Consider the following 72089-nt stretch of genomic DNA (forward strand, 5'->3'; position numbering starts at 1 on the left):
GCTAGTATTTGGGTTCTACAACAGACTACAGCAGGCTAGTATTTGGGTTCTACAGACTACAGTAGGCCAGTATTTGGGTTCTACAACAGACTACAGCAGGCCAGTATTTGGGCTGAGTGAGTCAGTGAGTGGTGTAATATCACTAACAGTCCTGTGTTGTGCTTGGTGTAATGAAACACACTGGTGTGTTGAGTGGAGGTCCTGTTACTGTAAGAGATTACGCCTTTGTCTGTCTGTCTGTTTGCCCCCCGAGTGGCACTACAGAGGACAAAGGGCAGTCTGTGTGTGTGTGTGTGTGTGTGTGTGTGTGTGTGTGTGTGTGTGTGTGTGTGTGTGTGTGTGTGTGTGTGTGTGTGTAATGGCTCCTACAAGAAGACAGGGACAAGTAACAAGGCGCAACATAATGATTGTTTAATGAGAGTAATGATCACATAAGTCAATGGCTGCACTTCAATAATCTATATTTAGTTAATAGATGGATCAAGTCATAAATCAATGGCAGCACTTCAATAATCTTTATTTAGTTGACAGATGGATTTATTCCATTTGAAGTTTGGAAGAGGGGTATAGGGGATAAGCATTAGATTAGTGCTATTTACAATCATTTAGAAAATGCTTTTCAATATTATCACTGTACAGCCTGAAACCCTGATCACTGAGCAATATAAACTATAATATTTGGCTACATCCCAAATAGCCTCCTATTTCCTTTCGTAGTGAACTACCTCTTGGCCCAGAGCCTTATGGGCCCTGGTCAAAAGAAGTACAACATATAGGGAATAAGGTGCCATTTGGGACAGAACCTTTAAGACCTAGTGCTGTTACAAAGCAAAATAAAACACACAGAGAGAGAAAGAAAAAAAGGATTATATTAAACTATGAACAGTTGAAAAAAAATTACAGAAAATAAAATACATTTAAAAAAAAAAAAAGTCAAATAGTTCTGTATGTCAAAATGATTAGGAGGATGGTTCTGTTTTGCTGCTTAAAGGACAACAAGTTGACTATGCCCTAAATGGCACACTATATAGTGCACTACTTTGGACCAGGGCCCTATTCCCTATATAGTGCACTACTTTGGACCAGGGCCCTATTCCCTATATAGTGCACTACTTTGGACCAGGACCCTATTCCCTATATAGTGCACTACTTTGGACCAGGGCCCTATTCCCTATATAGTGCACTACTTTGGACCAGGACCCTATTCCCTATATAGTGCACTACTTTGGACCAGGACCCTATTCCCTATATAGTGCACTACTTTGGACCAGGGCCCTATTCCCTATATAGTGCACTACTTTGGACCAGGGCCCTATTCCCTATATAGTGCACTACTTTGGACCAGGGCCCTATTCCCTATATAGTGCACTACTTTGGACCAGGGCCCTATTCCCTATATAGTGCACTACTTTGGACCAGGGCCCTATTCCCTATATAGTGCACTACTTTGGACCAGGGCCCTATTCCCTATATAGTGCACTACTTTGGACCAGGGCCCTATTCCCTATATAGTGCACTACTTTGGACCAGGACCCTATTCCCTATATAGTGCACTACTTTGGACCAGGGCCCTATTCCCTATATAGTGCACTACTTTGGACCAGGACCCTATTCCCTATATAGAGCACTACTTTGGCCCAGGGCCCTATTCCCTATATAGTGCACTACTTTGGACCAGGACCCTATTCCCTATATAGTGCACTACTTTGGACCAGGACCCTATTCCCTATATAGTGCACTACTTTGGCCCAGGGCCCTATTCCCTATATAGTGCACTACTTTGGCCCAGGGCCCTATTCCCTATATAGTGCACTACTTTGGACCAGGGCCCTATTCCCTATATAGTGCACTACTTTGGACCAGGGCCCTTTCCCTATATAGTGCACTACTTTGGACCAGGACCCTTTCCCTATATAGTGCACTACTTTGGACCAGGGCCCTTTCCCTATATAGTGCACTACTTTGGACCAGGACCCTTTCCTATATAGTGCACTACTTTGGACCAGGGCCCTTTCCCACTACACTACTTTGGACCAGGACCCTTTCCCTATATAGTGCACTACTTTGGACCAGGGCCCTTTCCCTATATAGTGCAACACTTTGGACCAGGACCCTACATAAGTAAGTAGCCTTGTCTGAGCCAGAAAAGCCCATAAGGCAGGAGCCCATCTCCTGTTTCTTTAGCTTAAGGCAGCTTGATGTACAAGTACACCTCCCGCACTAGTCTTCCGCAGGTCCTATAGGCCTTGGTCAAAAGTATCACACTAGATCTGAAATAGGGTGTCCTTTGGGACGTACTGTAGCGTCATCAGCAAGGTGACAGTTTGAACTTCTGTCTAGGAAGCTAGCTAGTTAATGATGGTGCACACAGAGACACTAAACACATCAATATACTGGCATCAACAGGATCTAGAGGCATCATCATGTTCTAGAGAATATTTATATTCAATATATTCTACACATATGTTACCTTAGTTTATTTTTTTTAAAATATTATTCCCATTGGAAAAATACTAAGTAAAATAAGAAACTCTTTTTACAGGTCGTTCGGTGGTGGTGGGGGCTGGGGGGGCTGGGAGGGGCACATGCGTTCATTGTTGTGCAAAAGATCCAAACCTTTATCTTTCTTTAAGTGAAGAAGAAAGAGATTTGAAAGAAAATAACACTTAATTCCAGATTGGTTCTTTCCCTTGGCTTGGATTGGCAAGCAGACCCGACCCATCACAACACTAGAGGTATTCAACAGATCTGTCTGTCTTTCTTCCCCTTGGCTTGGATTGGCAAGTAGACCCGACCCATCACAACACTAGAGGTATTCAACAGATCTGTCTGTCTTTCTTCCCCTTGGCTTGGATTGGCAAGTAGACCCGACCCATCACAACACTAGAGGTATTCAACAGATCTGTCTGTCTTTCTTCCCCTTGGCTTGGATTGGAGGGATAGAGGTATTCAACAGATCTGTCTGGGAGCAGACCCGACCCATCACAACACTAGAGGTATTCAACAGATCTGTCTGTCTTTCTTCCCCTTGGCTTGGATTGGCAAGTAGACCCGACCCATCACAACACTAGAGGTATTCAACAGATCTGTCTTTCTGGTGAGGAGGGATGGGAAATAAGGGAGATCTGTCTGTCTTTATGGTGGGGAAGGGAGTTCTGTCTGTCTTTCTGGTGAGGAGGGATGGGAAATAAGGGAAATTTGTCTGTCTTTCTGGTGAGGAGGAACGGGGAAGAAGGGAGATCTGTCTGTCTTTATGGTGAGGAGGAACGGGGAAGAAGGGAGTTCTGTCTGTCTTTCTGGTGAGGAGGAACGGGGAAGAAGGGAGTTCTGTCTGTCTTTCTGCTGAGGAGGAACGGGAAGAAGGGAGATCTGTCTGTCTTTCTGCTGAGGAGGAACGGGGAAGAAGGGAGATCTGTCTGTCTTTATGGTGAGGAGGAACGGGGAAGAAGGGAGATCTGTCTGTCTTTCTGCTGAGGAGGAACGGGGAAGAAGGGAGATCTGTCTGTCTTTCTGGTGAGGAGGAACGGGGAAGAAGGGAGATCTGTCTGTCTTTATGGTGAGGAGGAACGGGGAAGAAGGGAGATCTGTCTGTCTTTCTGGTGAGGAGGAACGGGGAAGAAGGGAGATCTGTCTGTCTTTCTTCCCCTTGTTCAGTTTCTTTCTCCTCGTTCAGGGGAAAAGGGGGGGATGAGGGTTCTGACAGAGGAATGATCTAAAACACTGACTGGTCAGAAAGGAGGAGAGGACCGACTGTCAAAACACAGTCAACAACATGATATTACGGTCAAATAACACAGTTTGTTTGTGTGTTTGTTAGTAATTGGCTAGAACCATCATGAGTGAATAAAAGACTATCGGTCTGTCAATGCACTAGTGTAAGATTTAAGGGCATATACACAAGTGATAGAGGGGGAGGTAAAAAGGACACAGGCGTGTGTGTGTGTGTTCTGATCAGGCACGTCAATGCTTTGCTGCACTATGGGAGACAGACAGCACATCTAGATAAGTGGGTGGTCAACGGGGGGTGTGTGTGTTGGGGGGGGCAGATGGGGGCGTGGGTTTATTTAGTGGTTAAGTCTGAGTGAGAGAGACCGGCCCACAAACACAGTTTATGAGCAAGTGCACTGTATTGCTATGAGGAACACAATGTTTTGTGTGTGTGTGTGTGTGCAGCAGCAGAATTCTAGAGAGACTGCAGGACAGGACAGCGTGTTGGTTGGATCCAAGATAGGGGCGATGGAGGGAGGGATGGAGGTGGGTGGGTGAGGGAGGGAGGGAGGGATGGAGGTGGGTGGGTGATGGAGGGGGGGTGGGAGGGAGGGATGGAGGTGGGTGGGTGAGGGATGGAGGTGGGTGTGGGAGGGATGGAGGTGGGTGATGGATGGAGGTGGGTGGGTGGGTGGGGAGGGAGGGATGGAGGTGGGTGAGAGAGGGATGGAGGTGGGTGTGGGAGGGATGGAGGGGGTGTGGGAGGGAGGGATGGAGGTGGGTGGTGTGGGAGGGATGGAGGTGGGTGAGAGAGGGAGGGATGGAGGGGGTGTGGGAGGGAGGGATGGAGGTGGATGGGTGTGGGAGGGAGGGATGGAGGTGGGTGGGTGGGGGAGGGAGGGATGGAGGTGGGTGGGTGGGTGGGTGGGTGGGTGGGTGGGGGGGAGGGAGGGATGGAGGTGGGTGGGTGGGTGGGTGGGTGGGTGAGGGAGGGATGGAGGTGGGTGTGGGAGGGATGGAGGTGGGTGTGGGAGGGAGGGATGGAGGTGGGTGTGGGAGGGAGGGTGAGGGAGGGAGGGATGGAGGTGGGTGTGGGAGGGAGGGATGGAGGTGGGTGGGTGGGTGAGGGAGGGAGAGATGGGTATTTACAGGATGACACAGCAGTTACTCTCTCCAGTTTTCTCTCTGTTCCTCTGACCTGAGAAGGAACACAACACACAGTCAAACACAGTAGGAATGTGGTCAGCACCCTGTCAAACACAGTCAGGATGCGGTCAGAAAACGGTCAGAAAGTCACATGGTCACGATGCGGTCAGGAGGCGGTCAGGACACTATCAGGACACGGTCAGGAGGCGGTAAGGACACTGTCAGGACACTGTCAGGAAGCTGTCAGGAGGCGGTCAGGACGAGGTCAGGACGCGGTTAGGAGGCGGTCAGGAGGCGGTCAGGACACTGTCAGGACGAGGTCAGGACGCGGTCAGGACGCAGTCAGGACACTGTCAGGACACTGTCAGGACACTGTCAGGACACTGTTTAGTAGCAAAGTTGTTGAGAAATCTACCTTTTTTCAAAAAAAGAGTATCATTGAAACAAAAACAACCATCTGTCATTATTTAAATAGTGTTGCATACGCTTACTGAAACACACGTCTTATTATACTGTATAGGACTGGGATAAGGTTAGAAATATTCATCATGGATCATTAGCTGTTCCTAAACAAACAGAAATAACTACTACCATCATCTACAGTAAAGGCATCATCTATTACTGTGTTTTAGTGTGAGGGGGAGGAACAAGGGATAAGCGGGTTACCTTGGGAGTTTGGCTCAGGCAACGTCTCTCTGGCAACTAAATGCATCACTGTGGTTTTCCCCAGAGGCAGTTTGAGAGCTGAGAGAAGGGGAGGAGGAGGGGAGGGAGGAGGGGAGGAGGAGGAGGAGGGTGCGAGTGAAAGAGTAGAACAGTGTTAACAGACAAAGACTTGTTACAAAGACAATATATCATCATAACTATCATCATTTAACTGATCTAACATAGAATACACAACCAAGAGAGAGGAGAGACAGGAGCCAGACAGAGAAACAGAGACGGAGCTGTACTGAACAAAAAATATAAAGTGTAAAGTGTTGGTCCCATTTTTTATGAGCTGAAATAAAAGATCCCAGAAATGTTCCATAAGCACAAAAAGATTCTCGCTCTCAAATTCTGTGCACAAATTTGTTAACATCCCAGTTAGTGAGCATTTCTCCTTTGCCAAAATAATCCATCCACCTGACAGGTGTAGCATATCAAGAAGCTGATTAAAACAGAGTGATCATTACATAGGTGCACCTTGTGCTGTGGACAATAAAAGGCCACTCTAAAAATGTGCAATTTTGTCACACAATACTACAGATGTCTCAAGTTTTGAGGGAGCGTGCAATTGGCATGCTGACTCTGCAGGAATGTCCACCAGAGCTGTTGCCAGAGAATTTAATGTTAATAGCTCTAACATAAGCTGCCTCCAATGTCGTTTAGAGAATTTGACAGTACGTCCAACCGGCCTCACAACCGCAGACCACGTGTAAGGACCTCCACATCTGGCTTCTTCCCCGTTCAGCTGATGAAACCTGTGGGTGTCATGCTACTCATCTGGCTTCTTCACCGAGCAGCTGATGAAACCTGTGGGTGTCATGCTACTCATCTGGCTTCTTCACCGAGCAGCTGATGAAACCTGTGGGTGTCATGCTACTCATCTGGCTTCTTCACCGAGCAGCTGATGAAACCTGTGGGTGTCATGCTACTCATCTGGCTTCTTCACCGAGCAGCTGATGAAACCTGTGGGTGTCATGCTACTCATCTGCCACCATCACCTCATGTTTCAGCATGATAATGCATGGATCTATGTCACAAGGATCTGTACGCCAATATCCAGCAACTTCTCACAGCCATTGAAGAGGAGTGGAACAACATTCCACAGGCCACAATCAACAGCCTGTGTCGTGAGCCAAATGGTGGTCACACCAGATATGGGACTGGTTTCTGATCCAGAAAAGGTCTCTGTGACCAACATATACAAATCTGTATTCCCAGTCATGTGAAATCCATTGATTAGGGCCCAATGAATTGTTTTCAATTGACTGATTTTGACTGTGTGTGTGTGTGTGTTTCCGGTGTGTGTGTGTGTGTGTGTGTGTGTGTGTGTGTGTGTGTGTTTCCGGTGTGTGTGTGTGTGTGTTTCCGGTGTGTGTGTTTTTCCGGTGTGTGTGTGTGTGTGTGTGCGTGTGTGTGTGTGTTTCCGGTATGTGTGTGTGTGTGTTTCCGTGTGTGTGTGTGTGTGTGTGTGTGTGTGTGTGTGTGTGTGTGTGTGTGTGTGTGTGTTTTCGGTGTGTGTGTGTTTCCGGTGTGTGTGTGTGTTTCCGTTGTGTGTGTGTGTGTGTGTTTCCGGAATGTGTGTGTGTTTCCGGTATGTGTGTGTGTTTCCGTGTGTGTGTGTGTGTGTGTGTGTTTCCGGTGTGTGTGTGTTTCCGGTGTGTGTGTGTGTGTGTTTCCGTGTGTGTGTTTCCGTGTGTGTGTGTGTGTGTGTATGTATTTCCGGTGTGTGTGTGTGTGTGTGTTTCCGGTGTGTGTGTGTGTGTGTGTTTCCGGTGTGTGTGTGTGTGTTTCCGGTGTGTGTGTGTGTGTTTCCGGTGTGTGTGTGTGTGTTTCCGGTGTGTGTGTGTGTGTGTGTGTTTCTGGCGTGTGTGTGTGTGTTTCCGGTGTGTGTGTGTGTGTGTGTGTGTGTGTGTGTGTGTGTCCAGTGTCCAGTGTGTGTGTGTGTTTCTTTCCGGTGTGTGTGCGTTTCCGGTGTGTTCTCACCTCCTAGCGTGACATTTCCATGTAGAAAGCGACCCTGGTAGATGAGCCTCAGGATGTTAGGACTGCTGACCTGTTCCTCCTCCCAGTCTGAAGAGAGATGAAGATCACCATCACCACCATCATCAACAACATTATCATCGCCATCAACAGAAGGAGAGACAGATAGAAAGAAGGAAGACAGAGAAAGGACACTTCTCATACTGCATGAAGTATCATACAGTATCATACAGTGCATTCAGACCCTTGGAGTTTTTCAATATTTTGTCACGTTACAACCTTATTCAAATCAAATCAAATTGTATTTGTCACATACACATGGTTAGCAGATGTTAATGCGAGTGTAGCGAAATGCTTGTGCTTCTAGTTCCGACAATGCAGTAATAACCAACGAGTAATCTAGCAATTTCACAACAACTACCTTATACACACACACAAGTGTAAAGGGATAAAGAATATGTACATAAAGATATGAATGAGTGATGGTACAGAACGGCATAGGCAAGATGCAGTAGGATGATATAGAGTACAGTATATACATATGAGATGAGTAACGTAGGGTATGTCAACATTATATTAAGTGGCATTGTTTAAAGTGGCTAGTGATAAATTTTTTACATCAATTTTTCATTATTAAAGTGGCTAGAGATTTGAGTCAGCATGTTGGCAGCAGCCACTCAATGTTAGTGGTGGCTGTTTAAAAGTCTGATGGCCTCGAGATAGAAGCTGTTTTTCAGTCTCTCGGTCCCAGCTTTGATGCACCTGTACTGACCTCGCCTTCTGGATGATAGCGGGGTGAACAGGCAGTGGCTCAGGTGGATGTTGTCCTTGATGATCTTTATGGCCTTCCTGTGACATCAGGTGGTGTAGGTGTCCTGGAGGGCAGGTAGTTTGCCCCCGGTGACGCGTTGTGCAGACCTCACAACCCTCTGGAGAGCCTTACGGTTGTGGGCGGAGCAGTTGCTGTACCAGGCGGTGACACAGCCCGACAGGATGCTCTCGATTGTGCATCTGTAAAAGTTTGTGAGTGCTTTTGGTGAGAAGCCAAATTTCTTCAGCCTCCCGAGGTTGAAGAGGCGCTGCTGCGCCTTCTTTACCACGCTGTCTGTGTGGGTGGACCATTTCAGTTTGTCCGTGATGTGTACGCAGAGGAACTTAAAACTTACTACCCTCTCCACTACTGTCCTGTTGATGTGGTTAGGGGGGTGCTCCCTCTGCTGTTTCCTGAAGTCCACGATCATCTCCTTTGTTTTGTTGACGTTGAGTGTGAGGTTGTTTTACTGACACCACACTCCGAGGGCCCTCACCTCCTCCCTGTAGGCCGTCTCGTCGTTGTTGATAATCAAGCATACCACTGTAGTGTCGTCTGCAAACTTGAGGATTGAGTTGGAGGCGTGCATGGCCACGCAGTCATGGGTGAACAGGGAGTACAGGAGAGGGCTGAGAACGCACCTTTGTGTGGCCCCAGTGTTGAGGATCAGCGGGGTGGTTGTTTCCTACCCTCACCACCTGGGGGCAGCCCGTCAGAAAGTCCAGGACCCAGTTGCACAGGGTGGGGTCGAGACCCAGGATCTCAAGCTTAATGACGAGTTTGGAGGGTACTATGGTGTTAAATGCTGAGCTGTAGTCAATGAACAGCATTCTTACATAGGTATTCCTCTTGTCCAGATGGGTTAGGGCAGTGTGATTGCGATTGCGTCGTCTGTGGACCTATTGGGGCGGTCAGCAAATTGCAGTGGGTCTAGGGTGTCAGGTAGGGTGGAGGTGATATGGTCGTTGACTAGTCTCTCAAAGCACTTCATGATGACGGAAGTGAGTGCTACGGGGCGATAGTCGTTTAGCTCAGTTACCTTAGCTTTCTTGGGACAGGAACAATGGTGGTCCTCTTGAAGCATGTGGGAACAGCAGACTGGGATAAGGATTGATTGAATATGTCCGTAAACACACCAGCCAGCTGGTCTGCGTATGCTCTGAGGACGCGGCTAGGGATGCCGTCTGGGCCGGCAGCCTTTCGAGGGTTAACACTTTAAATGTTTTACTCACGTTGGCTGCGGTGAAGGAGAGTTCGCAGGTTTTGGTAGCGGGCCGTGTCCGTGGCACTGTATTGTCCTCAAAGCGAGCAAAGAAGCTGTTTAGTTTGTCTGGGAGCAAGACATCAGGGTCCGCGACGGGGCTGGTTTTCTTTTTGTAATCCGTGATTGACTGTAGACCCTGCCACATACCTCTCATGTCTGAGCTATTGAATTGCGACTCTACTTTGTCTCTATACTGACGCTTAGCTTGTTTGATTGCCTTGCGGGGGGAATAGCTACACTGTTTATATTCGGTCATGTTTCCGGTCAACTTGCCCTGGTTAAAAGCAGAGGTTCGTGCTTTCAGTTTTGCGCAAATGCTGCCATCAATCCACAGTTTCTGTTTTGGGAATGTTTTAATAGTTGCTGTGGGTACGACATTGCCGATGCACTTGCTAATAAACTCGCTCACCGAATCAGCGTATTCGTCAATGTTGTTGTTTGACGCAATGCGGAACGTATCCCAGTCCACGTGATCGTAGCAATCTTGAAGCGTGGAATCAGATTGGTCGGAACAGCGTTGAACAGACCTGAGTGCGGGAGCTTCCTGTTTTAGTGTCTGTCTATAGGCTGGAAGCAACAAAATGGAGTCGTGGTCAGTTTTTCCAAAAGGAGGGCGGGGGAGGGCCTTATATGCGTCGCGGAAATTAGAATAACAATGATCCAGGGTTTTACCAGCCCTGGTAGCACAATCGATATGCTGATAGAATTTAGGGAGCCTTGTTTTCAGATTAGCCTTGTTAAAATCCCCAGCTACAATGAATGCAGCCTCAGGATATGTGGTTTCCAGTTTACATAGAGTCAAATAAAAAGTTAGTTCAGGGCCATCGATGTGTCTGCTTGGGGGGAATATATACGGCTGTGATTATAATCTAAGAGAATTCTCTTGGTAGATAATGCGGCCGACATTTGATTGTGAGGAATTCTAAGTCAGGTGAACAGAAGGACTTGAGTTCCTGTATGTTGTTATGATCACACCACGTCTCGTTAATCATAAGGCATACCTCCCCGCCCCTCTTCTTACCAGAAAGATGTTTGCTTCTGTCGGCACGATGTGTGAAGAAACCAGCTGGCTGTAACGACTCCGATAGCATGTCTCGAGTGAGCCATGTTTCCGTGAAGCAAAGAACGTTACAGTCTCTTATGTCTCTCTGGAAGGCTACCCTTACTCGGATTTCATCAACCTTGTTATCAAGAGACTGGACATTGGCGAGTAGTATGCTCGGGAGCGGTGCGCGATTTGCCCGTCTCCGGAACCTGACCAGAAGCCTGACCAGATTCTAAAGTGGATTCAATTGTTTTTTTCCCACGCAACAATTTACACACAATAACCAATAATGACAAAGCAACAACAGGTTTTTAGAAAGTTTATTATTAAAAATAAAAATGTCACATTTACATAAGTATTCAGACCCTTTACTCAGTACTTTGTTGAAGCATCTTTGGCAGCAATTACAGCCTCAAGACTTCTTTGGTATGACGCTACAAGCTTGGCACACGTGCCTTTGGGGAGTTGCTCCCATTCTTCTATGCAGATCCTCTCAGGCTCTGTCAGGTTGGATGGGGAGCATCGCTGCATAGCTATTTTAAGGTCTCTCCAGAGATTTGTGATTGGGTTCAAGTCCGGGCTCTGGCTGGGCCACCCATAGACATTCAGAGACTTGTCCCGAAGCCACTCCTGCTTTGTCTTGGCTGTGTGCTTAGGGTCGTTGTCCTGTTTGAAGGTGAACCTTCACCTCAGTCTGAGGTCCTGAGCAGATTTCATCAAGGATCTCTCTGTACTTTGCATTGTTCATATTTTGTTCGATTCTGACTAGTCTCCCAGTCCCTGCCGCTGAAAAACAACCACAGCATGATGCTGCCACCACCATGCTTAACCGTAGGGATGGTTTCCTCCAGATGTGACGCTTGGCATTCAGGTAAAAGAGTTCAATCTTGGTTTCAGCGGACTAGAGAATCTTGTTTCTCACGGTCTTAGAGTCTTTAGGTGCCTTTTGGCAAAATCCAAGCGGGCTGTCATGTGCCTTTTACTGAAGACTGGCTTCCGTCTGGCCACTCTACCATAAAGGCCGGATTGGTGAAGTGCTGCAGAGATGGGAGAACCTTCCAGAAGGACAACTATCTCCACAGATAAATTCTGGAGCTCTGTCAGAGTGACCATCAGGTTCTTGGTCACCTTCCTGACCAAGGCCCTTTTCCCCCCGATTGCTCAGTTTGGCTGGGCAGCCAGATCTTGGAAGAGTCTTGGTGGTTCCAAACTTCATCCATTTAAGAATGATGGAGGCTACTGTGTCCTTGGGGACTTTCAATGCTGAGCTCTACGGACAATTCCTTCAACCTCATGGCTTGGTTTTTGCTCTGACATGCACTGCCAACTGTGGGACCTTATATAGACAAGCATGTACCTTTCCAAATCATATCCAATCAATTGAATTTACCACAAGTGGACTCCAATAAAGTTCTAGAAACATCTCAAGGATGATTAATGGGAACAGGATGCACCTGAGCTCAATTTCAAGTATCATAGCAAAGGGTCTGAATACTTATCTAGATAAGGTTTTTTAATATATTTTTTTTTAAATAAATTTGCTAAACTTTCTTCAAACCTGTTTTCATTTTGTCATTATGGGGTATTGTGCGTAGATTGATAAGGATTTTTTAAATTGAATACATTTGATAATAATGATGTAAAGTAACAAAATGTGGAAAAAGTCAAGGGGTCTGAATACTTTCCAAATGCACCAGTAGTGGCAGTAAATCGCATGACAGGCTCATTGTAATGGCTGGAATTGAATAATATCATCCTCCCTCCACCAGCCTCCACTGATATTTATGCATTTGGTGTCACTCACCCATTGGCCAGTTGTAATGTGTGTCTGTGAGGTGTCACTCACCCATTGGCCAGTTATCGTAGACGTGTTTGGCAATGTCTGCGGCCGAGTCATTGGGAGAAAACAGGAACTCTTTCGTCTTCCCACTGACCAGGATGAGACGCAGGTTAATCTGAAACACACAAAGGGAGAGGAGGAGATTAGAAGCTGATAGACACATAAAAAACAAGACAGTGTCAGAAGTGGGATGGCGCCCGTGAGACCATCAGAGAGGCTGTGGGGGAAAGCTCTCCCAAAGGAAGGGGATAGTGTAGCGACCTTAACCCAACACCTAGCAACCGCGTCAAAAGGTTTGCATAAAGTTAGGGAAAAACAGAAGAGGGGTAAAGGACGATCGATGGGAAGAAATTCTTAGAGCATATTTTGGTCAAAGCCTTCCATTTAATGTGTGTATGAACACATCACACACTAGTGACGCACGGGCGGTTATATCCGTGGGGCAGGCGGGTTCAGGGTCATGAAATATTGTGTGGGTGAATGGCAGGAGGCAGGTTGGTTGAATAAAGAGAAAACAACGCATAAGAAAATCCATACATGTATAATTCTCGTGCAATTCAGTCAAACTGGTGGTAGTTTTTCCCAGCCACCGTGCTTCTACATCTGCATTACTTGCTCTTTGGACTTTTAGGCCGGGTTTCTGTATAGCACTTTGTGACATCTGCAGATGTAAAAAGAGCTTTATAAATACATTTGATTGATTGAGTTATGAAAAAAAGGCTATTTTCTATCTCCCTAAAAACTCATGGACAATATGGACAGAGATTTAAAACAATTTCCATTGAACATTTTCCAAAAACATTTTTTACTTGAAGAACAGTGCAAATGCAAAGTTTGGTAAGAGAATGACGGAGCCAACAGCATTAACACAAGTAAATGTGTTATTGTAAAGAAATGTCACTCTTTCACTTTCTTTTCTGTCTTAAGTGCACCTTCAATTACAGTGATGTTCCTACACCCCAAATTATATTGGCGAGCAGTAGGAGTGGTTGGTGCCTTAATGGTGCAGATGATGCTTGGTTTTAGTACATAACATGTGTCCTCTCTGTTTGGCCAAAAATATGACCTTGCTGGATAACTTGGATGCACGAATATCCCCTTTTATGTCCATGTTTTCTTCATCCACAGCATCCGCAATTGTAATCCAGTACTCATCATCATAGCAGCAAAGTAGAAAAATCAAAGGCTCGCACAATCACCATTGTATGCTCATCCATAGGTTTCCCCAGGACCAAGTCAAACTTAATGGCATAATGTGGGTAGTACCGAACTTCAACTGTGGCCAATTGACATGTTGATTGGTACATTCTGAATCTAAACCATATTGGTGAATTTGTATTGGATATGCAACAGGCAACCTCTAACTGGATGATAGAGTGAGCCAGTATAGCAGAAACAGCACCATCAAGTGGTCATAACGTGGTAACATCAAGCGTATGCCCCATGGCATTACCGAACAACTTCAATGACTATTTCTCTGAACAGGGGGTGAAAAACACATCACCATATTCACAGAGAATACAAAACATAGGTTGAATAAACAATTATCTAAGGCGCAGCTGTATACTACTTGTCAAACATATAGAACTGATACTATATACTGGACATGGGGGAGCTTGATGTGAGGTTTGGGGGGTCCGTAGATTCCTTTTGATCATTTATTTGGATTTCTACCATCTAAATCAAATCGACATTGGAGAAATTAACATCAAATGCTATGGCAACAGCTCTGGTGGACATTCCTGCAGTCAGGATGCCAATCTCACACTCCCTCAAAACTTGAGACATCTGTGGCATTGTGTTGTGTGATAAAACTGCACATGTAAGAGTGGCAATTTATTGTCCCCCGCACAAGGTGCACCTGTGTAATGATCGTGCTGTTTAATCAGCTTCTTGGTATGTCACACCTGTCAGGTGGATGGATTATCTTGGCAAAGGAGAAATGCTCACTAGCAGTGATGTAAACACGTTTGAGAGAAATAAGCCTTTTGTCCATATGGAACATTTCTAGGATATTTTATTTCAGTTCGTGAAACATGGGACCAACACTTTACATGTTGCATTATATTTTTGCACAGTATAGGTAAATGGATATCAGGTAGTAGTTAATAGTTAAATGGGTTTAAGGTAGGAGTTAATAGTTAAATGGATATCAGGTAGGAGTTAATAGTTAAATGGGTTTAAGGTAGGAGTTAATAGTTACATGTGTTTAAGGTAGGAGTTAATGGTTAATTGGATATCAGGTAGTAGTTAATAGTTAAATGGGTTTAAGGTAGGAGTTAATAGATACATGAAGACAGATGTTGGCCTACCTTATCACTAACTTAGTATCTTAATATGGTACAGCTAGGTTGTTTTACTTTGGTGTTGTTGTGACCCAGCTAGAGGTAGTGCGGAACATCATACCTACTCTTAAAAACAACACTGAAACCGACAGAAGGAAAAGAGGGCAGGCTGGCAGACATGATTTAGCCGTCATAATAATAATCTCTGTGTGTCGGTAGGGTTGCAATAAATCCCAGTTGAAGAATTCGCTGGCGGTTTATTCCCTTTTCCCTCTAGATATTCACCAACCAGGGTTTCTGAAAAGTTTCTGGGATTTTCCAACCCTGTGATTCATTCACACCATTAAGTCAGAAATACAGAGAGACCGGACACCAACCAAAGGGGAAAGGGAAATTAGGGAACTTCTTCTCATCTTTCATCTTCCATTCTTTAATCCACGCATCCATCCATCTGTCCATTCTCTATCACCTCACACAGGAAAGTCATCCCTCATCATCATGCTCTCTCATCTCTGACAGAAAGCAGTAATTCCTTCTTCATCCTCATCCTCTGATAGCCCTCTCTCAGACACAGGCTAGTTGAGGTTAACCCTGACGGACTGGGACACAAACAGGAATATCATACATCCTTTCGGGAGGGCAGGGTAGCCTAGTGGTTAGAGTGTTGGACTAGTTGGACTAGTAACCGAAAGGTTGCAAGTTCAAATCCCCCAGCTGACAAGGTACAAATCTGTCGTTCTGCCCCTGAACAAGGCAGTTAACCCACTGTTCCTAGGCTGTCATTGAAAATAAGAATTTGTTCTTAACTGACTTGCCTAGTTAAATACAGGTAAAAATAAACATCCTACTGCACTGGGACACAAAAAGCTCTACAGCAAGCAGTCAAGTGTCAAACACACTTGTGGATTGCACTGAACACACACACACACACCCTGACACACCCACCCTCGGGCCTGTATTGATTGTGTAGCATTAGGGCTAAAACCCATAAGGAAATGTTGTGGTTACTAGCCTGATGACTTACACTAAACAATTTTGCACGCCCAATTTTTCAGTTTTTGATTTGTTAAAAAAGTTTGAAATATCCAATAAATGTCGTTCCACTTCATGATTGTGTCCCACTTGTTGTTGATTCTTCACAAAAAAATACAGTTTTATATCTTTATGTTTGAAGCCTGAAATGTGGCAAAAGGTCGCAAAGTTCAAGGGGGCCGAATACTTTCGCAAGGCACTGTATACATTACACTAAACACTACACTACACTATAAACACTATACACTACACTATGCATACTATACACTACACTGTACACTACACTATACAGTCGTGGCCAAAAGTTTTGAGAATGACACAAATATTAAATTCCACCAAGTTTGCTGCTTCATTGTCATTAGATATTTTTGTCAGATGTTACGATGGAATACTGAAGTATAATTACAAGCATTTCATAAGTGTCAAAGGCTTTTTTTGACAACTACACGAAGTTGATGCAAAGAGTCAATATTTGCAGTGTTGACTCTTCTTTTTCAAGACCTCTGCAATCCGCCCTGGCATGCTGTCTGTCAATTATCTTCTGGGCCACATCCTGACTGATGGCAGCCCATTCTTGCATAATCAATGCTTGGAGTTTGTCAGAATTTGTGGGTTTTTGTTTGTCCACCCGCCTCTTGAGGATTGACCACAAGTTCTCAATGGGATTAAGGTCTGGGGAGTTTCCTGGCCATGGACCCAAAATATCTATGTTTTGTTCCCCGAGCCACTTAGTTATCACTTTTGCCTTATGGCAAGGTGCTCCATCATGCTGGAAAAGGCATTGTTAGTCACCAAACTGTTCCTGGATGGTTGGGAGAAGTTGCTCTCGGAGGATGTGTTGTTACCATTCTTTATTCATGGTTGTGTTCTTAGGCTAAATTGTGATTGAGCCCACTCCCTTGGCTGAGAAGCAACCCCACACATGAATGGTCTCAGGATGCTTTACTGCTGGCATGACACAGGACTGATGGTAGCGCTCACCTTGTCTTCTCCGGACAAGCTTTTTTCCGGATGCCCCAAACAATTGGAAAGGGGATTCATCAGAGAAAATGACTTTACCCCAGTCCTCAGCAGTCCAATCCCTGTACCTTTTTGCAGAATATCAGTCTGTCCCTGATGTTTTTCCTGGAGCGAAGTGGCTTCTTTTCTGCCCTTCTTGACACCAGGCCATCCTCCAAAAGTCTCAAAAGTCAAGCTCTGTACTCTGTACTGCACACTGCCCTAACCCATCTGGACAAGAGGAATACCTATGTGAGAATGCTGTTCATCGACTACAGCTCGGCATTCAACACCATAGTACCCTCCAAGCTCGTCATCAAGCTCGAGACCCTGGGTCTCGACCCCGCCCTGTGCAACTGGGTACTGGACTTCCTGACGGGCCGCCCCCAGGTGGTGAGGGTAGGCAACAACATCTCCTCCCCGCTGATCCTCAACACTGGGGCCCCACAAGGGTGCGTTCTGAGCCCTCTCCTGTACTCCCTGTTCACCCACGACTGCGTGGCCATGCACGCTCCAACTCAATCATCAAGTTTGCGGACGACACAACAGTGGTAGGCTTGATTACCAACAACGACGAGACGGCCTACAGGGAGGAGGTGAGGGCCCTCGGAGTGTGGTGTCAGGAAAATAACCTCACACTCAACGTCAACAAAACTAAGGAGATGATTGTGGACTTCAGGAAACAGCAGAGGGAACACCCCCCATCCACATCGATGGAACAGTAGTGGAGAGGGTAGCAAGTTTTAAGTTCCTCGGCATACACATCACAGACAAACTGAATTGGTCCACTCACACAGACAGCATCGTGAGGAAGGCGCAGCAGCGCCTCTTCAACCTCAGGAGGCTGAAGAAATTCGGCTTGTCACCAAAAGCACTCACAAACTTCTACAGATGCACAATCGAGAGCATCCTGGCGGGCTGTATCACCGCCTGGTATGGCAACTGCACCGCCCTCAACCGTAAGGCTCTCCAGAGGGTAGTGAGGTCTGCACAACGCATCACTGGGGACAAACTACCTGCCCTCCAGGACACCTACACCACCCGATGCTACAGGAAGGCCATAAAGATCATCAAGGACATCAACCACCCGAGCCACTGCCTGTTCACCCCGCTGTCATCCAGAAGGCGAGGTCAGTACAGGTGCATCAAAGCTGGGACCGAGAGACTGAAAAACAGCTTCTATCTCAAGGCCATCAGACTGTTAAACAGCCACCACTAACATTGAGTGGCTACTGCCAACACACTGTCAATGACACTGACTCTACTCCAGCCACTTTAATCATGGGAATTGATGGGAAATGATGTAAATATATCACTAGCCACTTTAAACAATGCTACCTTACATAATGTTACTTACCCTACATTGTTCATCTCATATGCATACGTTGATACTGTACTCTATATCATCGACTGCATCCTTATGTAATACATGTATCACTAGCCACTTTAACTACGCCACTTGGTTTACATACTCATCTCATATGTATATACTGTACTCGATATCATCTACTGTATCTTGCCTATGCTGCTCTGTACCATCACTCATTCATATATCCTTATGTACATATTCTTTATCCCCTTACACTGTGTATAAGACAGTAGTTTTTTTGGAATTGTTAGTTAGATTACTTGCTCGTTATTACTGCATTGTCGGAACTAGAAGCACAAGCATTTCGCTACACTCGCATTAACATCTGCTAACCATGTGTATGTGACAAATAAAATTTGATTTGATTTGGTGGTGCTCCAATCCCGCAGCTGAATCATCTTTAGGAGACGGTCCTGGAGCTTGCTGGACTTTCTTGGGCGCCCTGAAGCCTTCTTCACTACAATTGAACTGAAATGCAGCGGAATTCTTTTGCGGGGGATTCAGTTCATTTGCATGGCAAAGAGGGACTTTGCAATTAATTGCAATTCATCTGATAACTCTTCATAACACTCTGGAGTATTTGCAAATTGCCATCATACAAACCGAGGCAGCAGACTTTAAGATTTGTGTCATTCTCAAAACTTTTGGCCACGACTATACACTATACTAAACACTATACACTACACTATACATACTATACACTACACTATACATAGTATACACTACACTATACATACTATACACTACTCTATACATACTGTACTAAACACCATACTATACACTATTCACACTACACTATACGCTACACTATACTATATATTACACTACACTATACATACTATACTAAACACTACACTATACATACTATACACCATACTATACACCATAGATATGGACTCCCAAGTGGTACAGCGGTCTAAGGCACTGCATCTCAGTGCAAGAGGTGTCACTGCCGTCCCTGGTTCAAATCCTGTCTGCATCACATCCGGCTGTGATTGGGAGTTCCATAGGGCGGTGCACAAGTGGCCCGGCGTTGTCCGAGTTTGGCCGGGGTAGGCCGTCATTGTAAATAAGAATTTGTTCTTAACTGACTTGCCTAGTTAAACTAAGGTTACATAAAAAAAATATAAAAAATAATGTACATTATACATACCATACACTATACACTGCACATACAGTGCTCTTCACATATTATGCATTAAAATGTACATACAGCATACATATATTAATTACACTACACAATGGTCTGATTTCAGACCCCCCTCCCACCTTATACGATATCCACCCAAAGCATATCGGACTGCTTTTTCTCTACCACATCTCCGGATTCCTACTGCAAGCTCTGAAGCTTTACACCGGAACATCGCAGCTAGCTAGCTGCTATCCGGGTCGCTACTCCTGCTTGCTTCTGTCTCGAAGCAAGCACCAGTTAGCCTGGAGCTAACCTCGAGCTAGGCCCCCTCCCGGCTAGCCGAAGAGGTCCTTCAGTCAATTCCTGGGCTACAAGACCTATTTTGCCAATTGGCCTGGACCCTTTTACTGCCCACACGGAGCCCTGCTGATCCATCATGGCTGGTCTTCCAACGTAACCATCCGAGGGGGTTTCAACAGGCTCTTCCGTTGCGACGTCCCCTGGAGGCCTATCTGCTAGCCCCGCCCGCTAGCTGTCTGAATCGTCGTGTCTCCAGCTCGCCTAGCTACTCACTGGACCCTATGATCACTCGGCTACACATGCCTCTCCCTAACATCAATATGCCTTGTCCATTGCTGTTTTGGTTAGTGATTATTGTCTTATTTCACTGTAGAGCCTCCAGCCCTGCTCAATATGCCTTAGCTAACCCTTTAGTTCCAACTCCCACACATGCAGTGACCTCACCTGGCTTAAATTGTGCCTCTCGAGACAAAACCTCTCTCATCGTCACTCAATGCCTAGGTTTACCTCCACTGTACTCACATCCTACCATACCCTTGTCTCTACATTATGCCTTGAATCTATTTTTCTGTGCCCAGAAATCTGCTCCTTTTACTCTCTGTTCCGAATGCACTAGACAACTAGTTCTTATAGACTTTAGCCGTACCCTTATGCTACTCCTCATCTGTTCCTCTGGTGATGTAGCGGTTAACCTCGACCCTGCAGCCCCCAACCTTGGCCCTGCAGCCCCCATCACCACTCCCATTCCCCAGGAGCTCTCATTTGTTGACTTCTGTAACCGTAAAAGGCTTGGTTTCATGCATGCTAACATTAGAAGCCTCCTCCCTAAGTTTGTTTTATTCACTGCTTTAGCACACTCTACCAACCCTGATGTCCTAGCCGTGTCTGAATCCTGGCTTAGGGAGGCCACCAAAAATCCTGAAATTTCCATCCCTAACTATAACATTTTCCGACAAGATAGAACTGCCAAAGGGGGCAGAGTTGCAATCTACTGCAGAGTGAGCGTGCAGAGTTCTGTCGTACTATCCAGGTCTGAGCCCAAACAATTCGAGCTTCTACTTTTAAAAATCCACCTTTCCAGAAACAAGTCTCTCACCGTTACCGTTGTTATAGAATCTTCAGCCCCCAGCTGTGCCCTGGACACCATATGTGAATTGATTGCCCCCCATCTATCTTCACAGTTTGTACTGTTAGGTGACCTAAATTGGGACATGCTTAACACCCTGGCCGTCCTACAATCTAAGCTAGATGCCCTCAATCTCACACAAATTGTCAACGAATCTACCAGGTACAACCCTAAATCCGTAACCATGGGCACCCTATCATCCTTACCAACTTGCCCTCGAAATACATCTCTGCTGTCTTCAACCAGGATCTGAAACCAGGATCTTTTTGCACCCCAGTATCTCTACTTGCACATCATCATCTGCACATACAGTGCCTTGCGAAAGTATTCGGCCCCCTTGAACTTTGCGACCATTTGCCACATTTCAGGCTTCAAACATAAAGATATACAACTGTATTTTTTTGTGAAGAATCAACAACAAGTGGGACACAATCATGAAATGGAACGACATTTATTGGATATTTCAAACTTTTTTAACAAATCAAAAACTGAAAAATTGGGCGTGCAAAATTATTCAGCCCCTTTACTTTCAGTGCAGCAAACTCTCTCCAGAAGTTCAGTGAGGATCTCTGAATGATCCAATGTTGACCTAAATGACTAATGATGATAAATACAATCCACCTGTGTGTAATCAAGTCTCTGTATAAATGCACCTGCACTGTGATAGTCTCAGAGGTCCGTTAAAAGCGCAGAGAGCATCATGAAGAACAAGGAACACACCAGGCAGGTCCGAGATACTGTTGTGAAGAGGTTTAAAGCCGGATTTGGATACAAAAAGATTTCCCAAGCTTTAAACATCCCAAGGAGCACTGTGCAAGCGATAATATTGAAATGGAAGGAGTATCAGACCACTGCAAATCTACCAAGACCTGGCCGTCCCTCTAAACTTTCAGCTCATACAAGGAGAAGACTGATCAGAGATGCAGCCAAGAGGCCCATGATCACTCTGGATGAACTGCAGAGATCTACAGCTGAGGTGGGAGACTCTGTCCATAGGACAACAATCAGTCGTATATTGCACAAATCTGGCCTTTATGGAAGAGTGGCAAGAAGAAAGCCATTTCTTAAAGATATCCATAAAAAGTGTTGTTTAAAGTTTGCCACAAGCCACCTGGGAGACACACCAAACATGTGGAAGAAGGTGCTCTGGTCAGATGAAACCAAAATTGAACTTTTTGGCAACAATGCAAAACGTTATGTTTGGCGTAAAAGCAACACAGCTCATCACCCTGAACACACCATCCCCACTGTCAAACATGGTGGTGGCAGCAACATTGTTTGGGCCTGCTTTTCTTCAGCAGGGACAGGGAAGATGGTTAAAATTGATGGGAAGATGGATGGAGCCAAATACAGGACCATTCTGGAAGAAAACCTGATGGAGTCTGCAAAAGACCTGAGACTGGGACGGAGATTTGTCTTCCAACAAGACAATGATCCAAAACATAAAGCAAAATCTACAATGGAATGGTTCAAAAATAAACATATCCAGGTGTTAGAATGGCGAAGTCAAAGTCCAGACCTGAATCCAATCGAGAATCTGTGGAAAGAACTGAAAACTGCTGTTCACAAATGCTCTCCATCCAACCTCACTGAGCTCGAGCTGTTTTGCAAGGAGGAATGGGAAAAAATTCTGGCCTGGAAAAAAGTCTCTCGATGTGCAAAACTGATAGAGACATACCCCAAGCGACTTACAGCTGTAAATCGCAGCAAAAGGTGGCGCTACAAAGTATTAACTTAAGGGGGCTGAATAATTTTGCACGCCCAATTTTTCAGTTTTTGATTTGTTAAAAAAGTTTGAAATATCCAATAAATGCCGTTCCACTTCATGATTGTGTCCCACTTGTTGTTGATTCTTCACAAAAAAATACAGTTTTATATCTTTATGTTTGAAGCCTGAAATGTGGCAAAAGGTCGCAAAGTTCAAGGGGGCCGAATACTTTCGCAAGGCACTGTAGTATAGTTTTGAGCTTCTAGTCATGAAATCTATGCAGCCTACTCAATCACTTTTTATAGCTACTGTTTACAGGCCTCCTGGGCCATATACAGCATTCCTCACTGAGTTCCCTGAATACCTATCGGACTTTGTAGTCATAGCAGATAACATTCAAATTTTTGGTGACTAATATTCACATGGAAAAGTCCACAGACCCACTCCAAAAGGCTTTCGGAGCCATCATCGACTCAGTGGGTTTTGTCCAACATGTCTCCGGACCTACTCACTGCCACAGTCATACTCTGGACGTAGTTTTGTCCCATGAAATAAATGTTGTGGATCTTAATATTTTTCCTCATAATCCTGGACTATTGGACCACCATTTTATTACGTTTGCAACCGCAACAAATAATCTGCTCAGACCCCAACCAAGGAGCATCAAAAGTTGTGCTATAAATTCTCAGACAATTCTCAGACAACTCAGATTCCTAGATGCCCTTCCAGACTCCCTCTGCCTACCCAAGGACGTAAGAGGACAAAAATCAGTTAACCACCTGACTGAGGAACTCAATTTAACCTTGCGCAATACCCTAGATGCAGTTGCACCCCTAAAAACATTTGTCATAAGAAACTAGCTCCCTGGTAGACAAAAAATACCCGAGCTCTGAAGCAAGCTTCCAGAAAATTGTAACAGAAATGGCGCCACACCAAATTGGAAGTCTTCTGACTAGCTTGGAAAGACAGTACCGTACAGTACCGAAGAGCCCTCACTGCTGCTCCACCAAACTGGAAGTCTTCCGACTAGCTTGGAAAGACAGTACCGTACAGTACCGAAGAGCCCTCACTGCTGCTTGATCATCCTATTTTTCCAAACTAATTAAGGAAAATAAGAACAATCCGAAATGTCTTTTTGATACTGTCGCAAAGCTAACTAAAAAGCAGCATTCCCCAAGAGAGGATGGCTTTCACTTCAGCAGTAATACATTCACGAACTTCTTTGAGGAAAATATTATGATCATTAGAAAGCAAATTACAGACTCTTTAAATCTGTGTATTCCTCCAAAGCTCAGTTATGCTGAGTCTGCACAACTCTGCCAGGACCTAGGATTAAGAGAGACGCTCAAGTGTTTTAGTACTATATCTCTTGACACAATGATGAAAATAATCATGGCCTCTAAACCTTCAAGCTGCATACTGGACCCTATTCCAACTAAACTACTGAAAGAGCCTCTTCCTGTGCTTGGCCCTCCTATGTTGAACATAATAAACGGCTCTCTATCCACCGGATGTGTACCAAACTCACTAAAAGTGGCAGTAATAAAGCCTCTCTTGAAAAAGCCAAACCTTGACCCAGAAAATATAAAAAACTATCACCTATATCGAATCTCCCACTCTTCTCAAAAAAAATTGAAAAAGCTGTTGCACAGCAACTCACTGCCTCCTAAAGACAAACAATGTATACGAAATGCTTCAGTCTGGTTTTAGACCCCATCATAGCAATGAGACTGCACTTGTGAAGGTGGTAAATTACCTTTTAATGGCGTCTGTTAAGAACACATTCTTATTTTCAATGATGGCCTAGGAACGGTGAGTTAACTGCCTTGTTCATTGGCAGAATGACAGATTTTCACCTTGTCAGCTCGGGGGATCCAATCTTGTAACCTTACAGTTAACTAGTCCAACGCAATAACGACCTGCCTCTCTCTCGTTGCACTCCAAAAGGAGACTGTTATGCGAATGCAGTAGGCCAAGGTAAGTTGCTAGCTAGCATTAAACTTATCTTATAAAAAACAAATCAATCATAATCACTAGTTAACTACACGTGGTTGATGATATTACTAGATATTATCTAGCGTGTCCTGCGTTGCATATAATCTGACTGAGCATACAAGTATCTGACTGAGCGGTGGTAGGCAGAAGCAGGTGCGTAAACATTCATTCAAACAGCACTTTTGTGCATTTTGCCAGCAGCTCTTCGTTGTGCGTCAAGCATTGCGCTATTTATGACTTCAAGCCTATCAACTCCCGAGATGAGGCTGGTGTAACCGAAGTGAAATGGCTGGCTAGTTAGCGCGGCTAACTAGAGGGACGGAAGCTATACTGTTACACTGGCAATACTAAAGTGCCTATAAGAACATCCAATAGTTAAAGGTATATGAATTACAAATGGTAGAGAGAGAAATAGTCCTATAAATACTATATTAACTACAACCTAAAACCTCTTATCTTGGAATATTGAAGTCTCATGTTAAAAGGAACCACCAACTTTCATATGTTCTCATGTTCTGAGCAAGGAACTGAAACGTTAGCTTTCTTACATGGCACATATTGCACTTTTACTTCTCCAACACTTTGTTTTTGCATTATTTAAACCAAATTGAACATGTTTCGTTATTTATTTGAGGCTAAATGGATTTTTATTGATGAATTATATTAAGTTAAAATAAGTGTTCATTCAGTTTTGTTGTAATTGTCATTATTATAAATACGTGTTTTTGAATATTTTTTGTATTTTTTATTTTTAAAATCGTCCGATTATTCGGTATTGGTGTTGAAAAGTCAATCGTTCGACCTCTAGTGTATAGTATACAGTATATAGTGTATAGTATATAGTGTATAGTATATAGAGTATAGTATATAGTATATAGCGTATAGTGTATAGTACATAGCGTATAGTACATAGTGTAGTGTATAGTACATAGCGTATAGTGTATAGTATATAGTATATAGTGTATAGTGTATAGTATATAGTGTATAGTATATAGTATATAGTGTATAGTATATAGTATATAGTGTATAGTATAGAGTGTATTAGTGTATAGTGTATAGTGTATAGTGTATAGTATATAGTGTATAGTATATAGTATATAGTATATAGTGTATAGTGTATAGTATATAGTGTATAGTATATAGTATATAGTGTATAGTGTATAGTGTATAGTGTATAGTGTATAGTGTATAGTATATAGTGTATAGTATATAGTATATAGTATATAGTATATAGTATATAGTGTACTGTGTGAGTCAGAGGTATGTTTCTGACACAGGAAGGAGCTTTAAATGTCATTACGAGACATGAGAGCTGCCTCATAGATGACACTTTACTAATGATCTGGGGAAATTAGATTAGAGTGTGAGTGTGTGTGTGTGTGCATGAGCGAAAGAGAGAAGAGGTTGACAGGAAGAAGAGAAGATAAAAAGCAATGTGGAAGAGACGAAGAGTGAGACGCTGATATTTCCGGAGTGTGTCGCCTCACAGGCCTGTAACAGAATCGTCTGTAAGAGGTTATCTACTCAGGACCATCTGTAAGAGGTTATCTACTCAGGACATCTGGGCGGTTCAGACCAGCCAGCACAACAGAGAAAGGATGAATTCAATCCACATCACATAAAACAGACGGGTGGAGTAGAAAAGAGAGAGGAGGGTGATGGGAGGGAGAAGAGCCACTGGAAACCATTTGCACCAGTTCTTTTCAATCTGATGTGGCGCTGGAAAAGAAAGCAGACATTTCTTATTGGACAAGTTGACATCGTACCGCCCCCAATTTCAGCCTATTTGCCTCCGTTTTGTCTAGTGAATACAACCCTGTCCATGGGATCTTGCGCAGTAACCCCCAAGCTCAATTGCGACATTTAAATTCACTTGTCAGTCACAGTGCTCTCCTAGCTACATCCCACAGAGCCTTATCAACCACACCTCTCACAAACTACAGTACCAGTCAAAAGTTTGGACAAACCTACTCATTCAAGGGTTTTTCTTTATTTTTTACTATTTTCTACATTGTAGAATAGTGAAGACATCACAACTATGAAATAACACACATGGAATCATGTACTAACCAAAAGAAAGTGCTAAATCCAAATATATTTTATATTTGAGATTCTTCATAGCCACCCTTTGACTTGATGACAGCTTTACAGATCAGTCCGTTATATCTGGACAACTTGTCCTGTCTTATACAGTGTCCTGCGTGAATTTAAGTGTGCTCTCTCTCTCTCTTTCTCTCTCTCTCTTTCTCTCTCTCAGAGGACCTGAGCCCTAGGACCATGCATCAGGAGTACCTGGCATGGTGACTCCTTGCTGTCCCCAGTCCACCTGGCCGTGCTGCTGCTCCAGTTTCAACTGTTCTTCCTGCGGCTATGGAACCAGAACCTGTCCACCGGACGTGCTACCTGTCCCAGACCTGCTGTTTTCAACTCTCTAGAGACAGCAGGAGTGGTAGAGATACTCTCAATGATTGGCTATGAAAAGCCAACTGACATTTATTCCTGAGGTGCTGATCTGTTGCACCCTCAATAACCCCTGTGATTATTATTATTTGAACCTGCTGGTCATTTATGAACATTTAAACATCTTGGCCATGTTCTGTTATAATCTCCACCCGGCACAGCCAGAAGAGGTGGCCAACACTCATAGCCTGGTTCCTGTCTAGGTTTCTTCCTAGGTTTTGGCATTTCCGGGAGTTTTTCCTAACCACAGTGCTTCTACACCTGCATTGCTTGCTGTTTGGGGTTTTAGGCTGGGTTTCTGTACAGCACTTTGATATATCAGCTGATGTAAGAAGGGCTTAAAAAATACATTTGATTGATTGAATTTGATTGTATCTGTAATACTCCTAGAGTCATTAATACAACAGTGTATCTGTAATATTGCTAACAATAATGCTACTGCCACAGATTTTCCACATATGGAAAATCTCCTCTACAAGAATCAAGTCACTGACACAAACTCAACCTCTAAATACCTGTAAGATCATACAGACAGACACAGACAGACACGTTGTAAGCGTGGGGTATGTAAGAAGATCACACAGCGAGTTGATAAAAGGGCTTAACCTTGCCCCCGACCGCCTCATCCCCCCGTCCCCTCCTCCCTAACCCCCGACCACCTCATTCCCCGTCCCCCCTCCTCCCTAACCCCCGACCACCTCTAATTCCCCCCATTCCCCGTCCCCTCCTCCCTAACCCCCGACCGCCTCATTCCCCGTCCCCTCCTCCCTAACCCCCTAACCCCCGTCCCCTCCTCCCTAACCCCCAACCACCTCCGCTCCCTCACCTCCTCCCTAACCCCCGACCACCTTCTCTCCCTCACCTCCTCCCTTAATCCCAGACTACCAGCCTCTCCCTCACCTCCTCCCTAACCCCCGACCACCTCCTCTCCCTCACCTCCTCCCTAACCCCCGACCACCTCCTCTCCCTCACCTCCTCCATTAATCCCAGACTACTATTCTCTCCCTCACCTCCTCCATAACCCCTGACCACCTCCTCTCCCTCACCTCCTCCATAACCCCTGACCACCACCTCTCCCTCACCTCCTCCCTAACCCCCGACTGCCTCATCCCCCCGTCCCCAACCCCCGACCACCTCCTCTCCCTCACCTCCTCCCTAACCCCGACAACCTCCTCTCCCTCACCTCCTCCCTAACCCCGACTGCCTCATCCCCCCGTCCCCTCCTCCCTAACCCCCGACCACCTCATACCCCCTCCCTAACCCCCGACCACCTCCTCTCCCTCACCTCCTCCATTAATCCCAGACTACTATTCTCTCCCTCACCTCCTCCATTAATCCCAGACTACTATTCTCTCCCTCACCTCCTCCCTTAACCCCCGACCACCTCCTCTCCCTCACCTCCTCCCTTAACCCCCGACCACCTCCTCTCCCTCACCTCCTCCCTTAATCCCAGACAACCTCTCCCTCACCCACCTCCTCTCCCTCACCTCCTCCCTAACCCCGACCACCTCCTCTCCCCCACCTCCTCCCTAACACCCGACCACTACCTCACCTCCTCCCTAACCCCTGAATGCCTCATCCCCCCGTCCCCTCCTCCCTAACCACCTCCTCTCCCTCACCTCCGACCACCTCCTCTCCCTCACCTCCTCCCTTAATCCCAGACTACTATTCTTTCCCTTACCTCCTCCCTTAACCCCGATCCCTCCTCTCCCTCACCTCCTCCCTAACCCCCGACCACCTCCTCTGCCTCACCTCCTCCCTTAATCCCACAGACTACTATCCTCTCCCTCACCTCCTCCCTAACCCCCGACCACCTCCTCTCCCTCACCTCCTCCCTAACCCCGACCACCTCCTCTCCCTCACCTCCTCCCTTAACCCCCGACCACCTCCTCTTCCTAACCCCCGACCACCTCCTCTCCCTCACCTCCTCCCTTAATCCCACAGACTACTATCCTCTCCCTCACCTCCTCCCTTAACTTCTTGGATATAGGGGGCGCTCTTTTAATTTATGGATAAAAAAACGTGCCCGTTTTAAGTGCAATATTTTGTCACGAAAAGATGCTCGACTATGCATATAATTGACAGCTTTGGAAAGAAAACACTCTGAAGTCTCCAAAACTGCAAAGATATTATCTGTGAGTGCCACAGAACTCATGCTACAGGAGAAACCAAGATGAAACTTCAAACAGGAAATGAGCAGAATTTTTGAGGCTCTGTTTTCCATTGTCTCCTTATATGGCTGTGAGTGCGCCAGGAATGAGCCTGCCCTTTCTGTCATTTCCCCAAGTTGTCTGCAGCATTGTGACGTATTTGTAGGCATATCATTGGAAGATTGGCCATAAGAGACTACATTTACCAGGGGTCCGCCCGGTGTCCTTTGTCTAAATTGGTGCATAATCTTCAGCTGGAGGCATTTTCCCATGAGATTCAGAAGAGAACGCACACTTCCACGAACGATATATCATCGAAGAGATATGTGAAAAACACCTTGAGGATTGATTCTAAACAACGTTTACCATGTTTCAGTCGATATTATGGAGTTAATTTGGAAAAAAGTTTGGCGTTTTGATGACTGAATTTTCTTTTTTTTTTGGTAGCCAAACGTGACGCACCAAACGGAGCGATTTCTCCTAAACAAATAATCTTTCAGGAAAAACTGAACATTTGCTATCTAACAGTCTTCTCATTGAAAACATCCGAAGTTCTTCAAAGGTCAATTATTTTATTTGAATGCTTTTCTTGTTTTTGTGAAAATGTTGCATGCTGAATGCTACGCTAAATGCTACGCTAGCTATCAATAATCTTACACAAATGCTTGTTTTTCTATGGTTGAAAAGCATATTTTGAAAATCTGAGATGACAGTGTTGTTAACAAAAGGCTAAGCTTGAGAGCTAGCATATTTATTTCATTTCATTTGCGATTTTCATGAATAGTTAACATTGCGTTATGGTAATGAGCTTGAGGCTGTATTCACGATCCCGGATCCGGGATGGCTAGAATCAAGAGGTTTTAACCCCCGACCACCTCCTCTCCCTCACCTCCTCCCTTAACCCCCAACCACCTCCTCTCCCTCACCTCCTCCCTTAATCCCACAGACTACTATCCTCTCCCTCACCTCCTCCCTTAATCCCACAGACTACTATCCTCTCCCTCACCTCCTCCCTTAACCCCCGACCACCTCCTCTCCCTCACCTCCTCCTCTCCCTCACCTCCTCACTAACCCCGGCCGCCTCATCCCCCGTCCCCTCCTCCCTAACCCCCGACCACCTCATCCACCTGTCCCCTCCTCCCTAACCCCCAACCACCTCCTCTCCCTCACCTCCTCCCTTAATCCCAGACTACTATCCTCTCCCTGACCTCCTCCCTAACCCCCGACCACCTCATCCACCTGTCTCCTCCTCGCTAACCCCCGACCACCACCTCTCCCTCACCTCCTCCCTTAATCCCAGACAACTATCCTCTCCCTCACCTCCTCCCTTAATCACAGACTACTATCCTCTCCCTCACCTCCTCCCTTAATCCCACAGACTACTATCCTCTCCTTCTGTAACCTTCTCTCCCTCTCTACTATTTTGGTTATTTCCTTCTCCTCTCTCCACTCTCTGTAGATAGCGTGAGAGGAGTGAGGTTTCAAATGAGACTGAAGGAATAAGGGCAGAAGCTAAGAAGAGAGACTCTCTCTCTCTCTCTAATGTATTGCCCTGCAGTCAGAGCCTGCATACGTGCGGGGACCAGAGATCTGAAATGCTCTCTGTCCTGGATTTACCAGATGGCATTGGAAACATCCATTGGCATCCCTTCACGTACGCACACGGACAAGCCATAATGCAGTCTCTGTGCCAGACAATGTTGTCCACTATCAGACAGTGTAGTAGATGATTAAATAAACATGCTATAAATAACTTCATTTGCTGGATTTGTTCTGTGACTGTCACACCCTCTACCCCAGGGCAGATGAGCAAAACCAACACACGCAGACATCTGGCCCTCACACACACACACACTCTGATGTGACCCTGCCTCAATCGGTAACACACACACACACACACGTGACTCTGCCTCAATCTGTCCCTAACACACACACAAGCTGTCACACGTTGTTTACGTCCATATAAATGTGTCTCTGCCCTGCCCCGCATTGTCAGTTATCTGTCTGCAAATCTGTGTGTGTGTGTGTCTGTGTTACAGATTGAGGCAGGGTCACATCAGAGTGTGTGTGTGTGTGTGTGTGTGTGTGTGTGTGTGTGTGTGTGTGTGTGTGTGTGTGTTAGCAGATCTAAAGAAACTGGCTATACAGCAGAAGCTGTACATAAATTGGTGAGGCCAGCATATTGCTTACAATCATCTTCAGCTATGCACACACAAGAAATGTGTTAGTGATTGTCTATTACACCAGGCTGTGGCCTACAGTATGGAATGACTAGACACCATGATCAGGATATCACTATTTGACCATGAGGACAGACAAAGAAAGGATATCACTATTTGACCATGAGGACAGGCAGACAGGATATCACTAATTGACCATGAAGACAGGCAGACAGGATATCACTAATTGACCATGAGGACAGACAAAGAAAGGATATCACTAATTGATCATGAGGACAGGCAGACAGGATATAACTAATTGACCATGAGGACAGAACGGATATCACTATTTGACCATGAGGACAGACAGGATATCACTATTTGACCATGAGGACAGACAGGATATCACTATTTGACCATGAGGACAGACAGGATATCACTATTTGACCATGAGGACAGACAGGATATCACTATTTGACCATGAGGACAGACAGGATATCACTATTTGACCATGAGGAAGGACAGACAGGCAGGATATCACTATTTGACCATGAGGACAGACAGAGGGGATATCACTACTTGGCCACGAGGAGACCGACAGACCGACAATACAGACAGACAGGATACCACTATTTGACCACGAGGGGACCGACAGACCGACAATACAGACAGACAGGATACCACTATTTGACCACGAGGGGACCGACAGACCGACAATACAGACAGACAGGATACCACTATTTGACCATGAGGACAGACAGGATATCCCTATTTGACCATCAGGACACAGACAGGATATCACTATTTGACCATGAGGACAGACAGGATATTGCTATTTGACCATGAGGACAGACAGGATATTGCTATTTGACCATGAGGACGGACAGGATACCGCTATTTGACCATGAGGACAGACAGACAGGATATCGCTATTTGACCATGAGGACAGACAGACAGGATATCACTATTTGACCATGAGGACAGACAGGATATCACTATTTGACCATGAGGACAGACAGGATATCACTATTTGACCATCAGGACAGACAGGATATCACTGTTTGACCATGAGGACAGACAGGATATCACTATTTGACCATGAGGACAAACAGAATATCACTATTTGACCATGAGGAGACAGACAGGATACCACTATTTGACCATGAGGACAGACAGACAGGATTTCACCATTTGACCATGAGGACAGACAGGATATTGCTATTTGACCATGAGGACGGACAGGATATCACTATTTGACCATGAGGACAGACAGACAGGATATCACTATTTGACCATGAGGACAGACAGACAGGATATCACTATTTGACCATGAGGACAGACAGGATATCACTATTTGACCATGAGGACAGACAGGATATCACTATTTGACCATCAGGACAGACAGGATATCACTGTTTGACCATGAGGACAGACAGGATATCACTATTTGACCATGAGGACAAACAGAATATCACTATTTGACCATCAGGACACAGACAGGATACCACTATACGACCATGAGGACAGACAGACAGGATTTCACCATTTGACCATGAGGACAGACGGCCAGGATATCACTCATTGACCATAAGGACAGACGGACAGGATATCACTCATTGACCATGAGGACAGACGGACAGGATATCACTATTTGACATGAGGACAGACAGGATATCACTATTTGACCATGAGGAAGGACAGAGGCAGGATATCACTATTTGACTATGAGGACAGACAGGATATCACTATTTGACCATGAGGAAGGACAGACAGGCAGGATATCACTATTTGACCATGAGGACAGACAGACAGACAGGATATCACTATTTGACCATGAGGACAGACAGACAGGATATCACTATTTGACCATGAGGACAGACAGACAGGATATCACTATTTGACCATGAGGACAGACAGGATATCACTATTTGACCATGAGGACAGACAGGATATCACTATTTGACCATGAGGACAGACAGGATATCACAGTTTAACCATGAGGACAGACAGGATACCACTGTTTGACCATGAGGACAGACAGGATACCACTATATGACCATGAGGACAGACAGGATATCACTATTTGACCATGAGGACAGACAGGATATCACTATTTGACCATCAGGACAGACAGGATATCACTGTTTGACCATGAGGACAGACAGGATATCACTATTTGACCATGAGGACAAACAGAATATCACTATTTGACCATCAGGACACAGACAGGATACCACTATACGACCATGAGGACAGACAGACAGGATTTCACCATTTGACCATGAGGACAGACGGCCAGGATATCACTCATTGACCATAAGGACAGACGGACAGGATATCACTCATTGACCATGAGGACAGACGGACAGGATACCACTATTTGACCATGAGGACAGACAGGATCTCACCATTTGACCATGAGGACAGACAGGATATCACTATTTGACCATGAAGACAGACAGGATATCACTATTTGACCATGAGGACAGACAGGATATCACTATTTGACCATGAGGACAGACAGGATATCACTATTTGACTGTGCTAGAAAGGACTGATACAAACAAGATTGTAACCACAACCACCAGTGCTCTGATCCTCTGTGTCGACAAGAGCTATATAAATCCAATCAATCAATTAGTTAGTTAATCAATCAATCAATCAAGTAATCCTTAACCTTGCCGGCCTCTCTCCCTGCCCTCTCCATCGGCCTCTCTCTCTACATCTCTACCTCTGCATCCCCCCCTCTCTCTACATCTCTACCTCTCCATCCCCCTCTCTCTCTACCTCTCCATCCCCCTCTCTCTCTACCTCTCCATCCCCTCTCTCTCTACCTCTCCATCCCCCTCTCTCTCTACCTCTCCATCCCCCCCTCCTCTCTACATCTCTACCTCTGCATCCCCCCCTCTCTACATCTCTACCTCTGCATCCCCCCCCTCTCTCTCTACATCTCTACCTCTGCATCCCCCTCTCTCTCTACATCTCTACCTCTCCATCCCCCTCTCTCTCTACATCTCTACCTCTCTATCCCCCTCTCTCTCTACCTCTCCATCCCCCTCTCTCTCTACATCTCTACCTCTGCATCCCCCTCTCTCTCTACCTCTGCATCCCCCTCTCTCTACCTCTCCATCCCCCTCTCTCTACATCTCTACCTCTCCATCCCCCTCTCTCTCTACATCTCTACCTCTCCATCCCCCTCTCTCTCTACCTCTCCATCCCCTCTCTCTCTACCTCTCCATCCCCCTCTCTCTCTACCTCTCCATCCCCCTCTCTCTCTACCTCTCCATCCCCCCCCTCTCTCTCTACCTCTGCATCCCCCCTCTCTCTACCTCTGCATCCCCCCTCTCTCTACCTCTGCATGCATCCCCCCTCTACCTCTCTATCCCCCCTCTCTCTCCATCCCCCTCTCTCTACATATCTACCTCTCCATCCCCTCTCTCTACATCTCTACCTCTCCATCCCCTCTCTCTACATCTCTACCTCCATCCCCCTCTCTCTACCTCTCCATCCCCCTCTCTCTCTACCTCTCCATCCCCCTCTCTCTCTACCTCTCCATCCCCCTCTCTCTCTACCTCTCCATCCCCCTCTCTCTCTACCTCTCCATCCCCCTCTCTACCTCTCCATACATCTCTACCTCTCCATCCCCCTCTCTCTCTCCACATCTCTACCTCTGCATCCCCCTCCTCTCTACTCTGCATCCCCCTCTACATCTCTACCTCTGCATCCCCCCTCATCTCTACCTCTGCATCCCCCTCTCTCTCTACGTCTGCATCCCCCTCTCTCTCTACGTCTGCATCCCTCTCTCTACCTCTGCATGCCCCCTCTCTCTACCTCTGCATCCCCCCCTCTCTCTACCTCTGCATCCCCCCCTACCTCTCTCTACCTCTGCATGCCCCCTCTCTCTACCTCTGCATGCCCCCTCTCTCTACCTCTGCATGCCCCTCTCTCTCTACCTCTGCATGCCCCCTCTCTCTCTACCTCTGCATGCCCCCTCTCTCTCTAATCTCTACCTCTCCATCCCCCTCTCTCTACCTCTCTATCTCCCCCCTCTCTCTCTAAATCTCTACCTCTGCATCCCCTCTCTCTCTACCTCTCCATCCCCTCTCTCTCTACCTCTCTACCTCTCCATCCCCCTCTCGCTCTACATCTCTACCTCTCCATCCCCCTCTCTCTCTACATCTCTACCTCTGCATCCCCTCTCCATCCCCCCTCTCTCTACCTCTCCATCCCCCTCTCGCTCTACATCTCTACCTCTGCATCCCCCTCTCGCTCTACCTCTCCATCCCCCCTCTCTACATCTCTACCTCTCCATCCCCCTCTCTACATCTCTACCTCTGCACCCCCCTCTCTCTACCTCTGCATCCCCCCCTCTCTCTACATCTTTACCCCTCCATCCCCCTCTACATCCTCTACCCCTCCATCCCCCTCTCTCTCTACATCTCTACCCCTCCATCCCCTCTCTCTCTACATCTCTACCCCTCCATCCCCCTCTCTCTCTACATCTCCATCCCCCTCTCTCTCTACCTCTTCATCCCCCTCTCTCTCTACCTCTCCATCCCCTCTCTCTCTACCTCTCCATCCCCCTCTCTCTCTACCTCTGCATCCCCCCTCTCTTTACATCTCTACCTCTGCATCCCCCTCTCTCTACATCTCTACCTCTGCAACCCCCCTCTCTCTACCTCTGCATGCCCCCTCTACCTCTGCATCCCCCCCCTCTACATCTCTACCTCTGCATCCCCCCTCTCTCTACCTCTCCATCCCCCCTCTCTCTACCTCTCCATCCCCCTCCTCTACATCTCTACCTCTCCATCCCCCTCTCTACCTCTCCATCCCCCCTCTCTCTACATCTCTACCTCTGCATCTCTACCTCTCCATCCCCCTCTCTCTCTACCTCTCCATCCCCTCCCCTCTACCTCTCTACCTCTCCATCCCCCTCTCTACCTCTCCATCCCCCTCTCTCTCTACATCTCTACCTCTGCATCCCCCTCTCTCTCTACCTCTCCATCCCCCTCTCTCTCTACCTCTCCATCCCCCTCTCGCTCTGCATCCCCATCTCTACCTCTGCACCCCCCCTCTCTTCTACCTCTGCATCCCCCCCTCTCTCTACATCTCTACCTCTCCATCCCCCTCTCTCTCTACATCTCTACCCCTCCATCCCCCCCATCTCTCTACATCTCTACCCCTCCATCCTCCATCCCTCCATCCCCCTCCTCTCTCTACATTTCTACCTCTCCATCCCTCCATCTCTACCTCTCCATCCCCCTCTCTCTCTACATCTCTACCTCTCCATCCCCTCTCTCTCTACATCTCCATCCCCCATTCTCTCTACATCTCTACCTCTCCATCCCCCTCTCTCTCTACATCTCTACCTCTGCATTATCTCAACATCTACAGTGTACCTATAAGTAACTTTCATTTACATTTTAGTAATTTAGCAGACACTCTTATCCAGAGCGACTTACAGTAAGTAGTGAGTGGATACATTTTCACATAACCAAGCCGCAATGCTACCTGAAGGTATGACTGCCTGTTAAGGGAGGTCATGGGTTCGGTATAGGGTCACGGTATAGTGGTTGGAAGTTAGGATTAAGGTTACAGCTCAGGGGTTAGAGGTTGGGGTTGTATCAGTCTTGATCCTGTTTAGGAGGTTAAAGATATCTGGCGTGACCCTTGGCTGACTGCTCTACTCACTGCTGCTACTGCTTAGTCCAACTGTGTGTACCAACCTCAAGGTCTTCTGTTGATCAGTGAACTGAATGACATCAGGATATCACAGATGACTGACCTCGTTAAAAACGTGAGAATGCCATGTACTGTCCTTTTTAAATGGTAGTTTATTTCATCTATACAGGACATGGTGTAACAATGTAATCCAATAAGCATCATATGGTTGTTGGTGTCTGTGTTCCAAAAGCCATGTGTATGTCTGTCTCCGTGTCTACACTAGACATACTGGCTTTCACACAGCACAGACACACAGGCAGGCTGTCTGTCTGAAAGGCTGTGTGTCTGCTGATGATCTAATTTCCTCTTCTCTAGATCAATATCGTATTCATTTCAGAATATGATTAAATTCAATGTCATCTACTGGATTACAACATTACTGGTCTGGTCTCTAAAGCAGTAGCCATAGTAATGCATTTCCCTCTCTCTCAGTCTGTCCCCCTCTGCCTCCGTCTGTCCCCCTCTGCCTCCGTCTGTCCCCCTCTGCCTCCGTCTGTCCCCCTCTGCCTCCGTCTGTCCCCCTCTGCCTCCGTCTGTCCCCCCTGCCTCCCTGACCCTCCGTCTCCCCCCACTCCCTGACCTCTGCCTCCGTCTGTCCCCCTCTGCTTCCGTCTGTCCCCCTCCCTCCGTCTGTCCCCCCTGCCTCCGTCTGTCCCCTGACCCTCCGTCTCCCCCACTCCCTGACCCGCCGTCTGTCCCCCTCTGCCTCCGTCTGTCACCCTCTGCCTCCGTCTGCCCCCTCTGCCTCCGTCTGCCCCACTCCCTGACCCTCCGTCTGTCCCTCTGCCCCCTTCTCTCTCCGTCTGCCCCCTCTGCCTCCGTCTGCCCCCTCTGCCTCCGTCTGCCCCCTCTGCCTCCGTCTGCCCCCTCTGCCTCCGTCTGCCCCCTCTGCCTCCGTCTCCTCCGTCTGTCACCCTCTGCCTCCGTCTGCCCCCTCTGCCTCCGTCTGCCCCCTTCTGCCTCCGTCTGTCCCCCTCTGCCTCCTTCTCTCTCCGTCTGTCCCCCTCTGCCTCCGTCTGCCCCCTCCCTGACCCTCCGTCTGTCCCTCTGCCCCCCTTCTCTCTCCGTCTGTCCCCCTCTGCCTCCGTCTGCCCCCTCTGCCTCCGTCTGCCCCCTCTGCCTCCGTCTGCCCCCTCTGCCTCCCTTCTCTCTCCGTCTGTCACCCTCTGTCTCCGTCTGCCCCCCTCTGCCTCCGTCTGCCTCCCTTCTCTCTCCGTCTGTCCCCCTCTGCCTCCCTTCTCTCTCCGTCTGTCCCCCTCTGCCTCCGTCTGTCCCCCTCTGCCTCCCTTCTCTCTCCGTCTGCCCCCTCTGCCTCCGTCTGCCCCCTCTGCCTCCGTCTGCCCCCTCTGCCTCCGTCTGCCTCCCTTCTCTCTCCGTCTGTCCCCCTCTGCCTCCCTTCTCTCTCCGTCTGTCCCCCTCTGCCTCCCTTCTCTCTCCGTCTGTCCCCCCTCTGCCTCAGTCTGCCCCCTCTGCCTCAGTCTGCCCCCCTCTGCCTCAGTCTGTCCCCCTCTGCCTCAGTCTGTCCCCCTCTGCCTCAGTCTGTCCCCCTCTGCCTCCTCTGTCCCCCTCTGCCTCCGTCTGCCCCCTCTGCCCTCTGCCTCCGTCTGCCTCCGTCTGCCCCCCTCTGCCCCGTCTGCCTCCGTCTGCCTCCGTCTGCCCCACTCCCTGACCCTCCGTCTGTCCCCCTCTGCATCCTTCTGTCCCCCTCTCCATCTGTCCCCCCCTCCCTCCATCTGTCCCACTCCCTCCCTCCATCTGTCCCACCCTCCATCTGTCCCTCCCTCCGTCTGTCCCACCCCTCCCTCACTCTGTCCCACTCTCCGTCTGTCCCACTCCCACCCTCCGTCTGTCCCACTCTCCGTCTGTCCCACTCCCACCCTCCATCTGTCCCACTCTCCGTCTGTCCCACTCCCTCCCTCTGTCTGTCCCACTCCCTCCCCACTCTCCCACCCTCCCTGTCACTCCCTCCCACCCTCCGTCTGTCCCTCCCTCCATCTGTCCCACTCCCTCCCTCAGTCTGTCCCACTCTCCATCTGTCCCACTCCCTCCCACCCTCCGTCTGTCCCACTCCCTCCCTCCGTCTGTCCCCTCCCTCCCTCACTCTCCCACCCTCCATCTGTCCCTCCCTCACTCTCCCACCCTCCGTCTGTCCCACTCCCTCCATCCGTCTGTCCCACTCCCCCCCCCTCTCCCACCCTCCACCTGTCCCACTCCCTCCCTCTCTCCGTCTGTCCCACCCTCCGTCTGTCCCACTCCCTCCATCCGTCTGTCCCACTCCCCCACCCTCACTCTCCAACCCTCCGTCTGTCCCACTCCCTCCCTCAGTCTGTCCCACCCTCCATCTGTCCCACTCCCTCCCTCCCTCCATCTCCCACCCTCCATCTGTCCCACTCCCTCCCTCCATCTGTCCCACTCCCTCCCTCACTCTCCCACCCTCCGTCTGTCCCACTCCCTCCATCCATCTGTCCCACTCCCCCACCCTCACTCTCCCACCCTCCACCTGTCCCACTCCCTCCCTCACTCACTCTCCCACCCTCCGTCTGTCCCACCCTCCATCTGTCCCACTCCCTCCATCCATCTGTCCCACTCCCTCCCTCACTCTCCCACCCTCCGTCTGTCCCACTCTCCCACCCTCCATCTGTCCCACTCCCACCCTCCATCTGTCTGTCCCACCCTCCGTCTGTCCCCCCACCCCCCCTCCCTCCCTCACTCTCCCACCCTCCGTCTATCCCACTCTCCGTCTGCCCCACTCCCTCCCTCCGTCTGTCCCACTCTCCCACTCTCCATCTGTCCCACTCCCCCACTCTCCCACTCTCCGTCTGTCCCACTCCCCCACTCTCCGTCTGTCCCACTCCCCCACCGTCCCACTCCCTCCCTCCCTTCGTTATTCACTGTGTATTTATTCCTCATGTCATTAATTATATTTTTTATTTTATTCTTTATCTTATCTTTAACTCTGTTAACTCTTGAAAAGGCCGTAAGTCAGCATTTCACTGTTAGTCTACAAAGCATGTGGGGGAAAAAAGTTGATTTGATTTTGTGGTGAATGTAATTCTGTCCCCCTCGCTCCCTCCCTCCCTCCCTCTTTTTTTTCAGCAGTAGTGAATGTATTCTCTCTCTCTTCCCGTCTGTCCCCCCCTCAGTAGCTGTAGTGGTGATGTAACCGTGCTCCTCTCTCTCTAACAGGACAGAGCTGTTGGATGGAAACTTTTCCCAGCTGAAAGGTTTATTTCTTAAACCAATCCATCACTTCCTCTCTCTTTAACCCCTACTATGCCAATCCCTCACTTCCTCCCTCTTTAAACCATACTATGCCAATCCCTCACTTCCTCCCTCTTTAAACCATACTATGCCAATCCCTCACTTCCTCTCTCTTTAACCCCTACTATGCCAATCCCTCACTTCCTCCCTCTTTCTAAAAACTTCCACACAAACCTTCTCAAACTCTTTCTCTCTTTAACCCAGACTACTTGAACTAAGGATGGACACTTATTTATGTTTTAATATTCAAACACCGCCAGGGGATTTTTTTTCGGGTAACCAGATATCTGAGGTTGTCTCAAGGGGAGTGGGATATGCAAAAAAAACATTTCTATTTCACCAAAAACCTTTTGGAGGGTTAAATGTAAAGCAGTAGATCAACACATCGTTACAAAAAACGCTAAAAAAGTTGATTTCTTTTTGACAAAGCTTTTTTCATTGTTAAAATAGCCCAGAAGAAATGTCTTCAAAAATTAACACTCACTAAAGTAGTCAAATATTAACGTCCCGTTCGGATATCCAGATTTTCGATTAACCGTGCCGGTCCCTAATGCCAGCCTCTGTCCCCCCTTTTCACTGCCTCTGTCGCCCTTTTCACTGCCTCTTGTCGCCCTTTTCACTGCCTCTTGTCGCCCTTTTCACTGCCTCTTGTCGCCCTTTTCACTGCCTCTTGTCGCCCTTTTCACTGCCTCTTGTCGCCCTTTTCACTGCCTCTTGTGCCCTTTTCACTGCCTCTTGTCGCCCTTTTCACTGCCCTTTTCCTCTTGTCGCCCTTTTCACTGCCTCTGTCGCCCTTTTCACTGCCTCTTGTTTTCACTGCCTCTTGTCGCCCTTTTCACTGCCTCTGCCTTTTCACTGCCTCTCGCCCTTTTCACTGCCTGTCGCCCTTTTCACTGCCTCTTTTCACTGCCTCTTTCGCCCTTTTCACTGCCTCTTGTCGCCCTTTTCACTGCCTCTTGTCGCCCTTTTCACTGCCTCTTGTCGCCCTTTTCACTTTCACTGCCTCTTGTCGCCCTTTTCACTGCCTCTTTCGCCCTTTTCACTGCCTCTTGTCGCCCTTTTCACTGCCTCTTGTCGCCCTTTTCACTGCCTCTTGTCGCCCTTTTCACTGCCTCTTGTCGCCCTTTTCACTGCACTCTTGTCGCCCTTTTCACTGCCTCTTGTCGCCCTTTTCACTGCTCTCTTTCGCCCTTTTCACTGCCTCTGTCGCCCTTTTCACTGCCTCTGCCCTTTTCACTGCCTCTTGTCGCCCTTTTCACTGCCTCTTGTCGCCCTTTTCACTGCCTCTTGTCGCCCTTTTCACTGCCTCTTGTCGCCCTTTTCACTGCCTCTTGTCGCCCTTTTCACCTTTCGCCCTTTTCACTGCCTCTGTCGCCCTTTTCACTGCCTCTGTCGCCCTTTTCACTGCCTCTGTCGCCCTTTTCACTGCCTCGCCCTTTTCACTGCCTCTGTCGCCCTTTTCACTGCCTCTGTCGCCCTTTTCACTGCCTCTGTCGCCCTTTTCACTGCCTCTGTCGCCCTTTTCACTGCCTCTGTCGCCCTTTTCACTGCCTCTGTCGCCCTTTTCACTGCCTCTGTCGCCCTTTTCACTGCCTCTGTCGCCCTTTTCACTGCCTCTGTCGCCCTTTTCACTGCCTCTGTCGCCCTTTTCACTGCCTCTGTCGCCCTTTTCACTGCCTCTGTCGCCCTTTTCACTGCCTCTGTCGCCCTTTTCACTGCCTCTGTCACCCTTTTCTCAAATACACTGGGATTTTACTGTGGTCTGAGAGAGGTGTTAGTGGGCTGACTGTGAAAGCTCAGAGGGAAACTGGGTTGAGGTCGGTGATAAATTAGTCTCTCTCTCTCTCTACCCACACATAAAAGTGCATTTGGGAAGTATTCCGACCCCTTGACTTTTTCCACATTTTGTTACATTACAGCCTTATTATCAAATTGATTAAATACATTTTTCCCCCCCTCATAAATCTTCACAAAATACCACATAATGACAAAGCAAAAGACAGGTTTTTAGAAATTGTATCAAATTTATGAAAAATAACAAACTCATATCACACTGACATAAGTATTCAAACCCTTTACTGAGTACTTTGTTGAACAACATTTGGCAGCAATTACAGCCCGAGTCTTCTTGGGTATGACGCTACAAGCTTGGCACACCTGTATTTGGGGGGGGTTCTCCCATTTATCTCTGCAGATCCTCTCAAGCTTTGTCAGGTTGGATGGACAGCTATTTTAAAGGTCTCTCCAGCGATGTTAGATCAGGTTCAAGTCCGAGCTCTGGCTGGGCCACTTCAAGGACTTTGAGACTTGTCCCGAAGCCCGTCGGAGGTCCTGTGCTCTCTGAAGCAGGTTTTCATCAAGGATCACTCTGTACATTGCTCCGTTCATCTTTCCTTCGATCCTGACTAGTCTCCCAGTCCTAGCCGCTGAAAAACATTCCCACAGCATGATGCTGCCACCACCATGCTTCACAGTAGGGATGGTGCCAGGTTTCCTCCAGCTATGACCCTTGGCATTTAACCTCTTGAGCTTATGGCTGAATACTGCCCCCTTTGGAGAGTGCGTGCCCATAGTAAACTGAAAATATTTTTTCCAAAATTGATAATATATGCATATAATAATAATTATTGAATAGAAAACACTCTAAAGTTTCTAAAACCGTTTAAATTATGTCTGTATGTAAAGCAGAACTCTCAGGGCAGCCTTTCTCCCAAACTCTCTTGTCAAGAGAAAAGTTGGGTCAACTTTGACGTCATCGCCCCCACCCTTCCCAGGCAGCTACCGATCTGGGAACAGGTATTTGTTCAGCGCGATGTCTGCTTTCAATTGGCACGTTCATTGTTTGAATTTCGAGCTCCCTCATCCTTTGGCGGGGAAAATGCCCGGTTCACTCTCACATACATGCACTCTATTGCGCGCGGCCGATTTGGAGACGTTCTTCTCCAATAGACACCAGTTGAACGGTTCGTTTGTTCGCGATGATCATTGTTTTACATGATAAAAACATCATTTTGCTCGATTCTGCACTTAGTTTGACCAGTTTAGTCAACATATAATATGTAATTTTGAAGTTTGATTGCGCAAGAGTGCGGGACCAGAAGGAGCAGAAGTTATTTTGGGTGCATTTCAGCTGAAGCTGTTAGCATATGCTAATACAAAGACGCACAACTTGAAACCAAACGATGTATTGGGTAAGTATGACTCCTTCTACGTCTTCTGATCGAAGAACATCAAAGGTAAGGGAATATTTATGTGGTTATTTTGGGTTTCTGTGGACTCCAAACGTAGAGGAGACACTGCTAATATCTGAGCGCCGACTCATAGCATAGACTAGTGAACGAATTCTGTAACGTTAAAAATAAATGTAACACAGCGGTTGTATTAAGAAGAAGTGTATCTTTGTAACTATATGTAGAACATGTATATTTAGTCATGTTTATTGCTTGTTATCTGACGTTATCTGTCCGAGCTATCATAATTTCTCCGGACATTTTGAGTAGCATTTTTGAAATGTCGTCATTGTAAACAGAGATTTATGGATATTAATGGCATATTATTGAAAAAAAAAAATGTACTGTGTAACATGTAATATTACTGTCATCTGATGAAGATTTTTAAAAGGTTAGTGAATTATTTATTTTTTAATCCTACTTTTAAATTTTATATTTTCTGGGACAAAATGGCCGCCGATTGCATTTTGTTTCGGTGGTGGTCTAATATAAATGTGTGCTATGTTTTCGCCGTAAAACATTTTAGAAATCTGACTTGCTGGGTAGATGAACAAGGTGTTTATCTTTCATTTGAGCTATTGGACTTGTGTAGGTGTGGAGGTTAAATATGTCTAAGAATATTTTTTCACATTTTGCGTTATGCTAATGAGCTTGAGCCGTAGTCACGATCCCGGATCCGGGATGGGTAGCATCAAGAGGTTAAGCCAAAGAGTTCAATCTTGGTTTCATCAGACCAAATAATCTTGTTTCTCATGTTCGCAGAGTCCTTTAGGAGACTTTTGGCAAACTCCAACCGGGCTGTCATGTGCCTTTTACAGAGGAACGGCTTCTGTCTGGCCACGCTACCATAAAGGCTTGATTGGTGAAGTGCTGCAGAGATGATTGTCCTTCTGGAAGCTTCTCCCATCTCCACAGAGGAACTCTGGAGAGAGTCACACTGTCAGGGAGACCATTGGGTTCTTGGTCACTTCCCTGACCAAGGCCCCTCACCCCGATTGCTCAGTTTGGCCGGGCGGCCAGCTCTGGGAAGAGTCTTGGTGGTTCCAAACATCTTCCATTTAATAATGGAGGCCAATGTGTTCTTGGGGACTTTCAATGCTGCAGAACTTTTATACTTTCCCCCAGATCTGTGCCTCGACAATCTATACAGATAATTCCTTCAGCCTCATGGCTTGGTTTTTGTCTGACATTTATTGACAGGTGTGTGCAATTCCAAATCATGTCCAATCAATTGAATTTAAACACAGGTGGACTCCAATCAAGTTGTAGAAACATCTCAAGGATGATCAACGGACACAGGACGCACCTGAACTCAATTTTCAGTCTCATTGCAAAAAGGTCTGAATATTTATGTAAATAAGGTATTTGATTTTCATTTTTAATCCATTTGTAGAAATGTCTAAAAACCTGTTTTCACTTTGTCGTTATGGGGTTGTGTGTGAATATCAGAGGGAAAAAAGGTAATTTAATCTTTAGTAGAATAAGGCTGTAATGCAACAAAACATGGGAAACGTCAAGGGGTCTGAATACTTTCCTAATGCACTATTTATATGTATGTTAGCTAATCCAAGTTCATAATTTTAAAAGGCTAATTGATCATTAGAAAACCCTTTTGCAATTACATTAGCACCGCTGAAAACTGTTGTTCTGATTAAAGAAGCAATACAACTGGCCTTCTTTAGACTAGTTGACTATCTGGAGCGTCAGCATTTGTGGGTTTGATTACAGGCTAAAAATGGTTAAAAAAAATTTTTTAAACTTTCTTCTGAAACTTGTCAGTCTATTCTTGTTCTGAGAAATTAAGGCTATTCCATGCCAGAAATTGCCAAGAAACTGAAGATCTTGTACAACACTGTGTACTACTCCCTTCACAGAACAGCGCAAACTAGCTCTAACCAGAATAGAAAGAGGAGTGGGAGGCCCCGGTGCACAACTAAGCAAGAGGACAAATGCATTAGTGTGTCTAGTTTGAGAGGCAGATGCCTCACAAGTCCTCAACTGGCAGCTTCATTAAATAGTACCCGCAAAACACCAGTCTCAACGTCAACAGTGAAGAGGCGACTCTGGGATGCTGGCCTTCTAGGCAGCAGAGTTGCAAAGAAAAAGAGACATCTCAGACTGGCCAATAAAAAGAAAAGATTATGATGGGCAAAAGAACACAGACACTGGACAGAGGAACTTTGCCTAGAAGGCCAGCATCCTGGAGTCGCCTCTTCACTGTTGACATTGAGACTGGACAGAGGAACTTTGCCTAGAAGGCCAGCATCCTGGAGTCGCCTCTTCACTGTTGACATTGAGACTGGACAGAGGAACTTTGCCTAGAAGGCCAGCATCCTGGAGTCGCCTCTTCATTGTTGATGTTGAGACTTGTTTCGCGGGTACTATTTAATGTTTAATTTGAGAAACATACGACTCACAAGTCCTCAACTGGCAGCTTCATTAAATAGTACCCGCAAAACACCAGTCTCAACGTCAACAATGAAGAGGCGACTCCGGGATGCTGGCTGACACCATTCCCTAATTCCATTTTCTTGTCTATTCTCTGGTGTTAGTCCTCCCAGAGTTATACCAGAGCCTTGTCCCTTTGTGTATACCAGAGCCTTGTCCCTTTCCTTCCTCACTGTGCTAGGTCAGAGCTCCACTTCCTGGTTCGTCTCACAGTGACAGCATTCTGAACAGGTCAAACAGGTTACAGCTGGTTTCATAATACATACACCTGTTTAACACCTACCTGTCTCTCTTCTTGTCTTCCTAATACATACACCTGTTTAACACCTACCTGTCTCTCTTCTCGTCTTCCTAATACATACACCTGTTTAACACCTACCGGTCTCTCTTCTCGTCTTCCTAATACATACACCTGTTTAACACCTACCTGTCTCTCTTCTCGTCTTCCTAATACATACACCTGTTTAACACCTACCTGTCTCTCTTCTCGTCTTCCTAATACATACACCTGTTTAACACCTACCTGTCTCTCTTCTTGTCTTCCTAATACATACACCTGTTTAACACCTACCTGTCTCTCTTCTCGTCTTCCTAATACATACACCTGTTTAACACCTACCTGTCTCTCTTCTTGTCTTCCTAATACATACACCTGTTTAACACCTACCTGTCTCTCTTCTTGTCTTCCTAATACATACACCTGTCTGTCCATGTTTGTTCAACTTAACTCACCAGGTCTCATAAACTGGGTTTATTAGTAATACAAAATATTTGTTTAAATATTAATAAATATATATATATTAATACATATAGTTGAAGTCAGAAGTTTACATACACCTTAGCCAAATACATTTAAACTCCGTTTTTCACAATTCCTGACATTTAATCCTAGTAAAAAAAAAAAAAAACTTGAAAGTTTCCAAAATTGTTAAAATAATGTCTGTGAGTATAACAGAACTGATATGGCTGGCGAAAACCTGAGGAAAATCCATCCAGGACTTACGACCCAGTTCAGGATCCCTATGGCTTCCGCTACATGTGGCAAATCTTTAGGCATTGTTTCAGGCTTTTACTCTGAAAAATGAGGGAGAAGCACCACTTTCAATGAGAAGACAGTGGAAATTTCCAGACTTGAGTCCTGCGCATGACCGGGAGCGTGCCTTTCTTGTTTTTCTTTTCTATTGATGAAGCTATAGTCCAGCTGAAATATGATAGATTATTTATGACAAAAACAACCTGCGGATTGATTATAAACATCGTTTGACATGTTTCTATTGACTTTTATGGTACTTTATTGATTTTTCATCTGCCTGCTGTGACCGCGCTTTGGGTCAATGGATGACTGAACAAAACGCACCAACAAAACGGAGGTTTTTGGACATAAACAGGGACTTTACCGAACAAAACAAACATTTATTGTGTAACATGGAGTCTTGTGAGTGCAACCATCCGAAGATCATCAAAGGTAAGTGATACATTTTATCGCTATTTCTGACTTTTGTTACTCTGCTTGGCTGGTTACTGTTTGTAATGATTTGTCTGCTGGGCGCTGTTCTCAGATAATCGCATGGTTTCCTTTCACCGTAAAGCTTTCTTGAAATCTGACACAGCGGTTGGATTAACAAGAAGTTCATCTTTAAACCGATGTATAACACTTGTATCTTTTATGTATGTTTATTTTGAGAATTTCTGTTTTGTTGAGTTTCATGCTCTGCAATTTCACTGGATGTTGTTTGAGACAGTGGATTACTGAACAAAACGTGCTAACAAAACTGAGGTTTTTGGATATAAAGAGGGACTTTATCAAACAAAACGAACATTTATTGGGTAACTGGGAGTCTTGTGAGTGTAACCATATGAAGATTATCAAAGGTAAGTGCTTAATTTTAACGCTATTTCTGATTTATGTTACTCCTCTTCTTGGCTGGTAACTGTTTGTAATGATTTGTCGCTGTTCTCAGATAATCGCATGGTATGCTTTCGCCGTAAAGCCTTTTTGAAATCTGACACCGTGGTTGGATTAACAAGAAGTTCATCTTTAAACCGATGTATAACACTTGTATGTTTTATGAACTTTTATAGTATTTCTGTTTTTGAATTTGGCGCACTGCAATTTCACTGGATGTTGGCCAGGTGGGACACTACTGTTCCACACCCCCTAGAGAGAGGTTAAACATCTGCTCAGAACGAAGATTCAAAAGATGTCTGCAGAAAGAATGGGGTGCCAGCTATGACATCACACCTAGACTTTGAAAACATCTATTTTGATTATTGAACTACAGTGAGTGAAGTGGATTCTGGGTCCCTGATCTGTACTATACAGAAATGCATAATTATAGATATGAATGGCATTCTCTTCATGGTGATGTATCCTGAATAGGTACACAAAAGGTGGAAATATGCAATATTCTTATTTTGTATATTTGGGTATTATTCAACACCCAGGCTATTATTGTAACAAGCCCCATCCCCAAACAGGACCAGACCAAATCTGAACCAATCACAGACACCTATGCTTCACAAGTTTGGACATCACAGTCCCACACAGTACATTAGAGTAGAGTACAGTAGACATTTTGAGTACAGCACCCTCCTCTACAGCACCCTTCTCTACGGCGCGGCACCCTCCTCTACGGCGCGGCACCCTCCTCTACGGCGCGGCACCCTCCTCTACGGCGCGGCACCCTCCTCTACGGCGCGGCACCCTCCTCTACGGCGCGGCACCCTCCTCTACGGCGCGGCACCCTCCTCTACGGCGCGACACCCTTCTCTACTGTACTGTCCGAACTTGTGAAGCATAGACGTCTATGATTGGTTCAGATTTGGTCCAGCCAGGGCAGACTGACCAAAATGACAAAACTCCTTTTCAACGTCCACGGACGTCCGGTGTCGGTCGGTGCTTGTTACAGTAAATGGAAAGACGGTAGGTGTCATGTTAGGTGTCTGTCTGAGCCGGGGCGAGGTGACATTAAATGGAGACAGAGATGAGAGAGAGCGAGCGACTGAGAGGAAAGTGAGTTGGACGGAGGGGTTGTCCAGACAGTTCACAGTCTTGCTTTGACCACCACATGACAGAAAGAGAAGGAAAAAACTGAGCTGAACATTAACAGTGTGCCAGTGGAAGGGAAGTCAGTAGTACTGAACATTAACAGTATACCAGTGGAAGGGAAGACAGTAGTACTGAACATTAACAGTATACCAGGAGGACAGTAGTACTGGATATTAACAGTGTACCAGTGGAAGGGAGGACAGTAGTACTGAACATTAACAGTATACCAGGAGGACAGTAGTACTGAACATTAACAGTATACCAGGAGGACAGTAGTACTGAACATTAACAGTATACCAGGAGGACAGTAGTACTGAACATTAACAGTATACCAGTGGAAGGGAGGACAGTAGTACTGAACATTAACAGTATACCAGGAGGACAGTAGTACTGGACATTAACAGTATACCAGGAGGACAGTAGTACTGAACATTAACAGTATACCAGTGGAAGGGAGGACAGTAGTACTGAACATTAACAGTATACCAGGAGGACAGTAGTACTGGACATTAACAGTGTACCAGTGGAAGGGAGGACAGTAGTACTGGACATTAACAGTATACCAGGAGGACAGTAGTACTGAACATTAACAGTATACCAGTGGAAGTATACCAGGAGGACAGTAGTACTGAACATTAACAGTATACCAGGAGGACAGTAGTACTGGACATTAACAGTGTACATTAACAGTATACCAGGAGGACAGTAGTACTGAACATTAACAGTATACACAGTGGAAGGGAGGACAGTAGTACTGAACATTAACAGTATACCAGGAGGACAGTAGTACTGAACATTAACAGTATACCAGGAGGACAGTAGTACTGAACATTAACAGTATACCAGGAGGACAGTAGTACTGAACATTAACAGTATACCAGTGGAAGGGAGGACAGACATTAACAGTACTGAACATTAACAGTATACCAGGAGGACAGTAGTACTGGACATTAACAGTATACCAGGAGGACAGTAGTACTGAACATTAACAGTATACCAGTGGAAGGGAGGACAGTAGTACTGAACATTAACAGTATACCAGTGGAAGGAGGACAGTAGTACTGAACATTAACAGTATACCAGGAGGACAGTAGTACTGGACATTAACAGTGACATTAACAGTAAGGGAGGAGGACAGTAGTACTGGACATTAACAGTATACCAGGAGGACAGTAGTACTGAACATTAACATTAACACTGAACATTAACAGTGTACCAGTGGAAGGAGGACAGTAGTACTGGACATTAACAGTATACCAGTGGAAGGGAGGACAGTAGTACTGAACATTAACAGTATACCAGGAGGACAGTAGTACTGAACATTAACAGTATACCAGGAGGACAGTAGTACTGGACATTAACAGTGTACCAGTGGAAGGGAGGACAGTAGTACTGGACATTAACAGTATACCAGGAGGACAGTAGTACTGGACATTAACAGTGTACCAGTGGAAGGGAGGACAGTAGTACTGGACATTAACAGTATACCAGTGGAAGGGAGGACAGTAGTACTGAACATTAACATTAACAGTGTACCAGTGGAAGGGAGGACAGTAGTACTGGACATTAACAGTATACCAGGAGGACAGTAGTACTGGACATTAACAGTGTACCAGTGGAAGGGAGGACAGTAGTACTGGACATTAACAGTATACCAGTGGAAGGGAGGACAGTAGCAGGTGACCCAACTGTGGTTTGTGACTACTATGATTTTCTCATTGTAGCCCATTCAAAATGTCAATAATTCCGTTACTGATAATAATTCATAAACAAAGTTGATATAACTAAAAAAAACACTATAATGAATTGATAGGTCTACTTTTAATTGTTACATCTGCGAAATTTCATTATCCTCTCTCCTCATGAGGGAGAGAAATTTTAAAAAATATCTTCAAGATATGTGGTAACAGAATTATAAGGCACAAGGCAATGTTTTCTAAACTTACAAAAGGCAAATAATTTCAGCAAAACTAAACATAAGTGTTGATATTAGTGTGCAGGGGTCTTTACTTCCACATTACGGTGTTTTGATGTATTTCTAATGCTGTTTAAGACTTGTTCTGGTAGATGTTTTCTTAGAACCCCTTTTCCATCCGTTTGACTAGAAATGAAAGCTTATTCCTCATTTTTTGTACGTAAAATTGTTGAAACATGTATCTATACCTTCATTTCAAAACAATATATAGACCTTTAGCTTTCATTTGATATTCTCCTAGGAAACTTCACATGTTGGTGCTCAGGGGTCCTTTTAGATGGTAATGCCTGGAATGTGTGTGTGTGACTAATACTGAGACAGGCTAGTGAGAGGTGATACAGGATGGGCATTTCAACCACAAGAAACCCACTCCATCCCTCTTTCCTCTTTCTCTTTCACCCCCAGCCCACACACACCTCTCACCTTTAACCCCTGCTACATCCAACTGTGTGTGGTAGCTAGAACAGAAGGGTATTCAACCTTTTGTGGAGTACGGAATGACCCAGTCCATTGTGACCATTCTAATTGATTCTACTTAATAACCTCACAATGGGCTCCTAAACTCAGTCCTTCTAGAACCTTAGAACAGAACACTGAGGCACACACACACCCCCATTGTTATGACATTCCTGCCCCACACCTCCACACTTCACAGGTGAGGACCACACAGCGATGAGACGCCTTCTTGATTCCTCTGTGTGTTATCCACGCTCTCTCTTTATTTCCCCTCCTCTGTTCCTACCTTCCTCTTCCTCTCCTTTAACTAAAAATCTCATTCTCTCTTGGTTAAAAAGTGGATGTATTCATAGGCTTTATTCTACAGTTCCGTCTTCACCTCCAACTCTGACCCTCTCTCTCATCCAGCTGAACACTTATCGCTGCCACACACACACAATCAGACCTTTTCTTTACTATGACTGAATTACAGTACTGTCGCAGGGAGAGAGAGTGAGAGAGCGCGAGAGAGATTGTGAGAGTTCCTAGGGTAGTCAGCGTACTTTAATTACTAGCCTATGGCAGACCTCCAAGCCCTGGGCATTCATACCTCGTCTATGGTTGGACAGGTCATAGAATTCCTCATGTGGTATGAGGTAGAACAAAACAAACACACACAACCCCTCAGAGTTAGGCCACAGTCAGACACAATCCCAACTGAACTCATTATCCCAACATTATTACAACGTTAGCCTACCATGGCCTACGTGGAATAGTCCAGGGATCTAATGGACCAGCGGCGCTCCCCATCCAACCTAACAGAGCTTGAGAGGATCTGCAGATAAGAATGGGGAGAAACTCCCCAAATACAGGTGTGCCAAGCTTGTAGCATCATACCCAAGAAGACTCAAGGCTGTAATCGCTACCAAAGGGTCTGAATAGTTTCAGAAATGTGTCTTGTCATTAAGGGGTATTGGAATGAATGGAATTCTACAGTAATTCAATTCAATGTTTCAAGGATAAAATTACATCATTTTATTTGTTATAGCTGGGACAGCAACATTCGTAAAAAATGTAAATAATACACTTCCGGTCAAAAGTTAGAACACCTACTCATTCAAAATAGCCAACCTTTGTCTTGATGACAGCACTAACCCCACCCCCCTTCTAACTCTGACTCTATTAATAGCTACTTCACTGAGGAAGATTGTACTTTCCATGCCTGTGATATGTGGTTGTCCCACCTAGAGATCTTAAGATGAATGCCTTAACTATACGTGTCCCTGGATAAGAGTCTGCTAAATGACTCACTAACTATACAGTGCCTTGTGAAAGTATTCGGCCCCCTTGAACTTTGCAACCTTTTGCCACATTTCAGGCTTCAAACATAAAGATATAAAACTGTATTTTTTTGTGAAGAATCAACAACAAGTGGGACACAATCGTGAAGTGGAACGACATTTATTGGATATTTCAAACTTTTTAACAAATCAAAAACTGAAAAATTGGGCGTGCAAAATTATTCAGCCCCCTTAAGTTAATACTTTGTAGCGCCACCTTTTGCTGCGATTACAGCTGTAAGTCGCTTGGGGTGTGTCTATCAGTTTTGCACATCGAGAGACTGAAATTTTTTCCCATTCCTCCTTGCAAAACAGCTCGAGCTCAGTGAGGTTGGATGGAGAGCATTTGTGAACAGCAGTTTTCAGTTCTTTCCACAGATTCTCGATTGGATTCAGGTCTGGACTTTGACTTGGCCATTCTAACACCTGGATATGTTTATTTTTGAACCATTCCATTGTAGATTTTGCTTTATGTTTTGGATCATTGTCTTGTTGGAAGACAAATCTCCGTCCCAGTCTCAGGTCTTTTGCAGACTCCATCAGGTTTTCTTCCAGAATGGTCCTGTATTTGGCTCCATCCATCTTCCCATCAATTTTAACCATCTTCCCCGTCCCTGCTGAAGAAAAGCAGGCCCAAACCATGATGCTGCCACCACCATGTTTGACAGTGGGGATGGTAGGTTCAGGGTGATGAGCTGTGTTGCTTTTACGCCAAACATAACGTTTTGCATTGTTGCCAAAAAGTTCAATTTTGGTTTCATCTGACCAGAGCACCTTCTTCCACATGTTTGGTGTGTCTCCCAGGTGGCTTGTGGCAAACTTTAAACAACACTTTTTATGGATATCTTTAAGAAATGGCTTTCTTCTTGCCACTCTTCCATAAAGGCCAGATTTGTGCAATATACGACTGATTGTTGTCCTATGGACAGAGTCTCCCACCTCAGCTGTAGATCTCTGCAGTTCATCCAGAGTGATCATGGGCCTCTTGGCTGCATTTCTGATCAGTCTTCTCCTTGTATGAGCTGAAAGTTTAGAGGGACGGCCAGGTCTTGGTAGATTTGCAGTGGTCTGATACTCCTTCCATTTCAATATTATTGCTTGCACAGTGCTCCTTGGGATGTTTAAAGCTTGGGAAATCTTTTTGTATCCAAATCCGGCTTTAAACTTCTTCACAACAGTATCTCGGACCTGCCTGGTGTGTTCCTTGTTCTTCATGATGCTCTCTGCGCTTTTAACGGACCTCTGAGACTATCACAGTGCAGGTGCATTTATACGGAGACTTTATTACACACAGGTGGATTGTATTTATCATCATTAGTCATTTAGGTCAACATTGGATCATTCAGAGATCCTCACTGAACTTCTGGAGAGAGTTTGCTGCACTGAAAGTAAAGGGGCTGAATAATTTTGCTCGCCCAATTTTTCAGTTTTTGATTTGTTAAAAAAATTTGAAATATCCAATAAATGTCGTTCCACTTCATGATTGTGTCCCACTTGTTGTTGATTCTTCACAAAAAAATACAGTTTTATATCTTTATGTTTGAAGCCTGAAATGTGGCAAAAGGTCGCAAAGTTCAAGGGGGCCGAATACTTTCGCAAGGCACTGTATGTGTATCTTGATAAGAGTCTGCTAAATGACTCACTAACTATACGTGTCTCTGGATAAGAGTCTGCTAAATGACTCACTAACTCTTCGTGTCTCTGGATAAGAGTCTGCTAAATGACTCACTAACTCTTCGTGTCTCTGGATAAGAGTCTGCTAAATGACTCATTAACTATACGTGTCTCTTGATAAGAGTCTGCTAAATGACTCACTAACTATACGTGTCTCTGGATAAGAGTCTGCTAAATGACTCACTAACTCTTCGTGTCTCTGGATAAGAGTCTGCTAAATGACTCACTAACTCTTCATGTCTCTGGATAAGAGTCTGCTAAATGACTCACTAACTCTTCGTGTCTCTGGATAAGAGTCTGCTAAATGACTCACTAACTCTTCGTGTCTCTGGATAAGAGTCTGCTAAATGACTCACTAACTCTTCGTGTCTCTGGATAAGAGTCTGCTAAATGACTCACTAACTATATGTGTCTCTGGATAAGAGTCTGCTAAATGACTCACTAACTATACGTGTCTCTGGATAAGAGTCTGCTAAATGACTCACTAACTATACGTGTCTCTGGATAAGAGTCTGCTAAATGACTCACTAACTATACGTGTCTCTTGATAAGAGAGTCTGCTAAATGACTCACTAACTATATGTGTCTCTTGATAAGAGTCTGCTAAATGACTCACTAACTCTTCGTGTCTCTGGATAAGAGTCTGCTAAATGACTCACTAACTCTTCGTGTCTCTGGATAAGAGTCTGCTAAATGACTCACTAACTATACGTGTCTCTGGATAAGAGTCTGCTAAATGACTCACTAACTCTTCGTGTCTCTGGATAAGAGTCTGCTAAATGACTCACTAACTATACGTGTCTCTGGATAAGAGTCTGCTAAATGACTCACTAACTATACGTGTCTCTGGATAAGTCTGCTAAATGACTCACTAACTATACGTGTCTCTGGATAAGAGTCTGCTAAATGACTCACTAACTATACGTGTCTCTTGATAAGGGAGTCTGCTAAATGACTCACTAACTATATGTGTCTCTGGATAAGAGTCTGCTAAATGACTCACTAACTCTTCGTGTCTCTGGATAAGAGTCTGCTAAATGACTCACTAACTCTTCGTGTCTCTGGATAAGAGTCTGCTAAATGACTCACTAACTCTTCGTGTCTCTGGATAAGAGTCTGCTAAATGACTCACTAACTATACGTGTCTCTGGATAAGAGTCTGCTAAATGACTCACTAACTATACGTGTCTCTGGATAAGTCTGCTAAATGACTCACTAACTATACGTGTCTCTGGATAAGAGTCTGCTAAATGACTCACTAACTATACGTGTCTCTGGATAAGAGTCTGCTAAATGACTCACTAACTATACGTGTCTCTGGATAAGTCTGCTAAATGACTCACTAACTATACGTGTCTCTGGATAAGAGTCTGCTAAATGACTCACTAACTATACGTGTCTCTTGATAAGAGAGTCTGCTAAATGACTCACTAACTATATGTGTCTCTTGATAAGAGTCTGCTAAATGACTCACTAACTCTTCGTGTCTCTGGATAAGAGTCTGCTAAATGACTCACTAACTCTTCGTGTCTCTGGATAAGAGTCTGCTAAATGACTCACTAACTATTCGTGTCTCTGGATAAGAGTCTGCTAAATGACTCACTAACTATACGTGTCTCTGGATAAGAGTCTGCTAAATGACTCACTAACTATACGTGTCTCTGGATAAGAGTCTGCTAAATGACTCACTAACTATACGTGTCTCTGGATAAGAGTCTGCTAAATGACTCACTAACTATATGTGTCTCTTGATAAGAGTCTGCTAAATGACTCACTAACTCTTCGTGTCTCTGGATAAGAGTCTGCTAAATGACTCACTAACTCTTCGTGTCTCTGGATAAGAGTCTGCTAAATGACTCACTAACTCTTCGTGTCTCTGGATAAGAGTCTGCTAAATGACTCAGATGTCATATGATCGTGGCAGGGATCAAAGACAGGCAATAGACAATGTGAGATTACACCACCCATGTTGAGGCGAGGCAAGGAGAGGAGGAACTGGTCAATACAATATGTGTTATAAGACACTATCAGTTCAACTCCTCATCTTTGCTGACTGTAGCCCAAGTGCTCGAAGAAAACAGTTGTTGCCATCATTGTGATTTAATTTGGCAGGGGTCAGAGACAGTCAGTAGAGAGGAGGGGTGTGAATGTTTAAATGTTAAAACATTTGAACGAAGTTGGAATCTTTAACATTCAGAAAAATCCCTAACCCGAAACACTATGTTTTTTCACCACTTAATTAAAATCACAGTGCAGTTATCACAAAACACAGCATTTTCGGTATTATAGTCGATAGGCTATAAAGGCCTGGGAAAGTTGTGTAATTCAAATAAATACAGAAAGGAAGAGGTGAACTTTAGACTACTTTGGTGAATTTGCAATGCATGCAAGACAAGACATTGCGAGATGCAGATTACCAAAACATGGCATGCCTGCTCTGTCTCTTGGCTAATAATGCAAGTGTGTGTTCAGTCTTCAGTCTGTTGCGTGTAGAATATCCTAGCCTACTCATGGCACTGATGTCGCCAGGATACAGAGGTATCTTCGGGCCAGTCTTGCGAGCACGGGGTAGCCTACTATTCATTTTAGCCTCATAATATGAAATTACAGTAGGCTTTATCCGTTATCCTTTTCAGACATAATGGAATGTGGGCCCTTGAAAGCGCCTCTGCTTCAGCATGTTTGTTCGGGTAGACTTACACAAAACATTTTTAAATGCCAACACGAAACCTTCCCTGGAGATTTGAATGGGCATTTTACTTGTCTGTAAAGGAATGAGGCTTCTGAAGCAGGACTAAAGTCCATCACTAGGCAACCAGAACTGTAAATCAAATAATCTTGATCTGCTGCGCGGCAGCCAGGAACATCTCTCCTTAAAGAAGTACTTTAAAGTTTGTTAAATACCGTGATTTACCAAAACATTTAGTAGAAATAAAACATCTAGCTACCATACCATAAAAACACAGCATAAAAAAACAACAGCAGTACATCAAAATCAGCTACTTTTATTGTTTTTAGGGGAAAAATATAGAACATTTTATGCTGGAGCAGAATTCTACAGTCACTTTTTTTATTGTCTGAAAAAGTTCTGTCTGTGAAGGGTTCTCTGTCTCTAAAGGGTTCTCTGTCTCTAAAGGGTTCTCTGTCTCTAAAGGGTTCTCTGTCTCTAAAGGGTTCTCTGTCTCTAAAGGGTTCTCTGTCTCTAAAGGGTTCTCTGTCTCTAAAGGGTTCTCTGTCTCTAAAGGGTTCTCTGTCTCTAAAGGGTTCTCTGTCTCTAAAGGGTTCTCTGTCTCTAAAGGGTTCTCTGTCTCTAAAGGGTTCTCTGTCTCTAAAGGGTTCTCTGTCTCTAAAGGGTTCTCTGTCTCTAAAGGGTTCTCTGTCTCTAAAGGGTTCTCTGTCTCTAAAGGGTTCTCTGTCTCTAAAGGGTTCTCTGTCTCTAAAGGGTTCTCTGTCTCTAAAGGGTTCTCTGTCTCTAAAGGGTTCTCTGTCTCTGAAGGGTTCTCTGTCTCTGAAGGGTTCTCTGTCTGTGAAGGGTTCTCTGTCTGTGAAGGGTTCTCTGTCTCTAAAGGGTTCTCTGTCTCTAAAGGGTTCTCTGTCTCTAAAGGGTTCTCTGTCTCTAAAGGGTTCTCTGTCTCTAAAGGGTTCTCTGTCTCTAAAGGGTTCTCTGTCTCTAAAGGGTTCTCTGTCTCTAAAGGGTTCTCTGTCTCTAAAGGGTTCTCTGTCTCTAAAGGGTTCTCTGTCTGTGAAGGGTTCTCTGTCTGTGAAGGGTTCTCTGTCTGTGAAGGGTTCTCTGTCTGTGAAGGGTTCTCTGTCTCTAAAGGGTTCTCTGTCTCTAAAGGGTTCTCTGTCTCTAAAGGGTTCTCTGTCTCTAAAGGGTTCTCTGTCTCTAAAGGGTTCTCTGTCTGTGAAGGGTTCTCTGACTGTGAATGGTTCTCTGTCTCTAAAGGGTTCTCTGTCTCTAAAGGGTTCTCTGTCTCTAAAGGGTTCTCTGTCTCTAAAGGGTTCTCTGTCTCTAAAGGGTTCTCTGTCTCTAAAGGGTTCTCTGTCTCTAAAGGGTTCTCTGTCTGTGAAGGGTTCTCTGACTGTGAATGGTTCTCTGTCTCTAAAGGGTTCTCTGTCTCTAAAGGGTTCTCTGTCTCTAAAGGGTTCTCTGTCTCTAAAGGGTTCTCTGTCTCTAAAGGGTTCTCTGTCTCTAAAGGGTTCTCTGTCTCTAAAGGGTTCGCTGTCTCTAAAGGGTTCTCTGTCTCTAAAGGGTTCTCTGTCTCTAAAGGGTTCTCTGTCTCTAAAGGGTTCTCTGTCTCTAAAGGGTTCTCTGTCTCTAAAGGGTTCGCTGTCTCTAAAGGGTTCTCTGTCTCTAAAGGTTTCGCTGTCTGTGAAGGGTTCTCTGTCTCTAAAGGGTTCTCTGTCTCTAAAGGGTTCTCTGTCTCTAAAGGGTTCTCTGTCTCTAAAGGGTTCTCTGTCTCTAAAGGGTTCTCTGTCTTGTAAAGGTGTTGCTGTAGATTGCCCACACTAGTGGTCATACATACATAATAGGACCATTATTCTGCATTGTAAATTGGTGTGAAATTGTATGATTTTCTGATCATTTTAACAGACACACTTTTAGCTAAATGGACACTTTCCCTAGAAGAGAGAGCACTGCCCATGTGGAGGCAGGGAGAGGACGAACAGATCATCAGGTGAGACTTTGGGTGTGTTTTCCCTTAAAAATTCACCAGAAACAACCATTTCACAGCTATTTTTTATTGTATTATTCTGCTGGGGGGAGGGGGACACCGGAACCCATTAACCCTGACCCCCCACATATAACCCAAAGTTATGCCTTTGCCTATATGACTGAGGACTGCAAGGGCACCCCACACAGACAGCAGCTAAATGTAAACAGTAGCCCCACTGTGCCAAATGTTATAGCTACTGCTGCTATCTGTGCTTCTCGTCCTTTTCCTTATTTAATTTTTTTTTAATCTCTTAATCATTAACATTTTTTTTTATAAAAAAAAAATGATAGCCATCTGACCAGCCAAAATAACATTATTTGATTGACCAATTTCGTTATCTAGTCATCTTCAAGTTTGTCTACAGGCTGAAGAATAGACCGAGTTTAATCACACTAATAAGAATTTATTATAGACCTATTCACAATGTGAATATTCACAATATGAATTTGACGTTGGAGGACACCGAACTGGTTACATTTTTCTTCTGAAACATTTGGCAAAATTTCTCACCATGTCTGCCGGGGTAGAGCCCGTCATCTTTGGAATCCGCTCACCGTAGGGCTTCAAGGAAGGAAATAATAGTATTTCCCCTATCGTCGTCTTTAATATCTCGTAGACGGCAAATGATGAGTCTTTGATAATCAATTAAACGTCCAAAACACCAATTAAATCCCGTTAGTATCGATAGTCATCCTTTCAGAGTCACGAACGAATGTTGGAATGTGTTTTTCTTCTATTTCACACAAATTAGACATTTACTCCGTGTATTTTTTTCGGTTAAAAAACAGGTTTTTAAAAACAGACTAGGATGTGCTTATAGATTCGACCGGAGGCGACCCTCCGACCCCCAAATGTGTAAAAAGATCAGCCTTTATATAAAGGTGCCTACGCCATAGGAAAATAAAATATATCGCGCTGTAACATCCGGACACGCCGATTTCTCTGTAAATCCGAACGGCTCTTCTGTTGCAAAAAAAAAATAAACGGAAAACTTCCACCGTTCTAAACGTTCAGTGGCGTTAAAATATCTCTCTCATACTCCGAAAAGCTGAGTTAAACCGTCGTTTTAGTCACAGACTATGTCCCTGTCTCTCTTCCTCCCGTCTGACTGTCATACTGGCTCAGAAGAACATGGCGGCAGTTCACTTCACGGTAGGAAAAAAAAAAAAAGCGCTGAACTGAAAAGAGAGAGGGAGGAGGGGGAGACTACTGTTGCGAGTTGGAAAGATAAAACGGTCTCGGTGTCGTTTGGTGGGGGGAAAGCTTGCTTGCATAGGCCTCCGTGTCGAGAAAGGGGCGGAAAGTGGGGGGGTTTTCTTTTCACGTGAATGAACACAGACACACTCACACTCCCAGAGGGTTCGAGTCAAAGTGACCCTAGACACACCAAGGTGACCAGTCTATAAAAAGACTAAAGATATCTACATGATTAAACAGAAGGTCATTCTTCACTGTGTCACTAAACTATGATCCATGCTTTCCTAATAGGTTTACTCTAATTTGAATTACATTAATCAGGATGTTTAGGCAGCACCCATATTTTATAACCTATTATATGAGTCATACGGTTAATTGTAATTACATCATTGTAGTTGCCTGTATACTTGCCTGGTACATTATAAATAATATAGTATTAATAATTGATATATTCACAAACCTATGATTTTTTTGTTTCGGAACATTAAAAAAAGGAAATTCATTATTATGAATAATATTCTAGGCCTATAATGCATGTCTGACGCTTTGGTCAGTGAGAGGTATAGAAGATCTAACCGATGGTTGAGGTCCTGACTGGGGAAGAGCAGATCTGGGCCCGTATCTCTGGTTCTGAGAGCAGCCGGTGACTGGGAGGGTAAGAGAGGGGAGTGCCTGGGTTTAGGGGTTCATCTTGGAACAAGGGTGAACATTTCAAGTCAAGTACGTTAAACCTTCAGACAGGGCCTGCCTGTGTGTGTGTGTCTGTGTGAGTGTGTACGTGTGTCTGTGTGTATGTGTGTCTGTGTGAGTGTGTGTGTGTGTGTGTCTGTGTGAGTGTGTGTGTCTGTGTGAGTGTGAGTGTGTGTGTCTGTGTGAGTGTGTGAGTGTGTGTCTGTGTGTATATGTGTCTGTGTGAGTGTGTGTCTGTGTGAGTGTGTGTCTGTGTGAGTGTGTGAGGGGCCCTCTGAACTCGTCAGCCTGTAAGCCAAGACTCTCAATACGTCACCAGATCAACTCTGTCAATTCAATTCTAAAGGGGCTGGGATATGATGGATGTGTGTGTGTGTGTCTGTGTGTGTGTGTGTGTGTGTGTGTGTGTGTGTGTGTGTGTGTGTGTGTGTGTGTGTGTGTGTGTGTGTGTGTGTGTGTGTGTGTGTGTGTGTGTGTGTGTGTGTGTGTGTGTGTGTGTGTGTGTTTTCCTAATCTGCGCAATGGAAGTGTTTCAGTGTGTTTGTTGTCTTGCTACCCAGAGCCAAAGTCCAAGACACTCTAAGAATCTTAATTTGGAGGTCTTACACACACACAAACAAACACACACACACACACACGCACGCACAAAAACACATATACAGACACACACACAAAGAGGGTGTGTCCAACTGGCAAGGTTGGACTAACATGGTCCAAGCACACCAAGACAGTCGTGAAAAGGGCACGACACAACCTATTCCCCCTCAGGAGACTGAAAAGATTTGGCATGGGTCCTTAGATCCTCAAAAGGTTCTACAGCTGCACCATCGAGAACTGGTTGCATCACTGCCTGGTAAGCAAGCTTCCTGCCATCCAGGACCTCTATCTTAGACTGTAAGGTTTAGCTAGCTAGCCGGCTTGAGAAGTGCGGGTCAGTGCAAACCTTAAACCCTTAACCGTTTCCTTAACCATTTTACATCCAAACTTCAATGGGGTAGGGATGTCCCAAAGATTTCAGATAGGCGATACCCAGCAGCTTGATAACCAAATACATTTAAATTGAGTTGAGTGAAATCTACTTGCCAAAGTAAGCTAGCTAATTACTTGTTAGCCGGCAACGTTCGTCTGTAAAACCAAAAGCAGACAGTCATCTCTAGCAAACACCATAATGTAAGCCGATATTTAGGGTATCAAGCCCAAGGAGACACAGAGACACAGAGAGAGAGAGAGAGAGAGAGAGAGAGAGAGAGAGAGAGAGAGAGAGAGAGAGAGAGACAGAGACAGAGACAGAGACAGAGAGAGAGAGAGAGAGAGAGACAGAGACAGAGACAGAGACAGAGAGAGAGACACACAGAGAGAGAGAGAGAGACAGAGACAGAGAGAGAGACACAGAGAGAGAGAGAGAGAGAGAGAGAGAGAGAGAGAGAGAGAGAGAGAGAGACTCTGTGCCACATACATTCCCCCCTCAGAGTCACCCTACTTCAATGACGAGAGTTTCTCCATTCTAGAGGGGGAAATTAGTCACTTTCAGGCCCAAGGCAACATACTGGTCTGTGGAGACCTGAATGCTTAGAACAGCAGAAGAACAAGACACTACTAACAGTCATGGGGATAAACACCTACCAGGAAGCAACAACCTTTCCCTCCCCACATACCCCCCCAGAAACAACTATGACAAAGTGAAAAACAAAAACGTAGTACAGCTGGTGAAGCTCTGTCGAACACTGGGTCTGTACATAGTCAATGGTAGGCTGAGAGGGGACTCTTTTGGTAGGTACACCTACAGCTCTGTGGAACACTGGGTCTTTACATAGTCAATGGTAGGCTGAGAGGGGACTCTTTTGGTAGGTACACCTACAGCTCTGTGGAACACTGGGTCTTTACATAGTCAATGGTAGGCTGAGAGGGGACTCTTTTGGTAGGTACACCTACAGCTCATCCCTTGGCAGTAGTACTGTAGACTACTTCCTCACCGACCTAAACCCAGAGTCTCTCAGAGCCTTCACAGTCAGCCCACTAACACCTCTCTCAGACCAACCCAGAGTCTCTCAGAGCCTTCACAGTCAGCCCACTAACACCTCTCTCAGACCAACCCAGAGTCTCTCAGAGCCTTCACAGTCAGCCCACTAACACCTCTCTCAAGACCAACCCAGAGTCTCTCAGAGCCTTCACAGTCAGCCCACTAACACCTCTCTCAGACCAACCCAGAGTCTCTCAGAGCCTTCACAGTCAGCCCACTAACACCTCTCTCAAACCAACCCAGAGTCTCTCAGAGCCTTCACAGTCAGCCCACTAACACCTCTCTCAGACCAACCCAGAGTCTCTCAGAGCCTTCACAGTCAGCCCACTAACACCTCTCTCAAACCAACCCTCTCTCAGAGCCTTCACAGTCAGCCCACTAACACCTCTCTCAAACCAACCCAGAGTCTCTCAGAGCCTTCACAGTCAGCCCACTAACAGCTCTCTCAGACCAACCCAGAGTCTCTCAGAGCCTTCACAGTCAGCCCACTAACACCTCTCTCAGACCAACCCAGAGTCTCTCAGAGCCTTCACAGTCAGCCCACTAACACCTCTCTCAGAGCCTTCACAGTCAGCCCACTAACAGCTCTCTCAGACCAACCCAGAGCCTCAGAGCCTTCACAGTCAGCCCACTAACACCTCTCTCAGACCACAGTAAAATCACAGTGTATCTGAGAAGAGCAGAACCCAACCATGAAGCATCACGGCCCAATACATTACATGGTACAAAACAGGCCTATAGATGGAGTGCAAACAGTACAGACATCTACCAAAAAGCAATTAGTAGCCAAAAAATACAATCTCTCCTTGACAACTTTTTAGCCTTAACATTCTCCTGCAGCAATGAAGGTGTACATTTGGCTGTTTGGAACATAAACGTTATATTTGACAAATGAGCCTCCTTGGCTAATTTAAAGAAACATAAGAGCAAACCAGGAATAACAGATAATGAAAAATGGTTTGATAATGATTGCAAAAATCTAAGAAAGTCATTGAGAAATATATCTAATCAAAAACACAGAGAACCAGACAACAAAAATATACGCCTTCAATATGGGGAAACACTGAGGCAATACAAACACACCCTAAGAACAAAACAGGAACAGCACATTAGAAATCAGCTGGATGGAATTGAGGAATCCATCAAATCAAACCACCTCTGGGAGAATTGGAATAAATTAAACAAACCTCATCAGGAGGAACTGGCTATCCAAAATGGGAATATGTGGAGAAATCACTTTGCAAACCTCTACAGCAATATAACAAAGAGCCCAGAACCTAAAGATATACAAGAAATATTACAAATCCTTGAATCAGCAGTCAAAGACTATCAGAATCATGTAGATACCCCAATTACAGAAGAATAATTATTGGAAAAACTATGTACACTCCAACCCAAAAAGGCCTGTGGTGCTGATGGTATTTTAAATGAAATGATCAAATATACAGACCACAAATTCAAATTGGCTATACTCAAACTCTTCAACATTATCCTCACTGTAGGTATTTTCCCTGATATTTGGAACGAGGGATCGATCACATCAATCTATAAAAATGGAGACAAATTTGACCCAAATAATTACAGAGGAATTTGCATTAACAGCAACTTGGGGAAAATTCTCTGCAGTATTATAAATAGCAGACTACATAATTTCCTTGACGAACACAATGTCCTGAGCAGAAGCCAGATTGGATTTCTAAAAAACTATCATACAACAGACCACATTTATACCCTCCACACTCTAATTGATAAAGAAGTAAGCCAAAACAAAGGCAAAATCAGCTCGTGTTTTGTAGATTTCAAGAAAGCATTTGATTCAATTTGGCACAAAGGTATTTTATTATAAACTAAGTATTGGAGGGAAAAGATGTGATTTTATTAAATCAATGTACACGTAGTGTAATCAATGTACACTAAAAACAAATGTGGTTAAAATTGGCAACAAGCAAACAGCCTTCTTCTCTCAGGGACGGGGAGTGAAACAGGGCTGACCAATAAGTCCAACACTATTTAACATCTACATTAATGAATTGGCAAAAACATTAGAAGAATCGTCAGCACCTGGTATCATCCTACACAACACTGAAATCAAGTGTCTGCTGTACACAGATGACCTGGTGCTGCTGTCTCCCACTAAAGAGGGGTTACAGCAGCACCTAGATCGTCTTCACAGGTTCTGTCAGACCTGGGCTCTGACCGTTAACCTAAAAAAAAACTAATATAATGGTATTCCAAAAAAGGTCCGGAAATAAGGATGACAAATATAAATTCTATTTGGACACAGTTCTATTAGAACACACCAAAAACTACACATATCTAGGACTAGATATCAGCAACACAGGTAGCTTTCACATGGCTGTGAATGAGCTGAGAGACAAAGCAAGAAGAGCATTCTATGCCATTAAAAGGAAATTCCAATTAGAATCTGGTTCAAAATGTTCCAATCGGTTATAGAACCAATTGCTCTATATGGCAGTGAAGTATGGGGTCCAATCTCTAAGAATGAATATACAGAATGGGACAAACATCCAATCGAAATACTGCATGCAGAGTTTTGCAAGACTGTATTGTGCAAAGAAAAACTCCAAATAACGCATGTGGAGCAGAATTGGGCCAATACCCCCTCCTCATTCGAATAGAAAAAATAGCCATCAAAATTTACAACCATCTAAAAACAAGTGACCCCAAAACATTCCATCACACAGCTCTACAATGTCAAGAGACTAAACGAGAGAACAGTCCCCTCAGCCAGCTGGTTCTGAGGCTCAGTTCACCAACCCAAACCAACCCCATAGAGCCTCAGGACAGCACTCAGCCAGCTGGTTCTGAGGCTCAGTTCACCAACCCAAACCAACCCCATAGAGCCTCAGGACAGCACTCAGCCAGCTGGTTCTGAGGCTCAGTTCACCAACCCAAACCAACCCCATAGAGCCTCAGGACAGCACTCAGCCAGCTGGTTCTGAGGCTCAGTTCACCAACCCAAACCAACCCCATAGAGCCTCAGGACAGCACTCAGCCAGCTGGTTCTGAGGCTCAGTTCACAGCAACCCAAACCAACCCCATAGAGCCTCAGGACAGCACTCAGCCAGCTGGTTCTGAGGGCAACCCCATAGAGTTCAGCCAAGGCCCAAACCAAACCCCCATAGAGCCTCAGGACAGCACTCAGAAAATCTGGCCCAACCAAATCATCACAAAGAATAATATATCACCTATTGGAAAGACACCACAAAAAAATCTAAGTAAACTTCAATGCTATTTGGCTCTAAACAGACAGTACATGGTGGCAGACTATCTGACCACTGTGACTGATAAAAAACTGAGGAAAACATTGACTAGGTACAGACTCAGTGAGCACATTCTGGCTATAGAGACCGGTCGTCACAGACAAACCTGGCTGCTCAGAGAGGACAGGCTGTGCTCAATCTGCTCCAGGGGAGAGGTAGAGACAGAGCTCATTTCCTATTATACTGTGACAAATACTCAGACCTAAGAGAATATTTCTTTCCCAAAATTATAATTCAATACAAAGAATTTGAAACTATAAAAGATGAAGAAAAATCAAATATTTATTTGGTGAAAAGCCAAAATGTGCAGTTTTGGCAGCCAAATATGTGTCCTCCTGCCACAACCTGAGGGACAGCCAATGAAAAGTGCAAATAATGTCAATAATATTTCCCATTTTGTTTTGTTTTGTCTTTCATACCACGTCATGTGTCTTCTCAGTCATGTTGAGACTGGTCTACTACCATTGCTTTAATGTATTGTTGTTCTCATTAATATTGTTGTTGTTGTTAATGGTAATCCCATGTCCACTACTACTATTATTTTTGCTGTTGGCCTCATCATTTACTTATATATAAATATATATATTTTATATATAAATATACATTTATATTTTATTTTTATTTTTTGATATGTATACTTTGACAATGTAAGTAATAATGAACTTGCCATGTCAATAAAGTCAATTGAATTGAATTGAGAGAGAGAGAGAGAGAGAGAGAGCAAGACCGAGAGAAAAACAGAGAGACAGAGAGAGAGAGACAGACAGACAGAGAGAGAAAGGCCGCCGTAGGCAGACATGGCTCTCAAGAGAAGACAGGCTATGTGCACACTGCCCACAAAATGAGGTGGAAACTGAGCTGCACTTCCTAACCTCCTGCCCAATGTATGACCATATTAGAGAAACATATTTCCCTCAGATTACACAGATCCACAAAGAATTCGAAAACAAATCCAATTTAGAAAAACTCCCATATTTACTGGGTGAAATTCCACAGTGTTCCATCACAGCAGCAAGATTTGTGACCTGTTGCCACAAGAAAAGGGCAACCAGTGAAGAACACACACCATTGTAAATACAACCCATATTTATGCTTATTTATTTTATCTTGTGTCCTTTACCATTTGTACATTGTTAAAACACTGTATATATAATATGACATTTGTAATGTCTTTATTGTTTTGAAACTTCTGTATGTGTAATGTTTACTGTTAATTTTTATTGTTTATTTCACTTTATATATTATCTACCTCACTTGCTTTGGCAATGTTAACACATGTTTCCCATGCCAATAAAGCCCCTTGAATTGAATTGAATTGAGAGAGACAGAGAAAGAGAGAAACAGAGAGAGAGAGAGAGAGAGAAACAGAGAGAGAGAGAGAGACAAAGAGAGGTAGAGAGAGAAAGAGAAAAACAGAGAGAGAGAGACAGACAGACAGAGAAAGGGAGAGAAACAGAGAGAGAGAGAGAGACAAAGAGAGGTAGAGAGAGAAAGAGAAAAACAGAGAGAAGAGAGAGAAACAAAGAGAGAGAGAGACAGAGACAAAGAGAGAGAGCACATAGGGATTTAGGATTATATGAAGACACAAAGGGGATAAACTACTACCTGCTACCATTCATCCAGTACATAACCAGTCCCAAATAATAGAATGTAAACTGACATGATAGGTTAACGTTGTCAGAATCCGTTTTATTCGCCAGATACATTTTCATGTAGAGGAGTTTGATTCAGAAAAAATGGTTCTGTCACATGAACTCAATATACAGACGATAAACAGAATATACAGGCAAGACATGCAGAATTTCTACAGACTACTCTATAACCACTATAAACTTTAGGACTACTCTATAAGACTATAAACTAGGGGATAAACTATAAACCTATACTATTATATAGACCAGTACTATAACCAGTCTATAAACTAATAGAATGTAAACCACTATAAACTAGGTTAACTTGTCTATAACCACTATAAACTATATAGACTATATAACCGTTTTATAAACTATATAGAGGAGTTTGACCACTATAAAAATGGTTCTATCACTATAAACTATATAGATACTCTATAACCACTATAAACAGAATATACACAAAACATGCAGAACTCTATAACCACTATAAACTATATAGACTACTCTATAACCACTATAAACTATATAGACTACTCTATAACCACTAAATAAACTATATAGACTACTCTATAACCACTATAAACTATATAGACTACTCTATAACCACTATAAACTATATAGACTACTCTATAACCACTATAAACTATATAGACTACTCTATAACCACTATAAACTATTTATACTACTCTATAACCACTATAAACTATATAGACTACTCTATAACCACTATAAACTATATAGACTACTCTATAACCACTATAAACTATATAGACTACTCTATAACCACTATAAACTATTTATACTACACTATGAACTCTATAAACTATACAGACTACTCTATAACCACTATAAACTATTTATACTACACTATGAACTCTATAAACTATATAGACTACTCTATAACCACTATAAACTATTTATACTACACTATGAACTCTATAAACTATATAGACTACTCTATAACCACTATAAACTATTTATACTACTCTATAACCACTATAAACTATATAGACTACTCTATAACCACTATAAACTATATAGACTACTCTATAACCACTATAAACTATATAGACTACTCTATAACCACTATAAACTATATAGACTACTCTATAACCACTATAAACTATATAGACTACTCTATAACCACTATAAACTATATAGACTACTCTATAACCACTATAAACTATATAGACTACTCTATAACCACTATAAACTATATATACTACTCTATAACCACTATAAACTATATAGACTACTCTATAACCACTATAAACTATATAGACTACTCTATAACCACTATAAACTATTTAGACTACACTATGAACTCTATAAACTATATAGACTACTCTATAACCACTATAAACTATTTATACTACACTATGAACTCTATAAACTATATAGACTACTCTATAACCACTATAAACTATTTAGACTACTCTATAACCACTATAAACTATATAGACTACTCTATAACCACTATAAACTATTTAGACTACACTATAACCACTATAAACTATATAGACTACTCTATAACCACTATAAACTATTAGACTACACTATAACCACTATAAACTATATAGACTACTCTATAACCACTATAAACTATTTAGACTACACTATAACACTATAAACTATATAGACTACTCTATAACCACTATAAACTATTTATACTACACTATGAACTCTATAAACTATATAGACTACTCTATAACCACTATAAACTATTTAGACTACTCTATAACTCTATAAACTATATAGACTACTCTATAACCACTATAAACTATTTAGACTACACTATAACTCTATAAACTATATAGACTACTCTATAACCACTATAAACTATTTATACTACACTATGAACTCTATAAACTATATAGACTACTCTATAACCACTATAAACTATTTATACTACACTATGAACTCTATAAACTATATAGACTACTCTATAACCACTATAAACTATTTATAGACTACACTATAACCACTATAAACTATATAGACTACTCTATAACCACTATAAACTATTTAGACTACTCTATAACACTATAAACTATATAGACTACTCTATAACCACTATAAACTATTTAGACTACACTATAACACTATAAACTATATAGACTACTCTATAACCACTATAAACTATTTATACTACACTATGAACTCTATAAACTATATAGACTACTCTATAACCACTATAAACTATTTATACTACACTATGAACTCTATAAACTATATAGACTACTCTATAACCACTATAAACTATTTATACTACACTATGAACTCTATAAACTATATAGACTACTCTATAACCACTATAAACTATTTATACTACACTATGAACTCTATAAACTATATAGACTACTCTATAACCACTATAAACTATTTATACTACACTATGAACTCTATAAACTATATAGACTACTCTATAACCACTATAAACTATTTATACTACACTATGAACTCTATAAACTATATAGACTACTCTATAACCACTATAAACTATTTATACTACACTATGAACTCTATAAACTATATAGACTACTCTATAACCACTATAAACTATTTATACTACACTATGAACTCTATAAACTATACAGACTACTCTATAACCACTATAAACTATTTATACTACACTATGAACTCTATAAACTATATAGACTACTCTATAACCACTATAAACTATTTATACTACACTATGAACTCTATAAACTATATAGACTACTCTATAACCACTATAAACTATTTATACTACACTATGAACTCTATAAACTATATAGACTACTCTATAACCACTATAAACTAAATAGACTAGACTATGAACATTTAAAACGATATAGACTACACTATGAACACTATAAGCTAAAAACTATGTAGACTACACTATGAATTTAAAACTATATAGACTACACTATGAACACTATAAACTATGTAGACTACACTATGAATTTAAAACTATATAGACTACACTATGAACACTATAAACTATATAGACTACACTATGAAGTCTATAAACTATATAGACTACACTATGAACACTATAAGTTACATTATAAATTATTCCTGTAAGAGATGTGCATAGAGTGCAAAGAGCAATGTGCAGTTCTGGGATGAATAGTACAGAGTGCCTCATCTGTGGATGAATAGTGCAGAGGGCCTAGTATGTGGATGAATAATGCAGAGTGCCTAGTCTTTTATTTTACCTTTATTTAACTAGGCAAGTCAGTTAAGAACAAATTCTTATTTTCAATGACGGCCTAGGAACAGTGGGTTAACTGCCTGTTCAAAGGCAGAACGACAGATTTGTACCTTGTCAGTTCGGGGATTTGAACTTGCAACCTTTCAGTTACTAGTCCAATGCTCTAACCACTAGGCTACCCTGGCGCCCCACAGGATGTGGATGAATAGTGCAGAGTGCCTAGCCTGTGGATGAATAGTGCAGAGTGCCTAGTCTGTGGATGAATAGAGCAGAGGGCCTAGTCTGTGGATGAATAGTGCAGAGTGCCTAGTCTGCGGATGGATAGTGCAGAGTGCCAAGTCTGTGGATGAATAGTGCAGAGTGCCTAGTCTGTGGATGAATAGTGCAGAGTGCCTAGTCTGTGGATGAATAGTGCAGAGTGCCTAGTCTGTGGATGAATAGTGCAGAGTGCCTAGTCTGCGGATGGATAGTGCAGAGTGCCAAGTCTGTGGATGAATAGTGCAGAGTGCCTAGTCTGTGGATGAATAGTGCAGAGTGCCTAGTCTGTGGATGAATAGTGCAGAGTGCCTAGTCTGTGGATGAATAGTACAGAGTGCCTAGTCTGCGGATGAATAGTGCAGAGGGCCTAGTCTGCGGATGAATAGTGCAGAGGGCCTAGTCTGCGGATGAATAGTGCAGAGGGCCTAGTCTGCGGATGAATAGTGCAGAGTGCCTAGTCTGTGGATGAATAGTACAGAGTGCCTAGTCTGTGGATGAATAGCGAAGAGTGCCTAGTCTGTGGATGAGAGGATCATCTTGGACCAGGTGACTGGTTGTTGATGGCCAAGGAACAGTTCAGGTGGCTAGAGGTTTTGGTCATGATTTACCTGAACCATTTGCTAGAGGGGAGTCTTTGAAAGAGTGGGTGGGATTTGTCAGCGATGATCTTTCCTGCACGTTTCCTTGCCCCCGGAGTTGTGCAGGACCTCGATGCAAGGCAGGTGGAAGCCAAGGACCT

The 72089-nt window shown here is 44.4% G+C and overlaps 1 protein-coding gene and 1 long non-coding RNA gene across 2 annotated transcripts; one reads left to right on the plus strand and one right to left on the minus strand.

Annotated features, from left to right (window-relative positions):
• Positions 1-1982: 1982 nt before the first annotated feature.
• LOC121841631 lies at positions 1983-3497 on the plus strand. The gene is made up of 2 exons (XR_006080650.1): positions 1983-2889; positions 2997-3497. It is a non-coding gene; the product is annotated as an uncharacterized LOC121841631 (long non-coding RNA).
• A 1264-nt stretch (positions 3498-4761) lies between these two features.
• ubl3a (ubiquitin-like 3a) lies at positions 4762-60241 on the minus strand. Its single transcript, XM_042311104.1, has 5 exons — positions 59582-60241; positions 12509-12617; positions 7546-7632; positions 5521-5598; positions 4762-4906 (listed from the first exon to the last, which is right to left on the minus strand). Exons 1-5 carry the CDS (start codon positions 59606-59608, stop codon positions 4854-4856), a joined length of 354 nt encoding a protein of 117 aa, XP_042167038.1. The 5' UTR covers positions 59609-60241; the 3' UTR covers positions 4762-4853.
• Between the last annotated feature and the right edge of the window lie 11848 nt (positions 60242-72089).

This window comes from Oncorhynchus tshawytscha, linkage group LG33, assembly GCF_018296145.1.
Source record: "Oncorhynchus tshawytscha isolate Ot180627B linkage group LG33, Otsh_v2.0, whole genome shotgun sequence".
Taxonomy (NCBI): domain Eukaryota; kingdom Metazoa; phylum Chordata; class Actinopteri; order Salmoniformes; family Salmonidae; genus Oncorhynchus; species Oncorhynchus tshawytscha.

Bases quoted from the DNA above. Each gene is read 5' to 3' on its own strand.
- ubl3a (XM_042311104.1), bottom strand. From the start codon at position 59,608: ATGACGGGCTCTACCCCGGCAGACATG. The intron at 7,633-12,508 runs GTGAGTGACACC...ATCTCTCTTCAG, and splicing joins CTACGATAACTGGCCAATGG to ACTGGGAGGAGGAACAGGTC. The intron at 5,599-7,545 runs GTGAGAACACAC...CCCTTCTCTCAG, and splicing joins TGGAAATGTCACGCTAGGAG to CTCTCAAACTGCCTCTGGGG.